Source organism: Aquila chrysaetos, chromosome 5 (assembly GCF_900496995.4).
Source record: "Aquila chrysaetos chrysaetos chromosome 5, bAquChr1.4, whole genome shotgun sequence".
Lineage (NCBI taxonomy): Eukaryota > Metazoa > Chordata > Aves > Accipitriformes > Accipitridae > Aquila > Aquila chrysaetos.
Genome location: NC_044008.1, coordinates 37,282,741 through 37,352,371, shown reverse-complemented (window position 1 = coordinate 37,352,371; position 69,631 = coordinate 37,282,741). Strand labels below are relative to the sequence as shown.

The 69,631-nt window shown below is 51.3% G+C and overlaps 3 protein-coding genes across 3 annotated transcripts; 2 read left to right on the top strand and 1 right to left on the bottom strand.

The window, feature by feature from the left end:
* Positions 1-15,300: 15,300 nt before the first annotated feature.
* LOC121233302 lies at positions 15,301-28,377 on the bottom strand (the record flags this gene model as incomplete). Its single annotated transcript, XM_041123471.1, is given in 5 exon segments — positions 15,301-15,475; positions 15,628-15,872; positions 15,874-16,282; positions 18,982-18,985; positions 28,371-28,377. Coding segments are annotated over 5 exon segments (840 nt in total), but the record flags the coding sequence as incomplete, so codon positions are not given.
* Positions 28,378-28,860: 483 nt separating this feature from the next.
* On the top strand, positions 28,861-45,741 carry LOC115341272. Its single transcript, XM_041123470.1, has 6 exons — positions 28,861-28,872; positions 30,310-30,673; positions 38,652-38,683; positions 39,497-39,606; positions 41,985-42,039; positions 45,670-45,741. Exons 1-6 carry the CDS (start codon positions 28,861-28,863, stop codon positions 45,739-45,741), a joined length of 645 nt encoding a protein of 214 aa, XP_040979404.1.
* Positions 45,742-50,707: 4,966 nt separating this feature from the next.
* Positions 50,708-61,915, top strand: LOC115341271 (proline-rich protein 22-like). Its single transcript, XM_041123469.1, has 4 exons — positions 50,708-50,798; positions 60,395-60,451; positions 60,745-61,084; positions 61,366-61,915. The coding sequence occupies exons 1-4, from the start codon at positions 50,768-50,770 to the stop codon at positions 61,913-61,915; spliced, it is 978 nt and encodes a 325-aa protein (XP_040979403.1). The 5' UTR covers positions 50,708-50,767.
* Positions 61,916-69,631: the final 7,716 nt, after the last annotated feature.

Sequence of the window (69,631 nt, the reverse complement as noted above, 5' to 3'; positions counted from 1 at the left end):
AGGCACAGGGGAGCTGCAGGATGGCCCCAGTGGCGCCTGTTTGATGGTGCTGGGCCTGCTGCTCTCATAGCCCAGGGAGCTGTGGGACAGCCCCGATGCCGCCTGGCTGGTGGTGCTGGGGCTGGCAAGCTCGGAGTTGTCCCCGGAGGCTGTGAGGGGAGGCAGGAAAGTCAGCAGCACGGCCACCCAGCCCTGGGGAAGGAGAGGCCATCGTGGTGCCCACAGCCTTCCTGGAGCCAAAGCCCACCCATAGCCCCTGCTCCCAGGCCTAGCTGGGACACTGGCCATAGCAGCACAGGGGCACCCGGGTGCTTTGCCTCTTACCAGCGCCCGGGCCAGCACAGCAGTTGCACTCCCAGGTGGTTGCGCTGTTGCTCAAGTAGAGGCAGCGTCGGTGGGTGCCTTTGGCAGCACAGGAGCTGCACAGGAGCACTTGCCAGGGCCTGGGGAAGCAAAGGGGTTGCTGGTCGTGAGGACAAAGTGACGCAAGCAAGGAATTGCCCGGCAGAGCCCTTGTTCTTAGTCCTTCCTCCCCGAGCCCGTGTGGAGACAGAGATCCCGTGCAGAGCCCTAGCTGGCTGCTTTGGCAACCTACCCCTCTTCCTCTGCCTGCTCGCTGCCTCCCGGACAAAGGCACTTGCTGGCGTTGCAGCGTCTGTGCCTCTGATAGACCGGTCCGAATGCCTGGTCACTCTCCCATGATGGCTGTCTGCGGGAGAAGGACGGGAAAAGTGTTGAGCCCCTGCTGGCCCCAGCATCGGGCAGGTCCAGGCTGTCCCTGCTCTTCTGCCCCCACCCTGTTTCCAGCTCCGCCGGGAAGCTGAGGACAAGAGTCGGGGGACAGCAGGGCAGGCCTGCTGGGGCCGTCCCTGGCCTGGCGCTGCGCGCTTGTGCCCGATGCCTCGTGAGTCGGGAAGAGGAAGAACCACCTCTTGGAGATTCGAATCCCCATGGCGAGCATTTCCATCACAAAACCGATCTTGGTTTCGGCAATGCAAGCAGCAGAGGCGGACGCCAGCGTGGATAGCCTGTTTCTGGATGCAGCTCCGGTGGAACCAGGCGCGTTGGCATGCTGGGCACACCATGGTGTGGTAGGACTTATTGTCCTCCACGGGGTCCAGGCAGATGACGCAGGTGCTGTTCTGCCCCGGCTTAGCCTTCACGGCCTGCTCTGGGCGGTGCTCCCAGCAGAAGGACCTGGGGGGAAGATGGAAGGGGTGGGCGAGGTGAGGCGAGAAGTGCTGAGTCCTTCCCCCGCAATGGGGAGGAGGGCAGAGGAGCTGTGAAGGAGCCCCAGAGCCTGTCTGGGCTCTGGCCCTGGCTGTGGCTGTGGCAGGCTGCTGGGAAGTGTCCCTGTGGGTTCCTCACTTGTGTGTCCACTGCTGACGGGAGAGGGCTTGAGGACAAGGAGGCTCCCGCGGGAGGGCTGGCAGCCCTTACCTGTACAGCCCGAAGAATTGGGTGACACATTCGCCCCGTGAGGCGCAGGGGAGATGGAAGCTGCGGTCACACCCCTTCTCCCCGCAGGTGATGGCGGCGCCCATCTCGCCGCAAATGAAGCATCGCTGGAAAGAGCACAGCAGCCTCTCTCAGGGGCAAGCTCAGGGCCTGCATGGCCGACCCCTTGGCTCCGGGCAGGGCGCAGGCTGTGGGCGCTGCTGGCTCACAGCCCGCAGACCTGCGTGGTGCACGAGGCTTGTGCCTGTGCCAGAGCCTCTGTGGAGCTGCTGGGAGCAGGCGTTTGTCCCAGAGCTGGTGGAGGGGCTTGGCTTTCTGTCGGGGGGTCCAGGAGGAGCTCCCGCAAGCGTCTCCTGCTGCAAACCTCCCTGCTCCTGCCAGGTCCTCACCTTCTGGCTTGCCACCTGGATTGCACGTCTGGTGTCCTCGGCGAGAAAGCCGTTCCCACTCTCTCGTGCAAAAAGCCCGCTGGCAAGAAACTGCAGAGCAGAGAAGGCCGGGAGCTCGTTAGGTCAGCAAGGAAGGGACCATCCCTGGCAGAAAGCTGGAGGGAGAACTCACCAGGCAGTACGTGTGGGCACAGAGCCCTTTCGTTGCTCTTTTGCACCCACAGATAGCCGGATCAGCCTCTGCCCGGCGACACAGCATGCATGCTGGAGGGGAGAGAGCAGACGCTGCTGGGAGCGGGCACCTCTGCGGGGCTGGGGAAGCGTCCCTGCGGGATTGCCCCCAGGGCCCTGCTCTGTCCCTGCCGAGCTGGCTGAAGGGCAGGGCTGGGGCCTTTGGAGAAGAAGGGGGCATGGCAGGCACAGGTGCCCCAGCAGGTGCCCACAGCCCAGCCTGGGCTCCGCTTGCTGAGGGGAGGAGGGACCCCTGCCCCAGGGCGGCTGGGGAGCTCCTGCCTTCCCCTCGCCCTGCTCTTGGCCGCAGGCAGACTGCCCCGACGACCCCTCCGTCAGCCACGGGGAGCCGTGGGGAGGGATACTTTGCTCTCACCTTGCCCCCTCGCGTCGGGTTCCTGCCGCTTCATGGCGAACCCGGTGCACAGCGACGGTGAGCGCTTGGAGAGCCTCCGCCTCAGCAGCGCCGGGGTTTCTCCTCCGGACGCTCCTCTGCCAAGCCTGAGGGAGCAGTGGGACACAGCGAGCTTGCCACACAGGCCCCAGAGCCCCGAGGTGCGAGGCTCCCCTCCTCCCTCGCCAGCCCCGGGCAAGCCCCTTCCTCCTCTGCCCTCTCCTCACCTCGCCAGGTCGCACGGATGCACGGCCGGAGCCCAGCAGCCTGTCATCCACGCCTCGGCGATGGGTCACAGTGGCCGCCGTGACGTCGCCACCGCCCGTCTGCGCGCGGCCCCAGCGTGGGCAGGGGTGCCCTCGGCTACCTGCCACCCCTGTGACACGGCCACCGCCTCACAGGGGTGGCTCCGATATGCCGAGGCCGGGGCCGAGCCCTTGGCGCACGAGTTGGGGGGGCGGCTGCTCTTGCACCCGTCTGGGGCTGCGGTGCTGGCACCGGTTGCACCGGCACCGACTCCGGCTTTGCGCGTGCGATCTTATAATGCCGTGCTGACGGCGTGGCCTGTTTTACGCCTGCGTTTGTACTTGCCTGTCTTTCTTTGCTTTTCTACGTCAGCGTCCTATGTGAGTGCTGCAGAGGTGGCGTGACGGAAAATGGAGGGCCAGGAGAGAAGATGCTTAGATGCCAAGTGGTGGACTCTAGAAGAGCGACCTGGGGGTGTTGAGTGATGCAGAAGAAGTAACTAACTCTTCTGTTTTCCTGGTTTGTATAAGCCGTGTATTTCACACAGGAGAGGGATTTAGTTGTAATGTTAACGTAGCTGAACTAACTGCTTCCGAAGAGTAGCGCAATTTACAAGAACATTTACTTTTGTTCTCGAGGATTATAACTTGGCATCTTACCGGCACGGTCATGCTACAGAATTCCTCTGAGGGTGGAGGAAACACCTTCTTCAGAAGACGTGAGACAGCAGTGAGATGCTGAAATACGTGTCTTCTGCTACGCTCTCTGAACGGCCTTATGATTTTTGAAGGGATGCAGTTTAAAAACAGCTGTTTTCTGGGCCTGCGTTTTCACTTCCAACCTTACAAAGAGCTTGCCCGGTGCCTTCTATCGCACTGGCACAACTGAGTTGTTTGCCTTGACATCCCATTTCTCAGCCTGCACAAGGAAATGTTTGCTTGGAAAGCTTGGTTTGCTGACAGGCTATAGAAAGGCCCGATATAGCTTCCACCGTTTGTCAGTGTGGCTCAAGGTTTGATGGCTGTTTGCCTGTTGTTTTCTTGCCGTCCCAGCTCACAAAGAGTCCTCTGTACCACGTAGGTTAATTACCCTGTGACGAGCAGGTATGTAATTGTTTCCGCAAACTGGCTTGAGCTCCGTTTTCAAAGATTGCCTTGATCAAGAGCTGCCTGCAGAATTTCCTTTTCAGGGACTGGAAGCCTTTTAAATGCTAGGCCAAATTCATCAGTGGCTGCTTCCTGAATGTTTCTTCCTGTGCTGGCCTCATCTGTGAGCTTTAGTGGTCCACTCTCACTGAGGAGAACTATGGTTAAAATCGCATACAGCAATTCTAGTTCCTCTGTCGTCATCTTGCTCGGTTAAATTAAATCCTTCACCTGCCCTTCTGAATGACAGGCACTTAGCTTTTTGAACGTCTTGATAGCTGGCCTTCATAGCTTTGCTGCTGTAGGAGGCAGGTGCATGATGTGTGACTCCCTGGGACTCCTCCCAGGCATCTCCCAACTTCTTTTTGCCTCCGGTGGAGGGAGGAAATATCCTGAGTAGCGTCCCCAAACTCCGGGTAGCTCCCCGCGGAGTTTTGTGTATCTTGGAGGAAGATCCATACCCAGTAGCTGCTTGGGACTCCTCCCAGGAACCTCCTGGTGTCTTTTTTGCTTTCCCTGGAGACAGCTGAAGTTCCAGGGTAATAGCCCCATACTCCTTCAAGGTTGCTTCCCAAGGAATTTTGTCTATGTTGGAGGCGGTTCCACACGTGGTAGCCCCCGTGGGACCACTGCGAGTGATCTCCTGCAAACATTTAGCCTCCAGTGGAGGGCGGAAAAAACCCGGGTAGCAGCTCCAGACTATTCCAAGGAAGCCACCCTGGGAGTCTGTTGATACAGAAGGCAGGCCCATGTCCAGTAGCTCCCCGGAACTCCTTTGAGGCATCTCCCAGCTTCTTCTAGCCTCCTTTTGAGGGAGGAACATGTCTGGGTAGCAGCCCCAGAGTCCTCCGAGGCAGCTACCTGGGGAGTTTAGCTGAGGTAGGAGAAAGGCCCGTGCCCTGTAAATGCCCAGGAAACCTCCCAGGCAGCTCCCAAAATAGTTTTGCATTCTGTTGAGGGAGGAAAAATCCTGGGCGGCATCCCCAGATTCCTTCAAGGTAGATACCCAAGCAGTTTTGTGTATGTTGGAGGTCACCTAGTCCAACCTCCCTGCAATGAGCAGGGACATCTTCAGTTAGATCAGGTTGCTCAGAGCCCCGTCCAACCTGACCTTGAATGTTTCCAGGGATGGGGCATCTACCACCTCTCTGGGCAATCTCTTCCAGTGTTTCACCACCCTCATCGTAAAAATGTTCTTCCGTATACCTAGGCTGAATCTACCTCCTTTTAGTTGAAAACCATATGCTGGTTTTGGCCGCATGTCGCGAATGAGTGGTTTCGACCACTTCAAGAATCACCGTCAAAGGCATCAGCAAGAAGGGGTTTAAAAGGAATTTATACAAGCATGACTTCACAAAGTTCGATGGCAAGGTTCGCTCTATTGCTTAATACATGGATGGCGTGTACAAAGAAAATCAAGTTAGAATCAAACTAGAACGATTTATACAGAGACCAAAGATGCAAAAGGGTAAGGGAGAAACACACAAAGGCAAATTGAGTTAGAACTGATTCTTTGCGATTTGCACAGAGATCGGAGATGCAAAAAGGTAGGGGAGACCCTCCTGCTGAGTCACAAGGTCCAGAGAAGACCCCCTTGCTTTCTAAACTCCTGATGGAGCTTAGGTGCGGCTGGATCCACTCCTAGTCCCAGGCTCAGTCAACGGTTTATGTCTAAAGAGGTTATGTGTGTAGCAGCAGTCTGAGGTTCATTCACAGTTTGAGGTGAATCACAAGATTTAGCAGAATTTGATCATTTTGGCACTTACAAAATGATTCAGTAGAGTTTACTACAATCACTGACTTAGTTATAGATCCAAAAGGGCAATCTTTATACTATACTTGCTCTCGGATACCCAGGTCGATTCACGTACGCATGCACACGGACACTAAGATACATATATAAACAAAGGCATACCTGTCAACAATTCCCCTCGAGTTCAGTGAAATATTCATGTCAAATGTCTTGGCATTTTCTCAATGGGCAAAGGCTTGAGCCTCAAGGAGTGAAGGCTATCAGCCCAGGTCCCATCGTCAGCTTTTAGTGATGGTCCTCCGATTTTCGCAAACCGGAGAGTTTGGGAGCTCTGAGAGGCATCCCCCTCAGAGGGAGATGCTGGTCGCAGCCCGCTGCAGTCCAGGAGAGCTCAAAGGGCCTCACACAGGACTGCTCTTTCTAGGTTTGTGAGATGATCGGCTTTAGTCATCAGCAAATGACTGGAATTCCAGTAACACCGGTACCGTTTCACTCAAGCTACAATCCAGGTAAAGGCTGTTCCAAGGCTGTCAGGGGATGACTAATCGTTCCCGCTCTCATTCCCCGCTTCAGCCAGGCAACAGAAATTCTTGGTACGGTCAGTGCCACTCCCCACCTTAGCCATGCAAGAGTTCCTGGTACAGTCAAGGGACGCTTAACTGCCCAGTTCATTACACAAAGGCCAAGGCGCTAACGGGAACTCCTGAGATCGTAGAGCGGCCCAGGAGGGGCAGGCGGAATGCACCAACATACTGGGATAGAGTTAATTTTCTTCACAGTAGCTAGTATGGGGCTATGTTCTGGATTTGTGCTGAAAACAGTCTTGATAATGCAGAGATGTTTTGGTTACTGCTGAGCAGGGCTCACACAGGGTCAAGGCCTTTTCTGCTTCTCACCCCACCCCACCCGCGAGTAGGCTGGGGGCGCACAAGAAGTTGGGAGGGGACACCGTTGGGACAGGTGACCCCAACTGACCCAACGGCTATTCCAGACCATATGACGTCATGCTCAGCGTATAAAGCTGGGGGAAGAAGAAGGAAGCGGGGGACGTTCAGAGTTACGGCGATTGTCTTCTCAAGTCACCGTTACGCGTGATGGAGCCCTGCTTTCCTGGAGATGGCTGAACACCTGCCTGCCGATGGGAAGTGGTGAAGGAATTCCTTGTTTTGCTTTGCTTGCGTGCGTGGCTTTTGCTTCACCTATTAAACTGTCTTTATCTCAGCCCACGAGTTTTTTCACTTTTACCCTTCTGGTTCTCTCCCCCATCCCACTGTGAGGGAGGTGAGTGAGTGAGCGGCTGCGTGGTGCTTAATTACCGGCTGGGGTTAAACCACAACAACCAAACAAAACTTGCAAAAAGCATTGCAAGTCCATGTGCAGCTACAGTTACAGGTACCATTACAGATACCATTAGAGACACAGATAGTGGTACAATCACAAGTCCCTTTCTGTGTTGGATGAGATGAGCAGCCAGCTTTATTGTGCTGGGGGATAGGGGCCAGCACCTGGGGCTGGCGCATGCCTGGTCAGCAGCGTCTTCCAGGCCGGCTGTAAGGTTTTTGCGCCCGCCGTTGTAACCGTGAGCGGTATCGGATCCGGTCTGGCCCAGGGTGGCTGGAGCAGCTGCTTCTCGCGGGCACTGGGGAGCCTTGGAACAGGCCCAGTGCCATCTGTCTGTCAGTGCTGGGGCTGCTGCTTTCCAGTGCTGGGGACCCGCAGGACGGTCCCAATGCCAGCTGGCTGGCAGTGCCGAAGGCACTGCTTTCAGCACTCGGGGCTGGCACATGGCTGGTCCTGCGGTGATTTCCAGGCCAGCTGTATGGCTTTTGCGCCTGCCTTTGAAACTGTGAGCGGTAGCGGATCCGGTCTGGCCCAGGGTGGCTGGAGCAACTGCGACTTTCAGGCACAGGGGAGCTGCAGGATGGCCCCAGTGGCGCCTGTTTGATGGTGCTGGGCCTGCTGCTCTCATAGCCCAGGGAGCTGTGGGACAGCCCCGATGCCGCCTGGCTGGTGGTGCTGGGGCTGGCAAGCTCGGAGTTGTCCCGGGAGGCTGTGAGGGGAGGCAGGAAAGTCAGCAGCACGGCCACCCAGCCCTGGGGAAGGAGAGGCCATCGTGGTGCCCACAGCCTTCCTGGAGCCAAAGCCCACCCATAGCCCCTGCTCCCAGGCCTAGCTGGGACACTGGCCATAGCAGCACAGGGGCACCCGGGTGCTTTGCCTCTTACCAGCGCCCGGGCCAGCACAGCAGTTGCACTCCCAGGTGGTTGCGCTGTTGCTCAAGTAGAGGCAGCGTCGGTGGGTGCCTTTGGCAGCACAGGAGCTGCACAGGAGCACTTGCCAGGGCCTGGGGAAGCAAAGGGGTTGCTGGTCGTGAGGACAAAGTGACGCAAGCAAGGAATTGCCCGGCAGAGCCCTTGTTCTTAGTCCTTCCTCCCCGAGCCCGTGTGGAGACAGAGATCCCGTGCAGAGCCCTAGCTGGCTGCTTTGGCAACCTACCCCTCTTCCTCTGCCTGCTCGCTGCCTCCCGGACAAAGGCACTTGCTGGCGTTGCAGCGTCTGTGCCTCTGATAGACCGGTCCGAATGCCTGGTCACTCTCCCATGATGGCTGTCTGCGGGAGAAGGACGGGAAAAGTGTTGAGCCCCTGCTGGCCCCAGCATCGGGCAGGTCCAGGTTGTCCCTGCTCTTCTGCCCCCACCCTGTTTCCAGCTCCGCCGGGAAGCTGAGGACAAGAGTCGGGGGACAGCAGGGCAGGCCTGCTGGGGCCGTCCCTGGCCTGGCGCTGCGCGCTTGTGCCCGATGCCTCGTGAGTCGGGAAGAGGAAGAACCACCTCTTGGAGATTCGAATCCCCATGGCGAGCATTTCCATCACAAACCGATCTTGGTTTCGGCAATGCAAGCAGCAGAGGCGGACGCCAGCGTGGATAGCCTGTTTCTGGATGCAGCTCCGGTGGAACCAGGCGCGTTGGCATGCTGGGCACACCATGGTGTGGTAGGACTTATTGTCCTCCACGGGGTCCAGGCAGATGACGCAGGTGCTGTTCTGCCCCGGCTTAGCCTTCACGGCCTGCTCTGGGCGGTGCTCCCAGCAGAAGGACCTGGGGGGAAGATGGAAGGGGTGGGCGAGGTGAGGCGAGAAGTGCTGAGTCCTTCCCCCGCAATGGGGAGGAGGGCAGAGGAGCTGTGAAGGAGCCCCAGAGCCTGTCTGGGCTCTGGCCCTGGCTGTGGCTGTGGCAGGCTGCTGGGAAGTGTCCCTGTGGGTTCCTCACTTGTGTGTCCACTGCTGACGGGAGAGGGCTTGAGGACAAGGAGGCTCCCGCGGGAGGGCTGGCAGCCCTTACCTGTACAGCCCGAAGAATTGGGTGACACATTCGCCCCGTGAGGCGCAGGGGAGATGGAAGCTGCGGTCACACCCCTTCTCCCCGCAGGTGATGGCGGCGCCCATCTCGCCGCAAATGAAGCATCGCTGGAAAGAGCACAGCAGCCTCTCTCAGGGGCAAGCTCAGGGCCTGCATGGCCGACCCCTTGGCTCCGGGCAGGGCGCAGGCTGTGGGCGCTGCTGGCTCACAGCCCGCAGACCTGCGTGGTGCACGAGGCTTGTGCCTGTGCCAGAGCCTCTGTGGAGCTGCTGGGAGCAGGCGTTTGTCCCAGAGCTGGTGGAGGGGCTTGGCTTTCTGTCGGGGGGTCCAGGAGGAGCTCCCGCAAGCGTCTCCTGCTGCAAACCTCCCTGCTCCTGCCAGGTCCTCACCTTCTGGCTTGCCACCTGGATTGCACGTCTGGTGTCCTCGGCGAGAAAGCCGTTCCCACTCTCTCGTGCAAAAAGCCCGCTGGCAAGAAACTGCAGAGCAGAGAAGGCCGGGAGCTCGTTAGGTCAGCAAGGAAGGGACCATCCCTGGCAGAAAGCTGGAGGGAGAACTCACCAGGCAGTACGTGTGGGCACAGAGCCCTTTCGTTGCTCTTTTGCACCCACAGATAGCCGGATCAGCCTCTGCCCGGCGACACAGCATGCACGCTGGAGGGGAGAGAGCAGACGCTGCTGGGAGCGGGCACCTCTGCGGGGCTGGGGAAGCGTCCCTGCGGGATTGCCCCCAGGGCCCTGCTCTGTCCCTGCCGAGCTGGCTGAAGGGCAGGGCTGGGGCCTTTGGAGAAGAAGGGGGCATGGCAGGCACAGGTGCCCCAGCAGGTGCCCACAGCCCAGCCTGGGCTCCGCTTGCTGAGGGGAGGAGGGACCCTGCCCCAGGGCGGCTGGGGAGCTCCTGCCTTCCCCTCGCCCTGCTCTTGGCCGCAGGCAGACTGCCCCGACGACCCCTCCGTCAGCCACGGGGAGCCGTGGGGAGGGATACTTTGCTCTCACCTTGCCCCCTCGCGTCGGGTTCCTGCCGCTTCATGGCGAACCCGGTGCACAGCGACGGTGAGCGCTTGGAGAGCCTCCGCCTCAGCAGCGCCGGGGTTTCTCCTCCGGACGCTCCTCTGCCAAGCCTGAGGGAGCAGTGGGACACAGCGAGCTTGCCACACAGGCCCCAGAGCCCCGAGGTGCGAGGCTCCCCTCCTCCCTCGCCAGCCCCGGGCAAGCCCCTTCCTCCTCTGCCCTCTCCTCACCTCGCCAGGTCGCACGGATGCACGGCCGGAGCCCAGCAGCCTGTCATCCACGCCTCGGCGATGGGTCACAGTGGCCGCCGTGACGTCGCCACCGCCCGTCTGCGCGCGGCCCCAGCGTGGGCAGGGGTGCCCTCGGCTACCTGCCACCCCTGTGACACGGCCACCGCCTCACAGGGGTGGCTCCGATATGCCGAGGCCGGGGCCGAGCCCTTGGCGCACGAGTTGGGGGGGCGGCTGCTCTTGCACCCGTCTGGGGCTGCGGTGCTGGCACCGGTTGCACCGGCACCGACTCCGGCTTTGCGCGTGCGATCTTATAATGCCGTGCTGACGGCGTGGCCTGTTTTACGCCTGCGTTTGTACTTGCCTGTCTTTCTTTGCTTTTCTACGTCAGCGTCCTATGTGAGTGCTGCAGAGGTGGCGTGACGGAAAATGGAGGGCCAGGAGAGAAGATGCTTAGATGCCAAGTGGTGGACTCTAGAAGAGCGACCTGGGGGTGTTGAGTGATGCAGAAGAAGTAACTAACTCTTCTGTTTTCCTGGTTTGTATAAGCCGTGTATTTCACACAGGAGAGGGATTTAGTTGTAATGTTAACGTAGCTGAACTAACTGCTTCCGAAGAGTAGCGCAATTTACAAGAACATTTACTTTTGTTCTCGAGGATTATAACTTGGCATCTTACCGGCACGGTCATGCTACAGAATTCCTCTGAGGGTGGAGGAAACACCTTCTTCAGAAGACGTGAGACAGCAGTGAGATGCTGAAATACGTGTCTTCTGCTACGCTCTCTGAACGGCCTTATGATTTTTGAAGGGATGCAGTTTAAAAACAGCTGTTTCTGGGCCTGCGTTTTCACTTCCAACCTTACAAAGAGCTTGCCCGGTGCCTTCTATCGCACTGGCACAACTGAGTTGTTTGCCTTGACATCCCATTTCTCAGCCTGCACAAGGAAATGTTTGCTTGGAAAGCTTGGTTTGCTGACAGGCTATAGAAAGGCCCGATATAGCTTCCACCGTTTGTCAGTGTGGCTCAAGGTTTGATGGCTGTTTGCCTGTTGTTTTCTTGCCGTCCCAGCTCACAAAGAGTCCTCTGTACCACGTAGGTTAATTACCCTGTGACGAGCAGGTATGTAATTGTTTCCGCAAACTGGCTTGAGCTCCGTTTTCAAAGATTGCCTTGATCAAGAGCTGCCTGCAGAATTTCCTTTTCAGGGACTGGAAGCCTTTTAAATGCTAGGCCAAATTCATCAGTGGCTGCTTCCTGAATGTTTCTTCCTGTGCTGGCCTCATCTGTGAGCTTTAGTGGTCCACTCTCACTGAGGAGAACTATGGTTAAAATCGCATACAGCAATTCTAGTTCCTCTGTCGTCATCTTGCTCGGTTAAATTAAATCCTTCACCTGCCCTTCTGAATGACAGGCACTTAGCTTTTTGAACGTCTTGATAGCTGGCCTTCATAGCTTTGCTGCTGTAGGAGGCAGGTGCATGATGTGTGACTCCCTGGGACTCCTCCCAGGCATCTCCCAACTTCTTTTTGCCTCCGGTGGAGGGAGGAAATATCCTGAGTAGCGTCCCCAAACTCCGGGTAGCTCCCCGCGGAGTTTTGTGTATCTTGGAGGAAGATCCATACCCAGTAGCTGCTTGGGACTCCTCCCAGGAACCTCCTGGTGTCTTTTTTGCTTTCCCTGGAGACAGCTGAAGTTCCAGGGTAATAGCCCCATACTCCTTCAAGGTTGCTTCCCAAGGAATTTTGTCTATGTTGGAGGCGGTTCCACACGTGGTAGCCCCCGTGGGACCACTGCGAGTGATCTCCTGCAAACATTTAGCCTCCAGTGGAGGGCGGAAAAAACCCGGGTAGCAGCTCCAGACTATTCCAAGGAAGCCACCCTGGGAGTCTGTTGATACAGAAGGCAGGCCCATGTCCAGTAGCTCCCCGGAACTCCTTTGAGGCATCTCCCAGCTTCTTCTAGCCTCCTTTTGAGGGAGGAACATGTCTGGGTAGCAGCCCCAGAGTCCTCCGAGGCAGCTACCTGGGGAGTTTAGCTGAGGTAGGAGAAAGGCCCGTGCCCTGTAAATGCCCAGGAAACCTCCCAGGCAGCTCCCAAAATAGTTTTGCATTCTGTTGAGGGAGGAAAAATCCTGGGCGGCATCCCCAGATTCCTTCAAGGTAGATACCCAAGCAGTTTTGTGTATGTTGGAGGTCACCTAGTCCAACCTCCCTGCAATGAGCAGGGACATCTTCAGTTAGATCAGGTTGCTCAGAGCCCCGTCCAACCTGACCTTGAATGTTTCCAGGGATGGGGCATCTACCACCTCTCTGGGCAATCTCTTCCAGTGTTTCACCACCCTCATCGTAAAAATGTTCTTCCGTATACCTAGGCTGAATCTACCTCCTTTTAGTTGAAAACCATATGCTGGTTTTGGCCGCATGTCGCGAATGAGTGGTTTCGACCACTTCAAGAATCACCGTCAAAGGCATCAGCAAGAAGGGGTTTAAAAGGAATTTATACAAGCATGACTTCACAAAGTTCGATGGCAAGGTTCGCTCTATTGCTTAATACATGGATGGCGTGTACAAAGAAAATCAAGTTAGAATCAAACTAGAACGATTTATACAGAGACCAAAGATGCAAAAGGGTAAGGGAGAAACACACAAAGGCAAATTGAGTTAGAACTGATTCTTTGCGATTTGCACAGAGATCGGAGATGCAAAAAGGTAGGGGAGACCCTCCTGCTGAGTCACAAGGTCCAGAGAAGACCCCCTTGCTTTCTAAACTCCTGATGGAGCTTAGGTGCGGCTGGATCCACTCCTAGTCCCAGGCTCAGTCAACGGTTTATGTCTAAAGAGGTTATGTGTGTAGCAGCAGTCTGAGGTTCATTCACAGTTTGAGGTGAATCACAAGATTTAGCAGAATTTGATCATTTTGGCACTTACAAAATGATTCAGTAGAGTTTACTACAATCACTGACTTAGTTATAGATCCAAAAGGGCAATCTTTATACTATACTTGCTCTCGGATACCCAGGTCGATTCACGTACGCATGCACACGGACACTAAGATACATATATAAACAAAGGCATACCTGTCAACAATTCCCCTCGAGTTCAGTGAAATATTCATGTCAAATGTCTTGGCATTTTCTCAATGGGCAAAGGCTTGAGCCTCAAGGAGTGAAGGCTATCAGCCCAGGTCCCATCGTCAGCTTTTAGTGATGGTCCTCCGATTTTCGCAAACCGGAGAGTTTGGGAGCTCTGAGAGGCATCCCCCTCAGAGGGAGATGCTGGTCGCAGCCCGCTGCAGTCCAGGAGAGCTCAAAGGGCCTCACACAGGACTGCTCTTTCTAGGTTTGTGAGATGATCGGCTTTAGTCATCAGCAAATGACTGGAATTCCAGTAACACCGGTACCGTTTCACTCAAGCTACAATCCAGGTAAAGGCTGTTCCAAGGCTGTCAGGGGATGACTAATCGTTCCCGCTCTCATTCCCCGCTTCAGCCAGGCAACAGAAATTCTTGGTACGGTCAGTGCCACTCCCCACCTTAGCCATGCAAGAGTTCCTGGTACAGTCAAGGGACGCTTAACTGCCCAGTTCATTACACAAAGGCCAAGGCGCTAACGGGAACTCCTGAGATCGTAGAGCGGCCCAGGAGGGGCAGGCGGAATGCACCAACATACTGGGATAGAGTTAATTTTCTTCACAGTAGCTAGTATGGGGCTATGTTCTGGATTTGTGCTGAAAACAGTCTTGATAATGCAGAGATGTTTTGGTTACTGCTGAGCAGGGCTCACACAGGGTCAAGGCCTTTTCTGCTTCTCACCCCACCCCACCCGCGAGTAGGCTGGGGGCGCACAAGAAGTTGGGAGGGGACACCGTTGGGACAGGTGACCCCAACTGACCCAACGGCTATTCCAGACCATATGATGTCATGCTCAGCGTATAAAGCTGGGGGAAGAAGAAGGAAGCGGGGGACGTTCAGAGTTACGGCGATTGTCTTCTCAAGTCACCGTTACGCGTGATGGAGCCCTGCTTTCCTGGAGATGGCTGAACACCTGCCTGCCGATGGGAAGTGGTGAAGGAATTCCTTGTTTTGCTTTGCTTGCGTGCGTGGCTTTTGCTTCACCTATTAAACTGTCTTTATCTCAGCCCACGAGTTTTTTCACTTTTACCCTTCTGGTTCTCTCCCCCATCCCACTGTGAGGGAGGTGAGTGAGTGAGCAGGCTGCGTGGTGCTTAATTACCGGCTGGGGTTAAACCACAACAACCAAACAAAACTTGCAAAAAGCATTGCAAGTCCATGTGCAGCTACAGTTACAGGTACCATTACAGATACCATTAGAGACACAGATAGTGGTACAATCACAAGTCCCTTTCTGTGTTGGATGAGATGAGCAGCCAGCTTTATTGTGCTGGGGGATAGGGGCCAGCACCTGGGGCTGGCGCATGCCTGGTCAGCAGCGTCTTCCAGGCCGGCTGTAAGGTTTTTGCGCCCGCCGTTGTAACCGTGAGCGGTATCGGATCCGGTCTGGCCCAGGGTGGCTGGAGCAGCTGCTTCTCGCGGGCACTGGGGAGCCTTGGAACAGGCCCAGTGCCATCTGTCTGTCAGTGCTGGGGCTGCTGCTTTCCAGTGCTGGGGACCCGCAGGACGGTCCCAATGCCAGCTGGCTGGCAGTGCCGAAGGCACTGCTTTCAGCACTCGGGGCTGGCACATGGCTGGTCCTGCGGTGATTTCCAGGCCAGCTGTATGGCTTTTGCGCCTGCCTTTGAAACTGTGAGCGGTAGCGGATCCGGTCTGGCCCAGGGTGGCTGGAGCAACTGCGACTTTCAGGCACAGGGGAGCTGCAGGATGGCCCCAGTGGCGCCTGTTTGATGGTGCTGGGCCTGCTGCTCTCATAGCCCAGGGAGCTGTGGGACAGCCCCGATGCCGCCTGGCTGGTGGTGCTGGGGCTGGCAAGCTCGGAGTTGTCCCGGGAGGCTGTGAGGGGAGGCAGGAAAGTCAGCAGCACGGCCACCCAGCCCTGGGGAAGGAGAGGCCATCGTGGTGCCCACAGCCTTCCTGGAGCCAAAGCCCACCCATAGCCCCTGCTCCCAGGCCTAGCTGGGACACTGGCCATAGCAGCACAGGGGCACCCGGGTGCTTTGCCTCTTACCAGCGCCCGGGCCAGCACAGCAGTTGCACTCCCAGGTGGTTGCGCTGTTGCTCAAGTAGAGGCAGCGTCGGTGGGTGCCTTTGGCAGCACAGGAGCTGCACAGGAGCACTTGCCAGGGCCTGGGGAAGCAAAGGGGTTGCTGGTCGTGAGGACAAAGTGACGCAAGCAAGGAATTGCCCGGCAGAGCCCTTGTTCTTAGTCCTTCCTCCCCGAGCCCGTGTGGAGACAGAGATCCCGTGCAGAGCCCTAGCTGGCTGCTTTGGCAACCTACCCCTCTTCCTCTGCCTGCTCGCTGCCTCCCGGACAAAGGCACTTGCTGGCGTTGCAGCGTCTGTGCCTCTGATAGACCGGTCCGAATGCCTGGTCACTCTCCCATGATGGCTGTCTGCGGGAGAAGGACGGGAAAAGTGTTGAGCCCCTGCTGGCCCCAGCATCGGGCAGGTCCAGGCTGTCCCTGCTCTTCTGCCCCCACCCTGTTTCCAGCTCCTCCGGGAAGCTGAGGACAAGAGTTGGGGGACAGCAGGGCAGGCCTGCTGGGGCCGTCCCTGGCCTGGCGCTGCGCGCTTGTGCCCGATGCCTCGTGAGTCGGGAAGAGGAAGAACCACCTCTTGGAGATTCGAATCCCCATGGCGAGCATTTCCATCACAAACCGATCTTGGTTTCGGCAATGCAAGCAGCAGAGGCGGACGCCAGCGTGGATAGCCTGTTTCTGGATGCAGCTCCGGTGGAACCAGGCGCGTTGGCATGCTGGGCACACCATGGTGTGGTAGGACTTATTGTCCTCCACGGGGTCCAGGCAGATGACGCAGGTGCTGTTCTGCCCCGGCTTAGCCTTCACGGCCTGCTCTGGGCGGTGCTCCCAGCAGAAGGACCTGGGGGGAAGATGGAAGGGGTGGGCGAGGTGAGGCGAGAAGTGCTGAGTCCTTCTAAGGTGAGGAAACAGACTCCGCAATCAGTGAGATTGTAAAGTAGGTATGTTTATTCAGCGCTGGGCAGCACGGGGGTAGTCCCACCAAAGTCGTGCGCGCCCGACTCGGCGGTTCGCTTCAAGTTTATACAGTCAAGTGTTACATATTCACAATATGCCTATACATATGCATGACCTATCCCCTCTTCATATTGAAATTAGCTCTGAGAGGTCATTTCCATAGTCTCCTCTCAACTGTGCTTGCGCAGTGCCTCCTTATGGTGGTTGTCTGGTGGTCGCAGAGATGAAGATAGATGACTCCTCTTCGTCACCGCTAGTAACCTCTTTTCTTGCGCAGGCTCAGTGATTTCTTGGTATTCACCCAAGCCTCAAGATCAGTCTTAGCTGGCTCTTGATGCCAGCTCCTGCTTCTTATCAGGAACTGTCTTTACCTTATTGGCTGGTTCTTAGGACCAGCTCTTCTTATCAAGGACTGTCTCTACGTCAGCTAATTTCAACAATGTAAGCGCTAAACATCACCTTTCATCCCCCTTTATTATGTCTACTGAAATTCTTTTGACTCCCCTTGTCTCAGTCCCCCCTTTTCTAGAAAATAGTAAATTCTTTTACTATATCTAATCCTAGTGCTTCTAATACATTGTTTCCCTATCTAGCATCCTCTCAAAGTATTTGTTGGTCTCGAGTTTTCATCGTAACCGATTTTTTTTCCTATCACTGTAAGAGTGTCCTGTACTCCTACAGCACAAAAAGCCACATCGAACCACTATGCAAAGGACCATAGACAAGAGAATAATGTTTATTATAGTGACAAAGAATTGCTTCAACCATGCCAAATTTGGCAACCAGGAGGTTAATTTTTCCCATATCTCAGTGAATTCCCATGAAGAGTCATCTTGTGACATTAAATGTAAAAGCTGTGTTTGTTTCCAAATTTGAGAGAGATCTGTTTCTATTCGTCTCTTTTCGTTAACATAGGTGCAGCAGCATTCATTAAATACAGTGCATAGGCCCCCTTGTCGAGCGAAGAGCATATCTAGATTCTGGAGCACCATTTTTCCTAGGGAAGTGTTTCCTTCCTGGAGGGCCTTTATAGCATCGATTGTGGCATTATTAATAATTTCCATAGTGGCAGAAAGATTTACCAGAGCTTTCTCTAATTCACTAACTCCTAATGATGGAATGAGCCATCGTACAAAACTATGAAAGCTAGTTGGTTTTTCCACTAAGGGATTGCTGGTGCATTTTTGCCTTATTACTGGTTTCATACAAGTCCGTAAAGTTTTGGGAATCATGGTCAGTCAAATTTTTAACCATAATGGTATTAGGGGCTATGGTTCCTACGGCACATTGGCCAGTCCAGCCTAGAGGCAGCACTTTATATCCTGTCTGTCCACAAATCCAATACCATCCTAATCCTACTGGAGTGGGCCATCCCCTGGGTGTAATAGAATTATGGCCCCGGGTTCTTGCAACCCGGGTTTGATTGAAGTTCCACATGTTTGCGCCACCATACCTAATATATTCAGTACAATTGGGGTAACTCCCAACAAACAACTTGACTGATCCACATTTAGGGTCCGTGCTATTACCTCCAGAATTCTTAGTTGTATTTTTCAGATGGCACCTTTGAACACACGGAACCCTTTGGGTTTCATTCCACAATTCGCTCAAATCTGTTTGCCATTGAAGGTTCTCAGGGGGTATTTCAGTGTACTTTGTGAGGGACATGTTATTAAAAGCTGCTGCTATCACAGAAGTGTTAGAAAAGACTGTAGCAATTATGGGGTAGCCCTGTCCGAGACCCTTAGGAAAATGTGAACATATCCAGCAATCAGTTTGATTCACTATTTTTGCAATACTCTCGTGGAGTTGAACAAACATGTTCGCATCCCATGCTACACTCCTTGTCCCCACGGTTGCCCATATTACCGCGTAAAAACTAAGTGTCCATCGGATTTTGTGGTGACGTTCCATGGAGTTTTGGGTGTCTTTTTCACTCTGGTGTGATGAATCCAAGCATTCCATTCCTTGATTCTGATTGCAGTAAAGGAGGTGAGTAATACTTGAAATGGTCCTTTCCACTGCGGCTCCAGGGTTTTTTCTGTAAGAGACTTTATATACACATAATCTCCTGGTTGTATATTATGTACAGGCCCATCCAAACCTCTCCCTTGAGTCCCTAGCACATGCTTCCTGATTTTATTAAGTTGCTTACCTAATGCTACCATGTAAGAAGTCATAATTTCATCCCCCACTTGTACAGACACCCGTCTCTGTATCCCATAGGGTTGTCCATACAGAATTTCAAAGGGGCTCAGTCCTTCTTTCGCCCTTGGTCTTGTTCGTATATGCAGAAGGGCTAAAGGGAGAGACTGAGGCCATGTCAAATTTGCTTCTTGTCCTAATTTCACAATTTGCTGTTTAATTAAGTGGTTCATTTTTTCTACTTGACCACTTGACTCAGGGTGATATGGAGTATGAAGCTGCCAATCTATACCTAAATGGCGGCTAATTTGTTGTACTATTTTTGAGACAAAATGTGGTCCTCTGTCAGAGGATATGGTTGCTGGAACCCCGAAACGTGGTATTGTCTCTTGTACCAGTATTTTAGTTACCTCCCGAGCTTTAGCCATTCTTGTTGGGAATGCTTCTGGCCAACCTGAAAAGGTATCAGTTAATACTAGTAAATATCGATACCCCCCTTTTCTTGGAAGTTCTGTAAAATCAATTTGCCATTGCTGTCCAGGCCCATTGCCTTTCCCAATCTGACCCATTTCCGGCTTGGGGGTATTCTTAGGATTAGTCTGGAGGCAAAGATCACACTGTTGAGTCACCTGTCTCACCGTGGTGTATAAATTTCTAGCCACAATTTCTCTTATTAAATGTTTATACAGAGCCTCTGTTCCCCAATGCCTTTTCCTATGCTCCTCCCGAACCAGATGCCACAGTAAGCCAGAGGGAATGATTAGCTTTCCTTGTGGGGTATGGGCCCACCCCTCTTCACTATATGACCCTTCTAAATCTGTAATGAGCTTCTGATCTTCCTTGGTGTATTCTGGCTTACCTTCTAGGGAGATCTGCCTATCAGGAATTAGGCCCCTTCTATTTTTACCTTTGTTTTGGCCACTTGTTTTGCCTCTCTGTCCGCCAGCTCGTTCCCTTTTTCCAAATCTGAGCTCACTTTCTGGTGTGCCTTAATATGCATAATTGTTACTTTCTTAGGGAGCTGGACAGCTTCCAGTAACTTCAGAATTTCTTCTGCGTGTTTGATATTTTTCCCTTGAGAACTCAGTAGTCCTCTCTCCTTCCAAATTGCTCCATGTGCGTGTACAACTCCAAAGGCATATTTTGAGTCTGTATAAATGTTCACAACTTTGCCCTGGGCCAATTCCAGGGCGCGGGTTAGAGCAATTATTTCTGCCTTCTGTGCGGAGGTGTTCATGGGCAAAGCCCCCGATTCTATTACCTCTTGGCTGGTGGTGATGGCGTATCCCGCATGTCGATTACCATTTAGGACGTAACTGCTTCCGTCTGTGAACCAAGTTTCCCCGTTTTCCATGGGGCTGTCTTTCAGGTCTGGGCAGCTCGCACATGTTGCTTTGATGGTTTCCAAACGGTCATGATGTACCGGTTCTCCTGTGTTCCCACTGAGAAAAGAAGCTGGGTTGACAATGTTAGTGACTACAATCTCCACATCATCCTGCTCTACCAATATAGCTTGATATCTCAGGAATCTTTGTGGAGAGAGCCAATGTCCACCTTTTGCTTCCAGTACTGCTGATACTGTGTGAGACACCAGAACAGTCATTTTCTGGCCCAGAGTAAACTTTCAGGCTTCCTGTATGTTCAGTCAACCGCCCGCAGGCATCCAGGCCAACCTTTTGCAGTCGTGTCTAACTGCTTAGAGAGGTAGGCAACTGCCCGTCGATATGGACCCAGGTTCAGGGTCCAGGGCAATGCCCTGCTTCTCGTGAGAGTAAAGAAGAAACGGCTTACTCACATCTGGGAGTCCTAAGGCCGGGGCTGACATCGAAGCCTTTTTCAGTAGTTCAAAGGCTCGTTCAGTCTCCTTGTTCCACTCAAGGTCTTTCTGCTCAGTGGCTGTCAACGCATACGGTGGTTTAACAAGCAATCCATAATTATAGATCCACAATTGGCACCACCCCGTCATTCCCAGAAAAGTCCGTAACTCTTTTACTGTCTGAGATCTCTCAGTTTGGCATATTGTCTCTTTACAGGCCTGTCCCAAAGTTCTTTGTCCCACACTAATTTCATAGCCCAAATAATTCACTTTGCGTTGCATTACCTGTGCCTTTTTCTTGGATACCCGGTACCTCTGGAGTCCCAGGAAATACAACAGACTCACTGTCCATGTCATACAATCTTTCTCTGTTTTGGTGGCGATCAGGATATCATCCACATACTGCAACAGCTTCCCCTCCTCGGACGGGGCTTCCCAGGATTCTAAGTCTTTCACAAGCTGATTGCCAAAAATGGTAGGACTGTTCTTAAATCCTTGTGGCAACACCGTCCAAGTGAGCTGGGTCTTTCGACCACTCTTGGGGTTTTTCCCATTCAAATGCAAATAAGTTTTGGCTGGCTTCATGGAGAGGGAGGCAAAAGAAAGCATCCTTCAAATCTAAAACAGTAAACCAAGTCAATTCAGGTGTTAATACGGTCAACAGGGTATATGGGTTTGCTACTACTGGGTAAAGATCTTCAGTTATCTTATTCACTGCCCGTAAGTCTTGGACCACCCGATATGACCCATCGGGCTTCTGAACAGGTAATCTAGGGGTATTGAATTCAGACTCACACTCTTTTAATAATCCCAACTGCAAAAATTTTTCTATCACCGGCCAGATTCCTTCTCTGTCTTCCTTCTTTAGGGGATATTGTTTAATTCTTACCTGCTTTCGGCCTTCCTTGATCCTAACTTCAACAGGTGGAGCACTTTTCGCTCTTCCAGGTGCATCGGTAGCTCATACCCCTGGGTACACTTGGTTTAAGATGTCGTCATTAATGCTTCCTTCTAGGGGGAGACTGGTTAAGGTTAGGCTCAATATTTGAATATATTGCTGATCTTTTACCTCCAGAGTAATTTCTCCCTTTTCGAATACAATTTTTGCTCCCAATTGTTCCAACAAGTCCCTTCCCAAAAGTGCCTTTGGGGACTTGGGTCCCCATATATAAAAATTTGTGAATACCCCACTGTTTTCCTAATTTATATTCTAAAGGTTTACAAAAATATGCCTTTTCACTTTGGTCAGTCGCTCCTTTCACCATGACATAATCATCTCCCAGGGGCATCAAAGCTTGATTCAGAACCGAGTATGTTGCTCCTGTATCTACCAAAAATTCTACCTCTTGTTGTGTTTTCCCTAGCTTAATTATAACCAGTGGATCCGCTAGGGTAGATTCCCCAGGTTCCCGTCAATCTCCCTTCACATGGGCTACCGTTCTTCCTGTTTGAGCCCTCTGATCCTCCTTGTTCCTTGGGCATTGCTTTTTCCAATGACCAAATTTCTTACACAAAGCATATTAATCCTTGCCCAGTCAGGGCAAGTCTTGTCTAGGCCCTCTTCCTCTTTCTTCCTGGATAACAGCCATTAATTTCCTTTGCACTTGCCTATATCCTTCCTCTCTGTTACTAAATACTCTCCATGCTTCATCCAAGAATATTTCTAAATTCCTACTCTTTGTAGGCTGTAATTTCTGAAGTTTGTGCCTTATATCCCTTGTAGATTGACCCCAAAACAGGGAGACTAATTGTTGTATTCCTACCTCTGACCCAGGATCCAGTGGTGTGCTGCGGCACATTACATCCCTCAGTCGGTCCAGGAATTCGGATGGAGACTCGGAAGGACTCTGTTTAACTGCGTATAAAGCTGATCAATTTATAGTTTTGGGGATTGCTCTCTCCATTCCTTTTGTAATCCACTCCTGATACCCCTGCAATCTTTCCATATGTGCAGATCTATTAACATCCTACTTTGGGTCTTGGAGAGGGAAATATTCCTTAATGTCCCCTCCTGTGATCTTATAATGATCTTCAGCAAGGTTCCCTGCTGTTTTTAAAATCAGCTGTTTCTCTGTCTCAGTCATATATTCCAATAATAGCTGTATATCCTTCCAATCAGGGTTATGCTGTTTTACAATAAATTGGAAATGCTTAGTTACACTTATTGGATCACTCCTATAATCTTTTGCAACCTTTTTCTGTGGGAGAATTTGTGGGAGAAATTGTGGGACGATGAAGGAAACTGCACAAGGCACAGCTGTTGTTATAAGTTTACTAACTGCACAAAGGCACAATTATTATGAGCTTGCTGAAGAATGCACAAAAAGTAGAACAAGGTCGGGCGTACGTGACTGATAACAGGAGGGCAATGTGACTGAAGACAGAGTGCAAGACAGCATGCAGGTGGAGGAAACTATTCGCGTGATTAGAAGACTTTATCCAATTAGTCTATTGTTTAAGCGGGTGAACGGCACATGTTAACCAATCAACAAATGGCTTATGCATGAGTAGATACTAGAAACATATATAACCGAGTGTTGCACAGTTAATAAACGGAGAAATCATTTGATCCACAGTATCTGTGTTGGTCCGTTTTCTCCCCAGGGCGAGTCCCTGGCGATGTGTTGTTTTCCCTAGATTGTCGCAGCGGAGAAAGTGCGACATTTTTCCATTCCCCTAGGTCAGCAGTAGAAAAGGGTACTTTGATTAACCTTGTCCCACCATCTGGCCTCACCACCTCTCGGAGAGGTGCTTGTCTGTTGCGGGGGGGGGTCGGAGTTCTGTCTGAGTCTGTGTGAAAAATAATCATGTCCAAAGCAGGATTCTAATTAAAGTTTACAATTTATTATATGAATAGAGGCAAGCAAACAGCGCTGGGTGCACCGGGAGCCTCTGCTCTACCTAGGCACACACCGTCAGGTCTAATTGTGCAGGTTAAGTATAGGTTCTACATACATATTCACTAGATTCCTGAGAAATGTTATACATATTCATTAGTTTTCCGGGAAACTATTAACATATGTAAATGTCCTTTACGCAGGCGCATTGAAGGTCTCTGGTGGTCTTCAGGAGTCCTCTGGTGGTCTTCCATAGTCTTCCTCACTTGTCCGCTATTTGACCCTCCTCAGGTGATTCTGCGCAGTATGGTCCTTTACATGTTTTGATACCTTAGTGCTTGTTAGTGTTCTTATTATCTAAGTTCTCATTAGTGGTATAGCACCATATGGTTAGTTTAAGCTAAATTATCTACAAGGATGGGAACAAAAGGCAGGAGTTCTTATCTTTTCTGGCCTTATCTATTCAAGCAAGGCCTCTACTTGTGTCTTCTTAACAAGATCGTAAATTCATCGAACACTTAATTAAGTCTTGTGATCGTTCTTGGTTCCTTCTTGCTCATCATTCCTAAGTACCAGTACCAGTCTCTGACAGGCTTAATCCTTGACAAACACCAGTCCTTGGTATGTAAAGTTACAGAGAGACAATCATTAAGCAATAAGCAGTTTGTTCTCTATATCAATCCCCCCCTTTTTTCTTTAAACCTTTGCAACTATAGGATTCCGCTACTTCTGAGAGACCGTGTGAAGTATTTTTCGACTTCTACTTGATGTCTGATTTTATTTCATTTCCAACTTTTGTAATTCCCTACTGTTATATGGCTTTTGCAAGAACTATATACATACTCTCCTACTTCCCTTAGGCCTACGGTTATACAAGATCAAGCAAAACGGTTAAAGATTACATATGCAGAGAGGGTCACATTTCACCATGTGGCCCTATCGTTGTTCTATATTGACACGAATCAGGTTAATATACTTCACAGTCTGCATCCTGTTCCTGTGGTCGAGGGGGAGGCTTAAACAAATCAGTTAGATCTCTGGTGCCTGATGGATTTTATTTGTCTTTGTACATCTTTGTCCAATACTACATGCCGAACAACACCGCCTCAGTTTACCTCTAGGCTCCTTGTTGTTCTCTCGCTCAAGTGCAAGCACCATGGGGTCCTGTGGGCGTACCATTCCACAGTCCCTTTGCCACTCCGGATGATTTTGGAGGGTGAAAAACATGTGTGCATACGAAACCTCATCCCATTTTCCTTCTCTCCTTAAAAACAGCGTTAGTTGTAATAGAATATTATAATCTATTGACCCATTAAGTGGCCACTTAGCATCACCTTCTAACTTATACAACAGCCACCATTGATTGCAATATTTAATAAGGTTCTTTTTGCTTTCTGTACTTCCAGTCCCAACAATATCTTTCCAGTGGGCAATTACACAACCCAGAGGACTCTTCCTCAATACTCCTCCTTGATTGTTTCCCATTTTAATACTCCTCCTAATGATTCTTAAGTTTGATTTTGGCTTCTCCTTTTAATAAGCTTCCATGCAAATGTTTCTTACACTTCTTTATAGTCTTCCCCCAGTTTTCCTTCCACATGTCCCAAATTTCTGGAATTAAATTTTCCTTTACACACCTATCTCACTATTTTGGATTCTTGGTGAACTCTTTCCCAATCATAAAAGTGTGGAATTTGGGGAAAACACTCAAGGCAGTCTTGTTTCCGTCTGCTAGGTGTCCAGTACCACCTTCTCCCACAAGATTTACACTTCAACAAAACCCAAGCCGGATGCTAATTGCTAATTATTATATAGTCCACTTGCAAGCCCACATACAAAGCAGGGAATCACCCCTATTAATACGTAAAGACATTCACACATTAACAAACATACATATACCTATAAATTTCAGCATGTCATTTCCACACACCCACACAAAATCTTTAACATAAACTTCCAAACATTCACATCATACAATCATCGCTCCAGTTGACAACCTTTCAGCAGCTGCAAAAGTAAACCAAGCGCAATTGCGAGGGGGTCCACTTACCCCAAAAATGTACCAAGCGCAATTGCGAAAGGGTGCGCTTACCCTTCTCCTGCCTCTTATATACCAGTCATCGACAGATCTGTCCTGGCTCCCGATACTGGGATGCAGCGGTCACCCCGGATTTGCTCGATCTACCCCCAAGATCACTAGCGGCCACTCTATCGGTCAGCAAATCCCCCCTTGTTACCATACAGGGTACCCTCCTCCCATACGGGGACTACGCTGCACGCCAGACGTCTCTGCGCGATTTACCAGCTGCCCCGGCCCGTACGATTTACAGGCTCCCTTTGTGAAACATACCGTTTGGTCCGCGGCTTCAGTAGGTCGTTGTCCGCTCCCGCGGTGAGCGGCTGGCAGCGGAGGCTCCTCCGAGGAAAGTGCTCGGGGCGCGCCGAGGGGCGTCCGCTCCGCAGTCGGTCCCGCAGCCGAGCAGAGAGTCTCCTGGCTGGCTCGCCAAACCGACGTGTGGAAACGGACTCCGCAACCAGCGAGATTGTAAAGTAGGTATGTTCATTCAGCGCTGGGCAGCACGGGGGGTAGTCCCACCAAAGTCGTGCGCACCCGACTCGGCAGTTCGCCCTAAATTTACACAGTCAAGTGTTACATATACATAGAGTTTCACAATACGCCTATACATATGCATAGCCTGTCCCCGCTTCATATTAAAACGAGTTCCGAAAGGTCATTTCCATAGTCTCCTCCCAACTGCGCTTGCTGTCGTGGTTTAACCCCAGCCAGCAACTAAGCACCACGCAGCCGCTCACTCACTCCCCCCCCACCCAGTGGGATGGGGGAGAAAATCGGGAAAAAGAAGCAAAACCCACGGGTTGAGATAAGAACGCTTTAATAGAACAGAAAAGAAGAAACTACTAATGATAATGATAACACTAATAAAATGACAACAGCAATAATGAAAGGATTGGAATGTACAAATGATGCACAGTGCAATTGCTCACCACCCACCAACCAGCACCCTGCTAGTCTCCGAGCGGCGATTCCCTGCCCCCACTCTCCAGTTCCTATACTAGATGGGACGTCCCACGGTATGGAATACCCTGTTGGCCAGTTTGGGTCAGGTGCCCTGTCTGTGTCCTGTGCCAACTTCTTGTGCCCCTCCAGCTTTCTCGCTGGCTGGGCATGAGAAGCTGAAAAATCCTTGACATTAGTCTAAACACTACTAGCAGTAGCTGAAAACATCAGTGTTATCAACATTCTGCACATACTGAACTCAAAACATAGCACCATACCAGCTACTAGGAAGACAGTTAACTCTATCCCAGCTGAAACTAGGACACTTGCGCAGTGCCTCCTTATGGTGGTCGTCTGGTGGTCGCAGAGATGAAGATAGACGACTCCTATTCGTAACCGCTAGTAACCTCTTTTCTTGCGCAGGCTCAGTGGTTTCTTGGTATTCACCCAAGCCGCAAGATCAGTCTTAGCTGGCTCTTGGGGCCAGCTCCTGCTTCTTATCAGGAACTGTCTCTGCCTCATTGGCTGGTTCTTGGGACCAGCTCTCCTTATCAGGGACTGTCTCTACGTCAGCTAATTTCAACAATGTAAGCGCTAAACATCACCTTTCATCCCCCTTTATTATGTCTACTGAAATTCTTTTGACTCCCCTTGTCTCTCTTTGGCACTCAGATTTTCCTAGCTTGCTCCCACCAGCATCCGAGGCGACTCTAGATTTCGTGGAGCACCGTCAGGACGTTACTCTCGGGGAGAGTCTTCGTTCCTGTTTCTGGACAAAGGTGTTGGCGGCGGGGGAGTGAGCGAGCAGCCTCGTGGTGCTTGGTCGCCGGCTGGGCTGAAACCACAACAGTCCTTTTTGGTGCCCAACGTGGGGCACGAAGGGTTGAGATAACGACAGATCTGGCCGGAGCGTGTTAAAACAGATTTGTTGTACGCATTTCTTACGTTAGTCAAATAGTCGCTGGTCCCAGTGTTGGCTCATTTGTTCACGTGGCAGTGTTGTGTGAGTTCTTACATGCACTCTGTGTTCCCTGCGGTGATGTTTGTCACCTCTGGGCGCGGGTTTAGGACTATAATTTCGCTGTCCTGGGTGACGTCGACTTACACAATGATTACGTCACGGGTCCTGAGGTTAAGCTGGACGTTGTGTGCGGCGTCGATGTCATTCCCGTGCCTCGGGCGGCCTCTCTCGGAATTCGTTGGTAATCGCACCCAATCTGTGGGGAAGTTGGGGCGAATACTTTCTCCCCGCTCGTTCACCTCCCCTTCCTCCTTCAGGCTAATTAGAGCAGCTTTTGAGAAGTTTGAATATCCCTGGGATGTTCAAGCCAGCATGCTCGTCTTGCTGTCTCCCGAACGTGTTTCAGGTCTTGTTTAGGGCTCCAAAAAAGTTTTTTAAGAATACCACCCAGAGATCTGCCCCAAGGCTGAATAGTCATGGGTGGCGTGGCATGTGGGAGAAAATAGGCAGGTATCTAGAGGACTTCTCACCTCCGATGGTTTGGAACTTCACTCCCAAACAGCTACAGGTCCCTGGTGAAGTGATAGAACCTTGGAAAGGAAAATGTGGTGCCTATTCCAGACAGGCACAACTTACCGCGCTGTGCTGGGCCCTGGCCGGTATCTGCCAACCACTGCTCGATATTATGCAGCACCCTCAGGGGGAAGGGAGGGAAAACAGACCGACAGGCACTGCAGCTATTCCAACCCTCGTGACAAGCACTGCAGCTACCCCAACCAACCCCGGCGACAGGCGCTGCGACTGAACCAGAGAACCAACCTGTGCCGGTGTCAGTGGCCCCTATGCAGAAAAAGAAATACACGGAGAAATCGGTTTGCTTAGCGAGGGATGAAGGTGAACCAGGGTCATCATGAGAACAGGAGGAAGAGGCAGAACCCGAGATAATCACCCGATCCCTGTCCCTGAGTGAGCTGCAAGATACCCGAAAGGATTTCAGCCGCCATCCGTGAGGGTGAGCGGGTGAGCACATTGTTACCCGGCTGCTCCGATGCTGGGGTAACGGGCCAGTAGCTTGGAATTAGAGGGTAGGGAAGGCAAGCAGGTGGGATCCCTGTCTAGGGAAGGGGCCATTGACAAGGCGATTGGGAAAAAGACACGAGCCCTCAGCCTCTGGAGGGGACTTCCGTCAGGCGTGAAGGAAAAATACCCCTTCAAGGAAGATGTTACGTGTCACCCAGGCAAGTGGACCACCATGGAGAAAGGTATCCAGTACCTGAGGGAATGAGCCGTGCTGGAGGTGATTTATAATGATCCGGATAACGAGCAGTCACCCACAGATCCAGATGAAGTGCAATGCACACAAACCCTGTGGCGGAAGTTTCTACGACGTGCACCAGCGTCGTATGCCAACTCCTTGGCAGTGATGTCCTGGAAAGAAGGCGAGGGACAAACGGTGGATGAAGTGGCTGCCTGACTTCGGCAATATGAAGGAAGTCTCTCTTCCTCCCGACGGGCCCGTGTCTTGGCTGTAGAGGAACTGTCCCGGGAGTTCCAGCAATTCAAAGAGGCTATGTCCTTCTCCCCACCTGTATGGGCCCGCATCGCAGCTATTAGGAGTAAGCGTTCCTCTGCTCGAGAGGAGATAGAAGGTACACGCCATGGTGTACCCTGTGGTTTTACCTGCGTGACCCTGGAGAGGACATGAGGAAGTGGGATGGAAAACCTACCTCGACCCTAGATGCCCAGGTACGTGAGCTGCGAGGAAAAGCAATCAGAAAAGAGGATTCCTCCTGGAAAAATGCCGCTCCAGTTTCCCGTGAGCAGCCAGCTCCCCAGGCAGAGTAGAAGGGCTGAGCTCATTTCTGATCCAGGCATTTCCTGAGAGGCCGGAGGAGTCCAGGTGCTCCCGAGCAGCACCAAAGTGGTGCAAGCACTTGTCTGAGCCGGGTTCCCCAGGCAGGGCTGCCGTCAGAAGCCCGTGAGCACTGACTGCCTCCTGGTTCAGCAAAGAGGAACTCCTCATTTTAATGGAAAGGATGTACTTTACAGGGCAAAGGGAAATGCTGACTGTCCTGCCCCCCACATTCTGTGTTTAGGTTTTTATTTAGTTCATTAGGAGCCTCTTCTTTTACACCAAAATCCGTTTTTGTGTTTGGCACGAGAGAACTAACGGGGACATTGTTTTTTCCTACAAACGTCGCTGTTAGGCTTTCGTGGGATAAAAAGTGGCTTCTTTTTTGATCATCGCTCGGCTAGGTCACTGACCACCGGAGCTTTTCAGTTGTGTCTCTTTGAGAGGTAAAAGGTGGCTGCCAGAAAGGCTCCAGACAGCTATCTACGAGGGTGTTTCCTCCCCCAAACCCCAGAAGAGCCTAACGCTGCTGCTGTTGCATTTCTGTGGCCCTCCAGGAATCCCGCTGTGTGTGTGGGGGAGGGATGAAAAAATCTCTGGGAATCTTTGCGTGAAGGGTGCCTAGACCAAGAAAAGGCAAACCTGCTGACATCGTCGCAATTTGGGAGAGAAAGGGCTGAGCTACGAGGGCCACTGCCAGCATACTGTCATTAGGCACCAGAGTTAACGTTGACTCGAGAGGCCTGGGCAGAGCCCAGACCCCCCCTGAAAGCAGCTGCAAGACCTGCCACGAGGTACGGGCCAACTCCTCTGATGCTTCGGGCTCACGCTGGAACCCAAAGCGCTCCAAGCCCCCAAATGCAGCTGCCTCCGCAGCGCAGCAGCAGCAGCAGCCGCCAGTGCAGAGCGCCGTGGGGAGCTGGAGCAGAGGGAGGGGGCGCCCGGGCCGGGCTCGGCTCATCTCGGCTGGGCTCGGCTCCCTTCGGCTGGGCTCGGTTCGGCTCATCTCGTTTCGGCTGGGCTCGGCTCCCCTCGGCTCGGTTCGGCTCAACTCGTTTGGGCTCGGCTGGGCTCGGCTCCCCTCGGCTCGGTTCGGCTCAACTCGTTTGGGCTCGGCTGGGCTCGGCTCCGCTCCGGCCCGCCCGGCCCGCCTGAGGCAAGGGCGGGCGGCGGGCGCGGCGGGGCCGGCGGCCGTGGCGGGGGCTCCTCCCCGTCCGTGGAGCGCCGGGGCTGCCCGGGGGCCTCGCAGGCCGGCAGCGGGGCTGAGGCGGCGGCGGCGGCAGCATCTCCCCTCGCGGCAGGCCGGGGCGCCGGGTCCCGGCCTTCCCCCCGCAGGCCCGTCCAGCCCCGGCCCCTCCCTGCCGCCCCCGGGGCTGCGGGAGCAGCAGGGGAGTGCCTGCCGGCGGTGGCTGTCCGGCGGAGGCCGGCGGGCACCGCGGAGACGTGCGGCTGCGGAGAGAAAGGAGTTTCTGCCGGCTGTCCCCGCAGGGACCCGCCGCCGCCGGGGGTGTCCCTCACAGCCTGGCGTCGGTGGCGGGCTGCGCCACGGTCCTGCCCGGGCGTTCTTGGCAGCCCCCGGGGCAAGAGGCCTGTCAAGCTTCGGGGAGGTCGGCAGCGGCATTTCCAGAGCAGTCACGTCCCGTTGGCTCTCCTGCTTCCTTCCCTAGGCTGGGAGAAAGGAGGACGTCCTCGAAAGCAGGTACCTGTCGGTGGCCTGACCCCGGGTTTCTGGATGCAGGCAGGCTTGTGTACGGACTTAAAATTGGCAGGTGAGCATGTTGAAGCTACAGCCTGCAGTTTGGTGACTGCGGGTGGCATCGAGTTCATAGGAGACCTTAAATTCAGACGGTGGGGGCTGCTCTTTTCCTGCCTTCTTTCACTGACCGTGAAAGTGGTCGCTTCCCAGTGGCTACTGCCCTTGCACAGGCTGAGCATCGGCCTGAGAGAGTAACGGGAGCTGTAAAAAGCGCTCCTGTTTCGCTGCCGTGTGTGGATTTTGTGCTTCAGTGGGAAAAGGGGCTGGTTTTACTGACGGTATTTTGAAATTTTGTTGAAAGCGTTCAACTGAGAAGCTCTAGAGCCTTTGTAGTGGTTTAACCCCAGCCGGCAGCTAAGCCCGGCATGGCCGCTTGCTCGCTGCCCCACAGTGGGAGGAGGGAGAGAATCGGAAGGGTGAATCAACTCGCAGGTTGGGATAAAGGCGGTTTAATCAGTCAAGCAAAAGCTGTGCACGCAAGCAAAGCAAAATCAGGAATTCAGTCACTGCTTCTCGTTGTCTGGCAGGTGTTTAATCTGCAGGAAAGCAGGGCTCTATCACACCTAACTTGGGCATGTCCCCCCTTCCTTCTTTTTCCCCCGGTTTTCGTGCTGAGCGTGACGTCCTATGGTCTGGAATATCGCTTGGGTCAGTTGGGGTCAGCCGTCCCAGCCTTGTGTCCCCCTAGCTTCTTGTGCACCCCCAGCCGACTCCCTGGTGGGGTGGTGTGAGGAGCAGAAAAGGCCTTGATGCTGTGTAAGCACTGCTTTCAGCACAAATCCAGAACGTAGCCCCGTGCAAGCTACTGTGGGGAAAATTAACTCTCTCCCAGTCAAAACCAGCACAGCCGTGAAGCTCTGGACTCAAAGTATGTACTTATTTCTTGGGCTGTCTGCTGTTAGCAGTGTGCCTTTCGCTGGCCTGGCAATCTGGCGCTCAAGTGCTGGATGTGGAAAGAGTCTTTGGAAACTCTCACTGGCAGTAGTTGTTTGTTGTGCTCTTGGGATTTTTTTCTTTCACAAGGCTCCCCTTGCGCTGCCACTCTCTTTCCGATGTGTTTGTGACAAACCTGTCCTGTTGTTTTGAAAGAAGAGCGTGCCTCTGCTGCAGGCAGAGCGGCTGAACAGGACTTTTAGGTTAACTGCTGCTCTCAGTTTCTAGAAGGCGCTGTAGTGGCAAGCCTGAGAAAGGAGAGTGAAGGGAGAGTGTTTTAGTCTGTGGTACTGCTGGCATGCAAGGCAGAGAAAGGAAAGCGGCCTTTGGGTGTGCAGGGGACAATGAATAGGAGGGTGGTGGGAGGTAACAGTTGTGTGGTAAGCCTCAAATGGGAAGTTTGAGTCAGCAGCCAGCAAAGTAACTAAAGCACAGGGTGCTGAGCAGTCTGGTCAAGCTGGGGAAGATGTAAAGCAAGTGAAGAGGATGGTGCTTTAGAAGTGAAAAAGAGACTTTCCCTGAGGGTATTGCCCTGGAGGAATCTGCTTGTGTCTGCTAGTCAGGCACACAGAGATGATGGGCAAGTGCTTTTGTGAGTGGGCAAAACCTTGACCAGCTTACTCGAGGAGCTCTGGAGCTTTTAGTTTGAGAGGGGACTTGGAATTCCCGGAGGCTGCGATCTGTAATAATTCCAGAAGTTTGAGCTGCTCTGAAAAAGGAGCTGGAGCTGCTTAGGTTTGAGGGTTGTATTTTTAAGGAGGTGCTTATAGATTGGGTCCTGCTGAAGGAGTGTTCTGTAGGGCTCAAACTTGGTCTGAAACTTTATGAGATGTTGCTGTCTCAGCCTCTGATAAAAAATTAATAAAGATAGTATTCATAAGTATTAATAAAAAAGCAGTGCCTCAGCATAATCTGGCTCCCTGTGTACGTTGTTCCAAGGCTGTGATCGTTATCAGACAGCAGTTCAAGGTTGATGCCCTCAGAGGCTTTTGGAAGTCTTCTAAACTGTTGAGGTTAAGTCTCTTTTCAGGTGGTGGCACCCATGCAGAAATTAGGACTGAGATCCTTTGGAGCCAGGAAGTATCCCTGCATCAGAGAAAGAGAAGAGCATCATGGCATCCCGAAACCCCTGTTTTCATGCCAGTGAGGTTGCAGCAGGGCTAAAATGCCATAGGCAGACTCAGGCCTCTGCCTAGAGAGTGGTTTTATGAGTGTGAGTGAATTTGCTTTTGCAATGAGATGTGCACAGGCATTGCCAGGGCCTGGGTTTACTCTGGAAGTGACAGTTGTTAGCTGCAGAAGAATTGAAGAGACTGTGCTATGAATACCACGCGAAATTAGGCTGTCTCCAGACCTGAAGCTACATTAGATCTCGTGCCACACTAGTCTCCTTTTTCCTTTGGAAAAGTGGCTGGGTCTTTGAAATTCTGCCGCATGACTTTATTTGGGGATGAATTGAAACGCAGTTGTTTCTTTAGCTTTGCTTATTAGCATTCTGCTGGAATAGTGTCAGATCCAGGAGGATTAACCTTCCTCCTTGTTTTGTTCTCTGTGTTGATTTTGGAGAGGAAGGTGTGTTGTCTGTCTTGTGGTGTCGTGTGGTGTTCAGAAGATGCTTGAAATGTTGCTCTTGTCTGTGACCAAGCTCTTTCCCTCAGTGTAATCCCTTTGGACGGCACTGCCAGTAGTGTGCGTACGTTTCTGAACAGCCTGGAGGTGTTTGATCTCCTGATGGTAGAGAGAGCACTGCATTTGTTTGAGTTTGGCAGCCTGTCATCGCCCCTTGCTTTCTTCCATTCTTTCCACCCTCTTTTCCTCATCGCCACTTCAGCGTCCCTTCCTGAATTGAACTTTTGTGTCCCTGCTGATTCACGAAGACTTCATGACCACAGCGTAAGTCTTGGGTGGGTGATACCTGTCCTTCTGCTGTGGCGTGCTGTGTAATTCCTTTCATTAACTTGTTCCATGTTAAGCAAGGAGAGGGCCTTTCTGAAGAGGAAGGAAAGTTCTCATCTCTGACCGAGTTCTGGCTGGGGCCCCTGAATGTGGAGGATATGAGAATGGCTGCCTGCCAGACCATATACCAGAGAATACTTGCACGCCGTAATTCTTTACACTCCACAGTATTTCTTTATTTCCAAGTGACATTTGTGTGACATTTGTTTACTTCTTAATGGGTTCAGCTTTTCTTTGAGACGTTCTCTCTCTCTGTGCATTTTATTGTTGGCCGATACCTAGCAGCAAACAACTTTTGAGAAGCTGGCTTACAAAAGATGTAGTTAATAGTTGGGAACACAGTTTGATGCAGGCCGTACACAACTCCCAGCATCACAGGGCCTAGGTCCAATGCTGTGAAGGCCCGTTCCTCTGCAGGTTTGCACCCGTGGAGGGGATTAAGAGACACGTCCTGCCGGTTCCTTCTTTTAGTCCCTTGAGCAGAATGGCATTGTGATAGGCTGGAAGAGAGAGGTGCTGGTTTGAGGGCACCTTGTCAAAAACCCCAATCCTAAAGGTTAGTGAGGATCGACTGAAAAGATCTGATCTCTCATCCTTTGTATCCTCAGACGCACGAAATACAAATGGGCAGAAAATTGAAAAGGAAGAGTCCTTGTGGAAAAATGGATGCTTTTTAAGAACAGTAAATTGGGAATTCATCTGCCTGCTAAGTATTTTCTCTGTGCAATGGGAATGATGTTTTGTTGTTGTTTAAACTCTTACAAGGAGTGTAGCTCTGTTGCTTTTTGGCTGGGGTGGGACTAACTCTCTCTGTTTGTTTCACAGCGCTCCGGATCTTGACACTACTGAAAGTGCCATTAAGGAGTAGGAGATGAAGCAGGTCCACGGGACCTTAGCTGAATGTTAGGCTGAGCAAATCTTTTGTTTGTTATGGGACGGAGGACGCTTTGTCAAATGCAGCATTTCAAGTGCGAGTAATGGGGAACTTCTCTGGAGAGTGCTAGGGTGAAAAAAATGACGTAAATGAAAAATGTCATCAACAGGCAGCATTAGCGTGAGTAATGCTTTTATCAGAAATACTTCAAAGAAGCTACTGACTGTTGAAATTGGACAAATGAAAACTCCTATTTGTTGAGGTAGTTGCACCCCGTGCCTTTCTGGTTCCTGTTCAGATTCATTGTGCAGTAGCACTTTCCCGTGGTTTCGCTCTCTGGCCCCAGACCTGCCCACTGCTTTGAACTTCTCAGGCTTGACTGGCTGTCACACCCTCCTAGTTTTTCAGGAGCTGTGGCAGTACTGGTGAGCTAGCTTGACAGCGGCTAATCTAATGCTCAATTGCACGTGCTTTCCTCATAGCTGTGGAGCTGGGGGAGCCAGTGGACGTTCTTTTAATGACACCATTACTTTGTGGCCAAGCTTGGTGACAGCTGATGAGTTCTGTTGTTGTCGTCTTCTTCCTGAGACAGAAGAAAGCCCCTGCCATTCCCGAGGAAATGAGACCAATATACTGCCTGCTTAAAAATGCTCCTGTTACTTAAGTTTAAATAAATCTTCAGAGTACAGTAGTAGCATTGTAAATATTATTGAAGAAAATGTGCTGATTTTAACTGATACAGAAAATTATTGGTTAATTTCTTTTTCTTTTTCAATTTTGAAAATACTGAAAGGTATGACTAGAAAAAGTTTCCCGTTTATAAAGCAGGAGTTTGTTGTAACTGAATTGGGTCAATATTCAGAAAAAGGGGAATATGTTTATTTTTGAAACAGGTCAATACCGCATGTGTTGTGCTGGCAAGGAGGAGGCTTCTTAAATGTAGAACTTCTTAAATTTAAAAGCACACCTCCAGTTTCCATAGTAATGCTTCTGTGTTAATTCAGGGTTAAGACATTGATTCACTTCAATTTCTGTGAATCTGTTAGGGCAGTGTGCTCTAAGGTGATGGGAGGGAGCAGCAGCAAGAAGGGGAGGAGGAAAAGCAAAATATCTGGAACCTGCTCTTCCATGATTCCTGCAAACTGTAATGTTAACTTTTTCCCAAGCCTGAAAACTGTACTTGACAGTGGAATTGTGGCTATCTTGTTAATATTCTTCCTTCCTTTCTTGTTTTGGCCTCTCCAGGAAGCGATTCGAGTAATCCTTGGAAATCTTGATGATTTACATCCATTTTCTACAGATGACTTCACTATCTTTCTCTGTATGCTTTCTTTCCTACTTGTAAAAGAAAAGATCCAATGACTTGTATCTGTTGGACATTGCTTAATTTGACATTCCTGCCTAGTAGTGCGCAGATCTTTAGCTGGAGTACGACTCCTTTGAGCTTTGCAGTTTTACATTAGCTGAAGATCCTCCTCAGTTGTTGCCTTCACCAGAGAACTGATGTATGTAAAAAGAATGTTTTGCAGTGTTTTCAGATGAACAACCCTGCGTTCCAAATCTGATTTAGCCAGAGAAAACAAACGTGTATATATAAAGTCCCAGGAAGCCCACGTAATGCGATAGCAAGGAAAGCTAGTGCGTTGTTTCAAAAGGTTAGTAAAACGTAAAGCGCTCCTTACAGGCGCAGCAGCGTTGGCCCACTAGTAGAGAAGACCGCAGTAGTTTTCTTGTAAGGTACATTAGGATTAAATATTGTAGTTGCTGTAGTGTAAAGGGTTAAGAAGAAGTTACTCTCCTGAGGCTGTTGTTGAAGAGAAAAGTAATTTAGTTGAAGGAGAAGCCTTTTCAGTCCTAAGGTGTGTCAGTTTGTGAATCGGATCAGGCCCTTTGGCATCACCTCCTGTGATTCCGAGTGCCCAGGAGTAATGAACACCCACGTGTTTCCACCTCCAAGCCATTCCGTTCCAGTCTCAGCAGACTGCATTATTGCCACCCCTGGTACTAGCAGGCAAGAACGAGATCATCCTCTTTTTCTGTCAGAAGCTGGTATGTATGAGAGCAACTTATTCCTGTTACTGCCAGGAAGAGAAAGTAGCCCAGAGCATGGTCAGACAGGAGGCACCCAAACAAACAAAGCCTCGTTGTTGGTTTGCTTCACTAAAACGCAGCCAGTTTTGCCTGTGTGCTTGAGGAGGGTTTGATTCACAAGCTTGTATTTCTAGAACTGCGAGGTCCATCCACCTGCTCAGCCAGCACCGGGCCCTGAGGAGAATGGCAAGCTCAGAGGCCTGGCGTGATGAGTTGTCCTGCAATCTGTGTGTCGGGCTCCTCGCTATAGCATACCTCTTAGTTAATCACCAGCTGTGGGAGTCCTTGAAGCCAAACTCAAACGAACAATTTCATCCCTTAAAGGAACTGATTGTGTCAGCGTTTCATCTAGGCAAATTTTGAGCTCCATCTCCAGTCCTCAGGATGTTAGTTTCTGCTAGCAAATGGAGTAAAAGTATTCATGTTACCTGGTTCTTCCTGAGATCAGAGGCATGTAAGGAGATTGCTGCCTGGTGTCATCCATTCTTGCATGCATGAGCTCCTAGGTGTGTGAACTGCACCCCCAGGAAGGAACATCTGTAACTGTGGCGTTTGTCATGTCAGTTATCTTTTGTCCTCCCATTTTGAACTGTGAAGTGAATGGAATGACGCTACTCCTGTGAATCCTAGTCCTTTTCAGTTTTAAAAATAATTTTTAAAAGAATTACTTTTTAGTTAGGAAAGCTGATGAGGTTTTATTCACAGGGTTGGGAGAGCCTGGCATGTTGTTTCTTGCGGGAAGATATCAGGACTGAAGCCAGATACAGTTAAGGAAAAACAATGCTATTAATACAAGCGACTGATGGGAGAGTGTCACCTGGATGAGTGTTTCTTGTAATGTGTTACTAGTGTTTTTTCACCAAGTTCATACCGACAGATTGTAGGTGCTCCCTTCTGCATATACGTTCAGTGTGGTATGACTTTTGAAGCTTTACAAGAGGACTCCTGCTCCTTTGAAATGTTAGTGCTATGTTCTTAAGTCTTAACGTTGTTCTCGGATTTGAGTAAATGGGAGAGAGTATCGAAGATGAGATTCAAACATGAGAATGTCCACCTTGTGCCTTATCCCTACATTTGTACTATGTATCTAGAACTCGGCTCTTTTCAGCAAAACGCATCTTGTGGTAAGTCACTATGGTTATGTTTGGATGATGTCTGGAAACATCTGTGATCTATGTCTTGCTTTTCCCTTTCCCTTCCTCTACTGTGTTTTTGAATTAGAGGGAGCAAAACTGCGTGCAGTTTGGCTGTACCATGGATTTGAAATAGAGCACAGCAATGTGTTCTCTTTTGTCCTGTATTGCTTTTTGAAAATGTCTAGAATTTCTCTTTGCCTTTTCACCCACTGCTGACTCTTCAGCTAGTATTTTTATGAAGCAATGCCCAGTGGCTCCCACCCTTCATTCTTGAATGTCAGTAGCTAGGCTGGAGCCAGCACATATGTATGGAACATGTGTTTTTCTTCCTTGTGCTTGACTACATTTGTTGACGTTGAACTACACACTCTTTGTTTCTATTTTCCTAAAGAAAGAATGCATTTGTTTTTCTAAATAATGACAGTAATAATGGTAATAATGTCTTTTGTATAATTAGCAAATGTTGTCACCTCCCTAGTGTTTCATTTTCCAGGTTTTCTATGAATTCCCTGAAGAGCCTCAGGCCCCAGCTGAGACCTCTGTGGGACTCTGCGTTTAACCTCCTCTGCTGTGAAAACTGAGTGTTTTTTCTTACTGTTTCCTGTTCTGATTATTGGTCCCTGGGAAAGGCTGCTGCTGGTCTTTCTTGTGAGCGCTTAGTAGATATTCTGGTCTCCTTTATCAAATGCACAAGTGGTCCAAAGCAATTGTCCCCATCCCACTGGCATGTGTTATTCACAGCCAGGAATTCTGAAAGAGCTGTATTTGCATTTCTTCGGTTTCAAGTTATTATATGCAAGTCCAGCATTGTTTCTAAGTTGTTTATCTTGTTCTCAGGAAGTGCAGTGCACTGCAAAAATGTACTTTAAAGTTGGTTAAAGAAAGTCCAGTCACCAAATATTCACCAGATTTTATAATACCTCTGTTACAGGTAAAGAAGTAAACAAGGGCAGTGACGAGCTTGTAAGTTGCGTGTGTGGTTCTGTTTTGTGTGTTGGGTTTTTTTTTTAAAAAGTAATATTCCAAGTAGTCTGGAGAAGCAGAATATATATCTAGGCAATGCTGTAGTTCTGTTTCTGGGTGTCAGTCAGGCAGTGTAAGGTGGGAGTGAATTCTCACCTAGAACCATCCAAGTTGAGGGAAACCTTCCTGTCAATTCCAGCAGACTTTGAATGAAGTCGTGCCTGAGGATGCGAGAGCCGTGCTGGCTTCAGTTAAATGTGTTTTTGGCAAGTCTGAGCTGAGGTGTCAAATGGTTTCTTCGCTGTGAGAGTCTGTATGAGGTCAATATTGCCGAATAATTAAGTAGTTTCCTAAGTGCTGTATGTGTCCAAAACAACAAAGTTAAGCTTCTTTGGAAAGTTGTTGTTTAGTGAGATGTCAGGGTGGGTTTGGGTAAGTGTCTGAAGACGGAGTGAATTAGTGAAGGTGTCCTGTCCAAATTCCGCCAGAGAAAATCCCGCTCTCTCTGCTAGCATTACGTTCCTGCTAATTACGTTCCTAGGCCCTCCTCTAAAAATGGAGCAAATAGGATGTTCTGGGAAGCAGTAGTTCTTGTTTAAAACTGTTGAGCATAATTCTCTGGATGGCCTCTCAGTGCTTACCTTCTGCTTGAATAAGGCAGCTTATCTTTTATTCCTGACTCATTTTTTGGTTTTTGTTGTATAAGCATGGACAATGTTGCGAAATACGGATGTATATTAAGTCTGACTTTTGTTCTAAAATAGAAAAGTCAAAATCAAATTTTATCAATACCAAGTTTGCAATGTTTTGAAGGTCAAGAGAAGAAAAGAAGTGTCAGAAAGTGCTGCAGTGGAAGAAACGGTGAAGAGGAGAAGAGTGGAAGTCGGAGCGGAGGCCTCATGCCCACAGTCGGGTATGGGCAGGTCAGTTGACTACAAAATAGTCTTCCGGGGCACATATTTTTTTTTTTGATGTCTCTTGCACCTTCCTCATATTTCATTCCTGTGTAACCCTTTGGCCCGTTTGTCTTCTTCCTTCTCTTCCATAGGTGACAGAATCTAAGCAGCATTGCCCACGTTTGGAGAAAAGTAGTCCTGTGCTTTCAGGTTCCCATGCCATTAACTAGAGCTCTTCCCGTCTCACTCCTTTGTGTTAACGTTACCTGTAGAATCACAGCGGGATGAGAACTGGGCAGCTCAACAAAGCGGTGCACTGGCTTGCACACCTGAGGCAGGGATGACGAGGGAAGAACTGGGAACAGTTTTCTAGCTGCCTCCCAGCCTGTTCCTCTGAGTCGGCTGATGACTACTTCCTCTTGGCTTGAGGCAGAGATCTCTATCTGTGGCTTTCACAGAATCATTGAGGTTTTCGGGACCTTTGATATCATCGAGTCCAACCCCTCCTGCTCAAGCAGGGTCACCCAGAGCAGGTTGCCCAGGACGTGTCCCCTCAGGTTTTGAGTGGACTCCAAGGGTGGAGACACCACAACTTCTGTGGGCAACCGGTTGCAGTGCTTGACCACAGTTTCAGTCAGAAAGTTTTTTCTTGTGTTCAGCTTTAATTTCATGTTTTGCAGTTTGTGCCCTTTGTCTCTTGTCCCGCCAGAAGGCGCTGCTTGAGGAGAGCCTGGTTCCCTCTTCTTCATTCCCTCCCATCAGGTGTACATTGATAAGAGCCCCCTGAGCCTTCTCCAGGCTGAACAGTCCCAGCTCTCCCAGCCTCTCCACATAGGAAAAGTGCTCCAGTCCCTTCATCATCTTTGTGGCCCTTTGCTGGGCTCACCCCAATGAGTCCCAGTCTTGTCCTGGGGAGCGCAGTCTGGACGGAGTACACAGACTGGCCTCAGCAGCCCTGAGCAGAGGGGAAGGATCACCTCCCTCGAGCTGCTGGCAAAACTCTTTCTAATGCAGCTCAGGGTGTTGTTGGCCGCCTTCAGCGCGAGGGTGCAATGCTGGCTCATGGTGGCTAACTTCAAGCTTAGTCCTTGATTACCTTTCAGAGGTAGGGCCATTATTAGTTATAGTCTAGCAGGCTTCTTTCTTTCATGGAGCGTAGCTTTTAAAAACAGAAGATTCGTGTCTGTTCTTAATATTCACAAGTACGTGGCAGAGAGTCCCAGATCCAGTGTTGTTGTCGGAAGTGTTTATGCTCACCTTTTCCCTTCCATGGCGATGTACAGACCATGTCAAATCATCTCTGTTGTTGCCTTATATTCTACCCAATTCCCAAATATATTTCATGCAGAGATTATAATGGGAGAAGTCTGAAGCCAGTTCTTTTCCTGCTCATGCAGATGTAGTCCTTTCATTCCCCATGCCCCCCTCTCCATCAGTTTCTAGTCACAATAAAACTGCTGGACATGAGTGAAGAATGAGACCAAGATCCAGAATGCTTTCTAATCTCTTTTAGCCAAGGTGTGAGTTGTAGATTCATAAAATACAAGGCAAGAGAGGGCTATTTCATGGTCCAGTCTGGCAGTTCTCTCTTAGTCCTGTGTCTTGCCCCAGCAGTTATGCTATTCCAGAAAAGATTAAAACAGTTAATAATTCTAAAGTGTATTCTTGATTTCAAAATTAAACTGGTCAGGCATCAACTTCAAGCCTTCTGTCATTTTTCTGCGATTACTCTGTTAGACTGAAGAGCTGAGCATTCAGTCTGAGCATTCCCCCACCCTGGGAAGGAGTTTGCCTACTGTAGTCAGACCACCTCTTGATCTTTTTTTTCTTTTTGGACAAGCTCTTTAGCTCGTAAGTCATCATGGGGCATTTGGATTTGGGTTTTCTTGGGGTGCTATTGAGTGTTGAGCTGTCAGAATCTCCAGGTGATGCTGATCAGCTCCAAGAGCGCTATTTTGTGTGTGAAGCCAGGACTGTTTTTCCCCACGTGCATCACTTTGTACCTCTCTGCCATTTTATTGCTCCACGACTGAGTCTTGTAAGATCTTTCTATGGTTCTTTGCTACCTGCCCTTCTCCTTGTGTCAGTAATCTTGTAGGATTTGCAAGCTTTCTCACCTTGCTGCTCATCCCCCTTTCCCTGTCACATCACACTGGTTTTCTCCTTAACTGCTTGTTGGGCTTACTAGAAAAGCAGAAAGCCTTATACTGGAGTGAGTGCCTATTTTTATTTTTTAAAAGAGACTTTGAAACATGAGTACAGATTAAGGGTATCTATCTTGTTGGCTTAGAGGGAGGTACTAAACCCCTGCTTTGTAAAGAAATACTTGAGCATCCATTTACAAGATTGCTTCCTTTCTGTGACTTTTTGTAAACTTGGTTTTTACGTGTTTGACTTATTTTTAGAACTGGAGCCAAGTGTGTTCGCCATACAAGTAAAGCAAAGCAGGGATTTGAAACAGTAAGCTGCAGAAGACTCAGAAAGAGACAACAGCATCTGTTTAGTCCTAGATTCTTAAAGTGGCAAGCAGAAAAATACCTTTCAGGTAACTTTTTTTCCCTTTTCACCTGCATGGAGACTTTTGTGATTCCTGCTCATCAAGCTTAGCCACAGGATAAGTTTTACCAGGAGCCGACACAGGCTTTTCTGACTGTGAAGCTACAAACTCTAGGGGTGAGCTTAGCCTCTCAGAGCTGAACCTGAAGGATGCCCTGCCTTGTCTTCAAGAGACTCCAGTCCTCTTTTACCTCACATGCCCCATTGTGCAGAACTCCATGAAGGGCCAACAGTGGGTGCTGACACCTTGACACTGGCTTCGGTGCGAGTACTTGCCACTCCTCACCAGTGTCCTTTCTCTGTGCAGATGGCCTTGCAGGCATCTCCCTCTTCTTGAAACAGTGTCATGGTTTTTCTCACTATGTCATCAGAAGGCAGATTTATGACAGGATTGTTGCAGAGGGATTGGCAGTTGCTTTCTAAACCCACTTCTGTTCTCCAGAGACCTTGTCAGGAGGGTGAGATTCTTTCTCCTTTAGCCTACAAGCTAAAAGGCTGCTCTGACAGCGCTGCTGTTAGCACACCCTTTAGGTAAGAGGGTCTTCCCTCACCCCCCGTTCTCCTCCTCCTGGCCGTTGCCCATCCTCCCAGTGCATTTCATCCATTTTCTGGATCCTGATAGCCATTCTGCATTTAATTCAAACCCCTGCCACAGTATTGCCTTCCTGGCCGCCTTCCCTCTCCAGCTCTTTGGAGAGAGTCTTCTCCAAGGAGGCAAACTCATTCCTCCTGGGGTTGTCCACAAAGGAGGTTGCCTGGTGGTATAAAAGGAACAGCTGCTTCTCCCGCCGTTCCCTGGGAGGCAAACATTTGCATCAGATGCCCAGGTTTCTGCGTGTCTCTGCATGATGACGTGCTGCCCCCATTTCAGAAACCTTTTGGACCTCTCCACAACTGGCTGAGCCTTTACGCAAATATCGTCTGTGGGCTTGCTGCCTGCTGGCCAGGGCATACTGCCTGCTTGCTCCTGTAGGACTGGTTTCAAAGGGCCAATCTCAACACAATTGCTCTGCAGGGATCCCCTGCATATACAGTGGCCTGCAATTTCAGGTGCTGCTAGTTGCATGGTTACCTTCAGCCTGCACAGGTAAACTCCTGTATTGAAACAGCCCTCACCTTGTTGTAAGCCCAAAACTTTCTTTCAGAAGAGGGGTTTTTGACGGGTTTGTTGGATTTTCAAGATAGGAAGGAGACTGCCTGGTAACTCCTCAGGACCATTCAGTACAGAAGAACTTCTCTAAAACAAGCAGGCTGATTTGTCTCCAAAACCTGTATCCCTTTTTTTTCCCTTCAGCTTACCTTTGCAGGATTAGTGACAGGTGTCTCTACACATGCCCTTTCTGGCTTCTTTCCTCAAGTGTTCCAAACACTCTGCTGACGGGATAAGGTCATCCTCTGAAATACGCTTTTTTTATTCCATACTTGGCTATAATCACTGTCCCCAGAATGCCTCTACTCCTTGTACAGTGGCTGAATTTCCCAAACGTTAGGGTCCTTGGAAGCTGGAGCTCCGGGTTAGCATGTTGGACCCTGAGAAATGATGTGGTAGGTGGCAGACATCACCATAACCTCCTGTTGTGTTAACTGATGTGGGAGGACATGTCCTGAGCTCTTTCCAGGTAAACTGGAACTATGATGAATGAATCATCAACTCGGCAAATACCAGTTCAGGTGAGAAGAACCTTCTCCAGAAGAGATGCTTGTGCCACCATGACTCGTACCTGCAATTTGCACTAGTCAGGGCACTGTTACACTGAGAGGGAGCTCCAGACACAAACTGGTGTCTTTACGAATACCAGACCAGATGTCAGGAGCACCGCATGGAATCCTGAGCAGATGACCTTTCCCTCGTGCATTTTTAGGAGATCAGAGCCAGGTGCTTCTTTGACATGCCTTCCATTTGGTTTGCTTTCCATTTGTTTTCTTTTGGTATTCAGGATGAGAAGATAGATCAGGTTTAGGAAAAAACATCTCAGTAGCGCCTGTACTTTCTCAGGATTCTTCTGATCATTCCTCTGGGACTCTTGTTCAGTTTATCAGCAGTGTATGACTTTGGATCCAAATCCAGCTGGTGTTTTAGAGTGCATCTCAAAAAGGGAACGGTCTCATTAAAACATGAAGGAAATCTGTCTGATTAGTACACGTAGGACTGACTTTACAGCATTGGCACTTGATTCAGAAGGAGGAGCATGGAAGTGCCGCAGTCATACGAGTTTTGAATAGATTGCATTTTCAGCTCTCATCCAAATGCCTTCCAGGCCTGCAATTTTGACAGGAGGCTGTCTGGTCAGGATGATTGGAGTTGAGCCTGTGCATCTTTCTGCTTACCAAGAGCACCAGTAGAAGTCCAAGGAAGAAGGAACTGGGAGACGCTCAGCCTGTCACTGCAGGTAATTTTCCTACCTTAGTTAATGCTCTGAGACTAAACTGCAAAGATCTCTGGCCATCTGAAGTTTGGAATTTCAGGTGAACCTGAGCTTAGTGCAAGAGAAGCACCATCAGGGAGGGATCTATTCTCTTATCTTATCTCTGTGACAAAGTTGTTTTACTTTCTCCTGAAGAAGCTTACGTGGTGGTTTTGTTGTTTGTGGTCCTTTGTATTGCTGATAGCCTTGCTAATGGGTATCCCTGGCTCACCTCTTGCTTCTGGCACTTTTCACTTTTGTCCCTGCCCTGTTACTCTGCTTCCTGTGAGTGTGTCTTAGCAGGGCTGATGTCTAGGGGCCTGTGTTGTCCAGCGGCTGTTATTTCCCACAGCACCTCTGTCGATGTGTTTTAAAATCTCTGTCTGTGCCATAGCTGCTGTTCCTCTTTCACTATCTATCTGCTATATTAAAGTCTAGTCAATGAATTCCAGCTTTATGTTAGGCCTGGGAATGTCTTGAGGAGGGAGGGGTAGAAAGATATTGGTGAAGAAAGTCCTCATAGTAAATAAAGTCACAGAACAAGAGAGTAGACCTTGCCCTTTAGTTCTTCAAGCAAGCAAGCGAAGAAACAAAGATCTCCTGTAGAATAGAATTTTACACCGTGTGACAGTTCTTGGGTTCCTTTTCCTTTCAGAATTCCTCCAAAGAAAATGAGCATGAGTTTAGTCCAGCATCCCTTACTGTGGGCTGTAACCGAGTGAGTTTGTGTAAGTAAGGAATTCCTGGCTTGTTTCATTTGAACTGGTCATATGAAATCAAAAGCTGCAAGGATGACATTGGTATTAGTTTTCCTTTAAAAGTGGTGTTTGGTATTTTCCAGCACATGAGACTAGGAATTAGAACCACCATAGGGCAGTAGGTCAGCAATGATTTTGGCTGTAAGCAATTCCCACCCATAGAGCCAGGCTACGTAGCTCTTTCAGAGCTGGGCTGTGAGATGGGAGCCTACCTCCAAACCAGTCTGCACTGTGATTGCTTTGAAAGCTGCCAGGCGTGATGTCAGTCAGAGTCTGGACCCACCTCTTGGTTTCAGGGTCTGCCGTTGAGCCTGCAGGGAGTGTGGAGAGAGCAAGCTTGTGGTTTTTGTTCTTGCTGCTGTTTCTTACAGGGGCACCTGTGGGATCTAACCTTGAACAAAGAACAGGAACTGGTCAGGCTGAGGGTGCGGTGCAGGTACTGAAGCAACTGGACCAAGTTGTAAACAAAGGAAATATGGAGTCAGAAGGAAGAGTTCTCTCTAGGTTCTGGAGAAGGTACTAATACTGCAGCTATGAGCAGGTGCAGTCCTGGCTCTGTCAAAGCCTGTATCTGATTCTGGCAGTTCAGGTGATTCTATGTTCTCTTGAAGAATGGGTACCTCTTTTCTGTGGTTAAACCAAAGTCTGCCAAGGCAAAGGAGCATTCAGGGGTGTCCTTTTGTCTTGTGGTAAGGTGCAACATTCCCAGGAAATGTTCCTCTTCTGAGCTGTCTTTGGGGAAAAAAACTCCTCATGGGAGGGTTACTGACCTCGGTCACAGCCCTCATAGGATGTGGCTTTTATCAGCTGAGGAGTGCCATCTCCAGCCCGGTTTCTAAAGGACTTACACACTCCCCCTTCTCGCAGGGCCTTACTGGGAGGGACCTTCAGTCCCCTTAAGGCAAGTATGGCCTTTATTTGGCCACTTCGCAACTGTGGCCTTTGTAACTTTGACTCCCAAAGACACCATTTTAAACCAAAATGTAAGTAGCCCCGCCAACAGTTGCTGGGCATTGCTGACTAAAGGAGTGCTCTAAAGCTGTCAAAACAAGAGTGGTCTGTTCGCTGCACAGCATGTGTTGAACGTCGGCAGTAACTTTGATAGGTGGGTTAGTTTTGGAAGGAATAAAACTCCTTTTTAATCACAATGTATGCCAGTCCCCTTAACTATTGAGACTAGACCGTTACGGCACAGGTTGTTCTTTACATTTCCTCTACTTTTTCAGTCTTCCTCTGTATTATTTTGTGCTGGGGTTGTGTCTTTCTGGTGGACAGAAATTATCTTGTTGTTACAATTCTCGGAGAAGTATTTTAGGTACAATGTGGGGGGGTTTTGTTGTTGTTGTTGTTTCCCCAGCATAATCTTCTTGCCACTACAGCATCTCTTGTTGGAAAGAACTGACCTGGAAGTACTAATGGTTGTGGAAAGGTAAACTTGTAGCATGAATGTCAGGTTGTATTGTTTCTTTTGTAATTCAGCTTTACACATTGCTTGTCTCCGCTATTAAATGCCTTACAATGATATTCTACTTTGTTTATGTTTTCAAATTAACGTACTGAAGATGTTGGGTTAGAATGTCTTTTTCTTCTCAACCTAGAGGTTTTGGAAAAAGAGCAACAAGCTTTACGATTTCGATCCTTGAGTGTCATAAATCGGGAATTTTACATTTTAAAATCATTGTATGAGACTCTAGTAAACCAAGCATCAGCTTGGAACTGTGTGTTATTTTAATCAGTCTTACCCTGGCAGAAAAAAACTCCTTCCCTCCAAGAAGAAGAAGTAGAGGTTTCTAGTATTGGATGGACTGCTGCCCTATGCTTCACAGCATTAAAAAGGTCTAAATTGGTGAAAATGGTTTGGATTATATTTTACCACTCTGCTACAAGTTGTGTAATTATTTATGCCTTTGATACGTAGTGGGATGAGGCTGGGAGTTAAGATTTCAGACGTGCCTAGGGCATGCTCAGGCAGCTTTTTGCCATCACGCTAGCGCATTTGCAATAAACCGTCATTCTTCAGCCGTCTCCTGAGCTGAGGCACCGTCAGCACGTACATGCACAGTGCTGGTCTAACACATAACACTGTGTTACTGGTTGTTACTTTAGCAGTAGCGACGTGTGGCCATCTGACGGGGTACTGTGTCTGGCAGAATGAGGCAATGCTCTAAATGAGTCAGATAATGCAACACGGGGTCTGTTTGGCTTGTTCCCACCGTGGTGCATGCATTATCCACCCTATATGCCTCTGTATTCATTCCCGGACTCCCATCAGCAGTGAAAGAATGCTTTCCCTCCAAGAAGAAACAGGGTTGAGAAACTGGTTCCATTTATGCTGTTCTCCTTAGGCCTGTCCCACAAACCGTGGTACAGGCTGAGTGCACCAGGTCCCTTCTGCTGGGGGGCTGTACAATGAGATGGACAGTGGTGAGGACCAGGGAATGGATAGAGAGTTGACCAGATGGAGAACAAGCCATAAATAAGGGAAGATATCCCTGAGCTGATCTTCTTTAGCACTGGTTCCGTCAGGAGGAGGATGTCCCACTTCCCTGATCTTAGATGCAGCTGCATAAGAAAGGGCCCTTACCCTGCAAGAGCTGGGCTGGCTGAGGCTACAACCTACACACAAAGACATTTTGATGTCTCAGTCCGGAAAATGCCATTACAGAATTACAGGCAAGATATGCTTCCATTTTGGAAAATCATTTTAGACGATAAAGAACATGGGTTAATGAAATCTAAACAAAAATGGTTTTTATTTTAACTGGGATAGGCGTTCTTTTAACTTTGAGAAAGCACCTTGTTCTTTAAAGCAGTGTCCGCCTTCTAAAACAAAAGGGAAAGGTACTTAAAAAAGAACAAGCAGAAACAAGCAAGCTCTTCCCTCTCTTCCCCTTGGCATCCCATAAACGCTGGAAAAAGCCACACGCTTGCTTCTGTTGTCCTAAAAGCGGATTCGGTACATGGTGTGCAAGAGCACAATCTCACACAGGCGGGAGAGATACTGTTTTATTCTGCGCAGGGTGCTCCGTGGACTTTGCACAAAAAAAGCACGCCAGATTCATCAGTTGTGTCCCTTTTATACAGTAACAAGTGCATCTAATTTATTAAACTACTCCTACCTAATACATATTCAAACTGATGCATGTGCGTAGCAGTATGTAACCCTGATGCATCAGATGCCTCCTCTGCACGCGCGGGGGTCTCGGCTGGTCTTCCGTGGTCTTTTGAGGAGGCATCCCCTCCTCACTTTGACCGCTCAGTCGCTCTGTATTGGGTCAGTGGTTCATTTTCCTGCCAAGAGGGACGCACCATCCGTGAGGAAGAACAGAAAGGATCAGCATTGGTGCTCCAGTTGAGGCACCATTAAACAGGAAGACTAGAAAAGATCAGACTGATCTTGGCTAACTGACTAAATTTAGAACAGCTGCAGGTCAGGGATGGAGTAGCCGCAGTCCAAGAGATCGGCTCCCAGAACATCGCTCGCATCGCAGAAGCTCCCGGCAAAGCAGCAGGGACATGGGTGTGACTTGTTGGCCTTTGGGATGTGCAGCACTGCCCGGTCCCAGCCACAGCGGTGCACATGGCAGAGTGTCGAGGAGCGGGGTTGCTCAGCTGTGCTCTGAAATGAAATGAAGTTTCGTGTTTTCAGAAGCGCGGTTGCTTTCACGCCCCCAGCATCGGTCCCTGCCACAAGTTACGCAGCGGCTGGCCTTGCACAATCTTGCAGCCAGAGGTGCCTCACGAACAGAGCGCAATTTCTTTAATGAACAGGATACAGGCCAGGACAGGTCTTTGGCCTCCGGTTCACGGCAGTTGTCCCGACTCCCCCAGGCCACACACTGTTCACACAGCGGGAGCGAGAGGCCTGTGTTCCTACCAGGGTGTCCTTGGTAGTGCCAAATCCTCCAAGTACGAGGAGGGGATGTACTCACCCGGTCCCTGGGGTCCTGTAGAGCACAAACAGCCCCAGCATCTCATCGTCGGATGTTGTGCAGAATCCAGTCCTTTTCTGGGAGCATGCGGCGGCGGGTGCTGTCTCCTCCTGGGTGTCACGCACCCAGGGAAAGCGTCGCCCCCTCCGAGGGGGATCCAGAGCTGCTGCTTTGCCCATCAGGAGACTAAAAGACCTGGCAGCACTGCTTGAGCCAGGGCTGGGGGAAAGCAGGCCACCGAGCGACACCGCGTGACCTTCCTTCGCGCCCTCGAGGTCCTTTTTCCTATTTCGGCATCACTCCAGTCAACGCAGCAAACAGAAGCATGGGCGATAGTCACAAATGCATTTGCCATCTGGCGCAAGGAGGCTGCGGGTGCAGCTGCAGCTTGGTCCCCACTCGGCTCGGCTGAATCAACTTGTTCTTTTTCCCCCACCTGAAAAATACTATTGAAAACAAAGAGTATTTGCACCCACAGACCCACAGCTGCCTGTAGGCCCCGGGGGCACCCCAGACTCCCTTAACCCTTTCCCTCCCCAGGAGGGGCTGGGGAGGCTCTTGGGGGTGGGGCGGAACACAGGGAGCCCCCGCATTCCTTCCGGGGAGACGCCAAAGAGTCCTTAGCAGCCAACAGCCAGAAGGGACCATGGCGTGGCCACCAATGCAGCTCCCACTGCCTGGGCCCTGGGGCCCGCTGGCGCCCCGGCTTTTTCAGCCATTTGTGCTCCCTGGAACCTTCTACCCTCGAGGTAGGGACCGACCCCAACCCCTCCAGCCCAGGGACGCTCTTGGGGGCAAGAGCGGAGGTGACCGCCGGCCATCGCTCCTGTCTCTCTCTCTCAGGCTCAGTCAACCTGTGCCATCTGCCCGCGCAGGAGCAGCCCTTCTGTGGTGGGTTGACCCTGGCTGGGTGCCAGGTGTCCACCAAAGCCGCTCTATCACTCCCCCTTCTTAGCTGGACAAGGGGGAGAAAATATAACAAAAGGCTCATGGGTCAAGATAAGGACAGTTTAATAAAATGAAAGCAAAGGTCGCGCGCGAAAGCAAAGAAAAACAAATGGTATTATTCTCTACTTCCCATCAGCAGGCGATGTCTGGCCACTTCCTGGGAAGCAGGGCTTCAGTATGCGTGGTGGTTGCTCCGGAAGACAAAAAATGCCTTCCCTTCCGCCTCCCTTTACTTAGCTTTTATATCTGAGCTGACGTCATATGGTATGGAATATCTGTTTGGTTAGTTTAGGTCAGCTGTCCTGGTTATGTCCCCTCCCAAGATCTTGCCCTGCCCCAGCCTGCCATTGAGGGAGGGGGCAAAAATGTTGGGGAGACAGCCTTGATGCTGTGCCAGCGCTGCTCAGCAGTAGCCAAAACACTGGTGTGTTATCAACACCTCTCTAGCTACTAATGCAGAGCACAGTTCTATGAGGGCTGCTATGGGGACTATTAACTCCATCTCAGCCAGACCCAATACACCTTCCCTGCAGCCTGGGCACCCCTGGCAGGGGGGACACCGCAGGCCCCCCAGGCACCACCAGCAGGTATGGCACCCCAGTCTGCTCTGGCACCTTCGCCATCTGTCACGGTCCACTCGGTGGACTCGTGATGGTTCGTTTGCTACGATCTCGAAAGTGCAAAATTAAGGTGACCAACACCAAAGGGGATAGCAGTAATCACACAGTAAAACTTTATTGTATTGCCTGTGAAGAGGCACGCGATAGTTAGAGATGGGTGAAAGAAAGGAGAAAAGTAAAGTAAAGTTTAGAGAGAGGAGAAAGAGAGGTTATAGCTACCACCGCTGATCTCAAGACGTCCTAACGGTCCCGGGTCCAGCTAATGCTGCGTCGTCGATCGTCGTGGTCCTTGGTGGGGAAGCTTCAAATTCCCATTGTTTAGAAGTCATCTTTTATGCTTAGTAACACACCTTGCTCCACCTCTGCCTCAGGAGTCTCCGCCCTTCTCAGAATACAATTATCATATCTCCGCCCTTCTCGAGCGAGGCTATCACGCAGGCGCAGGGTCAGTGTCTGAGGCGTGGTAAGTCTTGGAGGCGGGTAGCCTTCGACCAGGAGGTGTGTTTTCATATTATAATGAAGCAAAGTTCGTCTAGAGTTCATGATTTCTTCATCGATGTTATGGCAACGGTTGCAATCCATCCTTTTTGATAGTAGCTATGCAGTTATCTCTAACGGCTCTAGCCAGGTACCTTCCAGGAGTTTTGTACCGCACATTCTGTCCTTGGGATTGGCTGCTGCGCTCCAAACAGGCCGTTGTCAGGTAACATACTGTTCATGTTCCTGATGACAATGTTGAGACAGTGCTGATTTTCTGACCGACTCTTACACCACCCCGTGGCTCAACATGGTCGTCAGGACGTCAGGACCGCTTGATGGTAGCATGATAAAGAAGAGGAATAAGAAAAGGAAAAGAAAAAGACAGAGAGAGAGAGAGAAAAGGAGAGAAGATAGAAAGGCAACTACAATTTGTATCAATTACAATCAAAATTGTTTATATATAAAAAAAAAATAAGGTTTCAAAACATCAATTGATTTGGGAATGTCCACATTGGATGGAACATCTAGCATATTATACGTGTTCAATACAGACATCAAACTCGTTAACCGATTCATCATTCTCCAGGCTATGACATACAATACTGCAGACAAAGCCAAACTGATCAAAACCAATATCAAGAGAACCACGATGGGGTGACACAACTTGTTCAGGATGCCTGTAGCAGTAGGCGATCATCCGAAAAGTGTGTCCCACCATCTATGTTCTGCATCCTTTTGCACTCTTTCTAAAACTCGGTGTATTTCTTTCACATTGTGATGAACAGTTATTAAGGTTTTCTGTCCGTTTTCCCTAATTTTTTCCAAAATCTCAACCAAATCCTTGTGTTGTAATAACTGTTTTACCAAAGTGAGATTCATTCCAATGGGTATAGGCAACAATTCATGAATCAACATATAGTTAGATTGCAAAAGTTGGTGAGATGTGACCGGGGCCGAATAGGAAAAGTCACATCTGACAATCTTAGTGAAATTACAAACACAAAAATTTGAATGATTTTTAGTCTCCACAACTACCTTATCTACAGATAGAAAATCACAAACAGTCCTCAAACATACACAGCCTTTGCCGATATATGTGAGTACTGTTTCAGGGTTTTCATTAGGATGAATCTCAAAGTGGCAAATATTTTGTTCAGTATCTAAACAAATATCTTGTGCCTCAATTGCATTGCCTTCACAAACAAATCCTTGTTGTTCTCGTACAATGCAAGATTCCAAATTAACAGTTTGCCATTTTTCATTCACCTTTTGGGCCCATACTCTATGCTCAAAAGGATAGAGTATAGTTCCGTTGTGGTTCAACCCTAATGCAATAACGGGATAAATTGGGTATATGGTAGCATTATATATAGAAAGCACAAAAGTTGTAGCTATGTTTGTAACGGGATCATAAGTAAAGGTTACCAGGTTCCACCAGGATTGGAGTTCCTTCTCAAAATCAGTGGCACTGTGCCAAATTATTTTCCGAATTTCAGTGGGGAGAGTGCCTTCTTCACCTTCTCTTATAATTGAGGCGGCTACCGACTGCATCCATATTTGAGCCTGGATACAACTGAGAGCCAAAGAGACATTATTTTGGATCACCCCAAGTGCGTCAGTAATCAATTCGTGGTCCCTTACATTTACCTTTTCCCATTTTGGTAATATATTTGACAACAGCCACTGGTTAGTCCCCAAAGCCAATAAAGAAGATCGCAAAGGCTGTTGTAATTTAGCCAAATCACTAACTGAGGTAGCCAACTTGTTCATTATTACTTCCGAATCGATGCTATTTAAAACTCCCAATCCTGTTCCCAAAACACCGGTTAGGTCTCTCTGTGTTCTTCTCATGGGAAGAGTTCGTTTTTGCAGCCAGGTTGTCCATCCCCCGTAAGAAGTCTTTAGAAAAGGTGAGCAAGCTGGCTGAATGTCTGAAACATTGTTCTGCACTGACAATTCAACTCGTTTGAGAGACCACGCTGGGTTAAACAACATTTGTTGTAGGCCCGTATTTCTGATCACATACGGTCCAATTTCAAAGATTTTTGGGCTGAACACAACAATTGGTTGGGTAGTAGGTATTACAACTCTATTTTAAATCCTCCCCAGTATTTAGTGTTATTTTTACCACACATAACTTTATAAGAATATTGTACAGCAGTCAAGTTTAACCAACAGTCTAGGTTTTGATTTTTACACAACAAAATAGGGCCATGAGGTCCAATTCCATAACTGTTTGTGGATTCAATGTGAGATTCAGTGATCAGTCTGCATCTTATTGTGATGTTATTTCCTTGTACCACTGTAAAAGAGGGTATAACTTCATCTTTGTCAGTTAGCGTAAAGAGGGTATCTATGCCATCGTGCGTGACTACTGCAACAAGCATCCTAGTTACAACATTCATTTTGAATTTAAATGTTAGGCCTGATAGCTCTCCGGTTGGTGGATTAGATCGCCAATTGCACACCACATAAACTGGCTTGGTCAAAGTGAAATTATACCAACAATCTCCTTGTTCCTTAAGACAGGATTTGGTGATTTCAACATTATTGGTACTTGGGTCTAGGGGGTAGTTACTGACATTCTTTTGACGGCAACATGTAATGAGAGAATCCTGTTTGTTACATCCCCATTCTATTTTAGGACAGAGTTTCGCAGTGATGTTGGAACTAGGGTCCAATAGATTTCCAGAGATGGTAATTGAAGAGGCTTTCTCATGAAGAGATCCTTCCACCTTTCTGCATCCCACTTGGATTTTTTCTCCAATCGTTCCAGTCAGGACACGGACCCAGTCTTTTTTGCCCCATTCCCCCCACTCAAGTGGGTGGTATACTTCAGAATCATGCATTAGTACAGTGGCTAAGTTTGGGAGACGGTCTTTGGGATACTGTCCCATACTCCAAGTATACTGGACAATAGCTTGAGACCATGGCCATTCTGTATTCTTTTGGCTACAGATTAGTGGTAAAATACAAAAAGTACTATCAATCTAGCTAAGTGATTCATAATTCATGCTGTTCTTGGCGTCCCTCGGAGTTCTTCTGCAAAACAAAAAAAAACAAAACTTGCCTCTCTGAGGCAAAAGAGATTAATACTATACAGAAAATTAAAATGATGGAATTATCCAGCGAGTATTTATCCGATGCTCCTTCCCTAGGGCATCGGATGCTACCCATGAGTATACATTCAGTGGGGTTTTTAATACCAGTGGCACACTTCCTACGTGGGAAGTTCTACTAGGACAGGTTGTCCAGGGAAATGTGCTGGATTCTTAGAATCATCTGGTCCCTTTAATGAGGGAACTAGAGAGGAGCCTTCGGGCAAAAGGCAGTAATTTTGGGGCATCCATTTACCCCCCATCTGTCATTTACACCTTTGACAGCTTCCCATAGGCGGGCATCCCAATTTCCCTCTTGTGGTTTCAAAAGTCGTTTTAAGAGACCATTTGTTCTTTCTACACAATCCCATTGGCCTGTGGATAGTATGGAGTGTGGAAGACCCATTTAATCCCTTCGCTTCGTGCCCAATCCTGTACGATTTTGGCGGTGAAGTGGGAGCCATTGTCAGATTGTATTTCTTGTGGTTTTGGAAAAATTCCAAACCATTCACGCAGTGCTTTCACAGTTTTTTCTCCCGTAGCTTTGTTCAAAGCTTCGGCTTGGACTAGCCCTGATGTTATCTCCACTCCTACCAGCACAAAGCGTTTTCCTCCTGATTTCTTAAAGGGGCCTATATAATCTACCTGCCAAGCATCCCACAAGCCTTTACCCTCTCTTAAATGCAGAGGGTCATCCTCTAAGGGGTGTCTTTCGAGCCGTGTACGGCACTGTTCACAGGCTGATATGCAGGTTTTACACATTTCCCTAGTGACAGGCCAACCCGGGCAAGGGCTTCACGATACAAATCTTTAGCTCCTGTATGTTTACGTTTTATATGTAACCATTCTAGCAAATGATCCCAATCTTCTGTGATCTGGTCCTTTTGTACAGGAGCTAGTCTTGCTAATTCATCAGCTTTGTTGTTCCATTCTCCTGCCGAGCCCCCATCTACTTGATGAGAAGCTACCCATCCCACAGCAAAGTTCCCTTGTCTTGCAATGCTCAGGATTTCTTGCCACTTGTCCTTTTGCCACACTGAAATTCTGTTAACCTCCCATTCATTTTGCTCCCAGAAAGGGAGCCATTCAGTACATCCTTTAAACACTGCATAGGAATCAGTATATATATGGACAGGGGACAGCGGTTTTTGTGGCTTCATGCTTGAAAACGCTCCATACTGCATTAATTCTCCTCCACCTGGGCACTCTCCCTTCTCCCCCTCTGTTATTATCTGTTCTTTAGTAATAGTGTGAGGGCTACTGCCCGGTATTTCCACACTTTTCCTTCTCGCTTTGCTGAAGCGTCGGTAAACCAGCATTCACACTGATCTGACTGGTGGAGAAAGGAGGGGCTACCCGAATAACTGAGATAGGTTTGTCTTGGCTGCCGTCCAGGCTTTCTGTTTCTTGGATAGCTAAGTTTTTTAAAGCTCCTTCAGTCACTGAGAAAAGGTTACAATAGTGTTCAATCTGGGCATACCACTTTCGTACCGAGGCTCTCTGGGCCACCCCGTCAGGAGGGGGGGTCCCGTTAGTGACTGCTTTTATAACTTTGAACGGGCCTCTTAGCACGATTGGTTGCTGACGTGTAATTTTCTCCTCCACTTCTATGAGAGCCATGCTAACCACAAACAAACCTTTCTCCCATGCAGTATATCTCTTCTCAGCATCCTTAAAGCCACGGGAGTAAAATCCTACAGGGCGGGTTGGACCCTCAGGACCACGTTGCCAAATGTGTACTGACAATCCTGTTGTGGCAAACCCCCATTCTACCTGAAAAGGGTCTGTAGGGTGGATAGGGCCAAGAGCCTGATGAGCTGTTGCTTCAAAAATTAACAATTGCATTGCTTCTTCCTGAGAAGCAGTCCATTCCCATTTGGCCCGTTTTCTCAGCAAATCATAAAGAGGTCTGGCAATGATAGAAAAGTCTGGGATATGTTTTCTCCAGAATACCAATAACCCTAAAGCATGCTGCAAATCCTTTTTTGATTCAGGCATTTTAATCTGATCTAGAGAAGTGAGGGTGTCTGGTGGGATATATGTCATTCCCCCTTTCCACCAAATTCCCAAAAACTTTACTTCTTGTGAGGGTTTTTGGATCTTTTCTGGGGGAATTTGCAAACCCAAGTTCTCCAAATGAGAAATTATGTTCTGTTGGGTTGCCCCCACCTCCTTTTCTTCATCTCCACCCACGAGAATATCATCAATATACTGGTAGACAGCTATGCCGTCGGCTTTTGGTATTTTCTCCAGTTCTTGGGCCAAAGCGTGGTGAGCTAGTGTAGGGGAATGTTTGTATCCCTGAGGCAGCCGGGTAAAGGTAAATTGTTGTCCCTCCCAAGTAAAAGCAAAACGATCTCTGTCTTCTGGTCGCAAAGGTATCATGAAAAACATATCTTTAACATCTATGGTTGCCATGATCGGATGAGCTTTCTCCTGAATTGTTATTACCAGTTCAGCCATATTAGGGACTGCGGCAGTCAGAGGCCCTGTGTTAGCATTCAGCCTTCGAAAATCTACTGTGAGCCTCCACTTCCCATTAGGTTTTTTCACCGGCCATACCGGCGAGTTGAAAGGAGAATGGGTATTTATCACCACTCCTTGTTCCCGCATCTCCTGCATGACTGGTTTGATACCTTCCTTTGCTCCCAGGGGGAGGGGATATTGTTTAACACTTTGCTAAATGGCAGAGGGGGTGCAGTTTGAAGTAGCCTGATGTTCAGCTGCGGTGTCCCGAAAGTCCACACCAATCCTTCTGAATCCTCCCACCCCCTTCCTTTAAGGGCATCTATTCCTAACAGGTTAGTCGGAATGTTCCCAACCACCATGTCAATAGTGATTGTGCCTTCCTCTCCCGGCAGCATCAGCTTTACCGGAACAACGTTCATAACTTCTGTTGACCCTAGAGCATTCAAGACACAAACGTTTCGCTTAGAGGGAATCACCCCACACCTCTGTGCATCTTCCTCAGTCAGGGCAGAGATCTGTGCACCGGTGTCAATGAAAAAGGTTACGGGTGCACGCTTAGGACCTACAATAGCTGCAATCAATAAATCTCCTCTGTTAGTTTTAGTGAGCTGTCGGATATAAATCCATCCTCCGTTCCCCCGCCCACTGCTAAGGAACGGAGGTTGTAGTTTCCCTGCTGACTTTCCCCATCGCCCGTGCTCTCCGCGGGGGGGCTGTGGGCATGACAGGAGAGATTTCTCTATTTGACCTTAAGTGCTGTGGGTGTTGTTTCGGACCATACCACTTCGATATCAGTTTACTCAGTTTATTAAGGGGTAAACCATCCATTACATCTCTGGGAACTCCCTTTTTAATTCCCAAAGCCCACCATTGCTGTCGAGTCAGGGGCTGTCTTCCTCCTCCCCCAGTTTTAGAGTAGGAGTAGTCAGCAGCACTGGCGGAGTCAGTGAGAGCGGTTACAGTTTTACTACCAGATGGGGGCAGATCTTTAGCTCCTACTTGACGGATTCCTTTAGGTTTCTCCTCCAAAGTTCTCACAGGACCGTATTTTCTGCTATAATCTATCAATTCCTGTGCTACATCTCCCCATGTCCACATCCTTTTATGTTTTGAGTGGGAAGAAGCCGAGCTATGATTAAAGGTGAATCCGTGCCAACATTACTTTCATCTCTTTTGCCTTTAATAAAGCTCTCCAACTTTTCTACAGGGTCTAAAGACGCTATGGTCCTTTGGCGAACAATCCCGGTAGATTTGAGTGATTCTGGGAGTCCCCTTATCAAAGGAGTCATGATTTCAGGATTCACCGGCAACATCATTGGGGATTCACATCCGGGAACTAACTTCCTTTCATGTATCATTTGCAGGCAAGCTGTTTGTGCACACTTTCTAGCAATTGATCAACTGTGCCTGTGATTGCTAGGGGATCCCCCCTGTCTAAGGGGTTCAGCCCTCCGGCCCAATAGGCAGCCCGCTGGGTTAGGGACCATGGGGCACATCTATCCCCTGTTGTTAAAAAGACGCCGTGGCCCCAGTAACCACTAGCTTCCCTTTCACTTAACTGAATTTGGTCCCCTCCAGTTAAAGATACACGCCACACATATTCTGTTTCGGATTCTTTGGGAAGGCGCCCATATTCTCTTTTCATTTTGGCCAATTCAGTGGGAGTGTATGGTATCTCTTTAGTTGTAATATGTGGGTCATTATCCTCATCATTTATATAAGTATATTCTGCTTTAATCAAAGGCCTCACTTGGGGGTTTTCCCTGAAGTGTTTCCTTGCTTCCTCTAGCTCCTTTTGGGGGTATACCTGACTTATTTGCCGAATACCTATCTTTTCCATTTTCATTTCTATCTCATTCAATGATTCAACAGACTTTGAAAGTTCTTCTTTCAAGGCATCTTTTAGACAGCGATTTTCTTCCTCCTTTTCCTCTGCTTGCTGTTTGTACAAGCAAATTACTCTTTCTTTCTCTGCTAACTGCTCTTCCAGGTTGGAGGTTGTTTTCTGCAAAAGTTGTACCAAATTTTCAAGGGATTCTATGATTTGTTTTTCCTGGCTACGCCGCTTATAGCGGTCTTCAATTGCTGCGACCAGGCTGGCTCCAAGAACTGCACAGATTATCGCTTTGCCTTTGCCTGACCGTGATCTAGCCTCATTCTGTATAGAAATCACTCGGTCTGTTACACTCTGTAAATTTGCCCAATTGTCTCGAGCCCACTCTTCCCCAGGCGGGGAGGGTCGAGCTCCATACTTTGCCAAGAGTGCATAAAACGAGCCAAGATTTTTTACTGATGGAGAGTTTTGATAACCATTCTTTTCAGTCATTTTTGTTGCAAAGGGCCAAACTCACTTCGGGGAGGTCAAACTTAGTTACACCACACACGCAACAACTGCTGCGTCGCCCTCCTCTTCCCCGAGTGGCTGAAGGGACCAAAATCTCACTTCGGGGAGTCAAAACTTAGTTGCTCACAAGTGCAGACTTTCTCTGCTTGTCCCTTCAACTTCCCCGAGTAGTCAACCTCATCTAATGAGGACAGTTCCCCTTTTGCACTAAGAGATCCTTCACTTGATCCTGACAGACAGAGCCCTCAATTCGAGTTTGGGGTGAAATACACTGAGGTGTGTGTGAATCCCGAATCGCCCCCCTTGCTTTCTGGACACCTCTCACCCTTTCAGGTGTAGGGCCAGGTGCGGCTGGAACGAAACGTTCTTCCCCTGTTACAAACCACACAAAATCTGCACCCCTCTGTCTCTCAGGATCCTGTCCGTGACGCCAGTTTAATGTCACGGTCCACTCGGTGGACTCGTGATGGTTCGTTTGCTACGATCTCGAAAGTGCAAAATTAAGGTGACCAACACCAAAGGGGATAGCAGTAATCACACAGTATAACTTTATTATATTGCCTGTGAAGAGGCACGCAATACTTAGAGATGGGTGAAAGAAAGGAGAAAAGTAAAGTTAAGTTTAGAGAGAGGAAAAAGAGGTTGTAGCTACCACCGCTGATCTCAAGACGTCCTAACGGTCCCGGGTCCAGCTAATGCTGCGTCGTCGATCGTCGTGGTCCTTGGTGGGGAAGCTTCAAATTCCCATTGTTTAGAAGTCATCTTTTATGCTTAGTAACACACCTTGCTCCACCTCTGCCTCAGGAGTCTCCGCCCTTCTCAGAATACAATTATCATATCTCCGCCCTTCTCGAGCGAGGCTATCACGCAGGCGCAGGGTCAGTGTCTGAGGCATGGTAAGTCTTGGAGGCGGGTAGCCTTCGACCAGGAGGTGTGTTTTCATATTATAATGAAGCAAAGTTCGTCTAGAGTTCATGATTTCTTCATCGATGTTATGGCAACGGTTGCAATCCATCCTTTTTGACAGTAGCTATGCGGTTATCTCTAACGGCTCTAGCCAGGTACCTTCCAGGAGTTTTGTACCGCACATTCTGTCCTTGGGATTGGCTGCTGCGCTCCAAACAGGCCGTTGTCAGGTAATGTACTGTTCATGTTCCTGAATGACAATGTTGAGACAGTGCTGATTTTCTGACCGACTCTTACACCATCCCCATCACACCCGTCCCCCCGGCACTTTTCGCATGGGGGTTCAGCAAGCCCCGGTGAGCATCCTTGCCCTCGCCCGGGCGGCGCGTGTGCCCAGTAAAGCCGATCTGCAGAGAATTCCCCAAATATGTGGGGCCATCTCTCCCATTTCACCTCCTAGATGCGAGTCTCCTCCCTGATTTGCAACCTTGTCCCACCGGCACAGCAGCTCACCCTGTGGGGATCGCCCCGGCCACAAGCTCCCCGCGCCCCTGGCCCAGAGCTGGGGGATGTCGGCCATCGGGGCCGGCTCGGCGGGTGGCCCTGGAGAGTCCCCCTGGCCCAGCACGGCTCCCCCTCACCCACACAGGTCTGCAGAGGGCTCCATGTGGCTGCCTCTTCGACCCCCGGGTCTTCCGCATCCAGTGGACAACCACCGACCTGCCTCCACCGGCCACCGCCACGCTCGGCCAAGGCGCCGCTTCTCTGCCGGCTGCTGCCCTGTGGGGTCCCGGGGGCTGCGGGGCCCCCCTGGCCTGGGCAGCCCCAGGACCCCCCAGGGCCAACCACAATACCTTGCACCCTACGAAAATAAGAGGAGTGGGGTGGCCCCAGCCCCTCTGGAGCTGCCAGTGTCCATCCCCAGCTACGAGGACATCGACGGGCCATTGGCCAAGATCAACACGTGTGGCACGGCCACCCCTGCAGGGGCACCCCTAGGCAGCGACGTCCCCCCGGGCAGCGATGTCCCACCCAGCCCCTGCGCTGCCACCCACAACCAAGCCCTTGGGGACACTGCAGGCAACCTTGCAGTGTCCGAGGAGATGCTCCTGGAAGAGGCCCTAAGGCTCTTTGGTTGCTCCCTGGATGGAGTGGGGGTCAGCCAGGATGGTCCTAGCAGCGGCCCCATGCCTGGGGACCCTGCTGGCACCAGCGGAGAGGGGAGAGGGATGGCCCCAGCCCCCCCAGCGCTGCCAACACCCATCCCCAGCTACGAGGACATCGAGGGGCCGTTGGCCAAGATCAACACCTGCGGCATGGCCACCCCTGCGGGGGCACCCCCAGGCAGCGACATCCCCCCCAGCCCCTGCGCTGACCCCCACAACCAAGCCCTTGGGGAGCCCGTAGGTGAACTTGCAGCGCCTGAGAAAGTGGCTCTCCAAGAGGCCCTAGTGCTCTCTGATTGCTCCCTGGATGGGGTGGGGGTCAGCCAGGATGCTCCTAGCAGGACCTCCATGCCCGAGGACGCTGGTGGCACCGGCGCAGCCACCCCCGGCCGCGACTTCAGCTCGCTCTCGCTGCCTGAGGAGCTGCTCACCCCTGACTACTGCATCCCCGAGCTCAGCGACATCATGCTGAGCCTAGAAATATTCAACGTCATCGGGATGGAGCCCCAGGAGCCGTGGGAGGATGCCGGGATGGGACCTGCCACCATCCCCGCCTGCCGTGGCAGACAAGCCGAGGAAGAGGCAGGCGCAGAGGCTCCTTGCCAATGCCACCCAGCAAGCGCAGGGCTCCTCGCAGCCAACATGGGGGTGTGAGGGGGGGGGCGGGGATTAGACAGGGATGAGATGGATGGAGATGGGGGGAGTGGGGGGGTGGGAGAGGAGGGGGGGTATTTGTTGAAGGGGGGGGCCGGGGAGGGGGGGGTAGGGAGGGGTTAGACCAGCTTGCATGGACCTTTTCTCTTGTCTTTTCAATTAAAAGCTGTTTCGTCTCCAGAACCGCTCCGTGCCTGTGTGGGAGGCGGAGGGAGCGCAGGGGGCACCCGGGAAAGAGCATCCACGAGGTGCAAAAAGCCCCACTGAGCCCCAATCCGAGCCGGCGAGCCCCGAGGGGAACCGAGCCACCCCCCGCGGCCGAGTCACCACCAGCGGGGCAGCAGCGGTGGGGCGGGACGCGGACGACTCCCCCTCTCCCCTTCCGCAGGGGAAGCAGCCCTTTGGTGGGGAAGCCAGGGCAGACAGGTCCCTGCAGGACTCACGGACGCGGCCCCACGCAGAAAGCATCACGGAGCCCCTGGGACAAGGACAGACCTTGGGGGCCGGGAGGGACCACGGACACACACGACAACAAGGGCTGCAAGGCCTTCGCCTTGAACACCACCAGCGTCCCCTCCAGCGGGGACAGGGCTCGGTGCAAAGCCCTTCAAAGCCTCAAGACCATCACAGCCTTCCTCGGGTCCCACCGACCTCAGCCCCGAGAGCCCAGCTTTGCCTCACTGACACAGCAAAATCACACCCCAAGAATGGCGAGGGAGGGAGCTGCAGGCCAGGCAGGGACCCTCCTCCCCTTGTCTGGCTGCACCTTGGGCAGCCGCAAGACCGGGAAGTGGTAGGGGGGGGAGCGGAAATCAGAAGGGAAAAAAAAATCCAACCCCCAAAAAAACCCCAGAATCACTGCACCGGCCAGAAAGTGCCTGGAAACTTCATCTCTCTTTGTTGCCCATTTCCCAGGCGAGCTCCACAACCCGGGAGCAACGCAGCCAACGGCACCTTCAAGAAGCAGCCTCACCTTTCCGGGTCTGGCCTTGCAGAAGGTGCAGGGTGAGGTCCCCGTCGGGGCGGTCCCCCAGCACCGGGGGGGTCGGGGGGGGCCGAGCCCCTTCCTTCGGGCAGTCCCAGTGGTGCCGCTGGGGCGGCGGGAGCCGCTCTGGACCCCGGGCAGGCGCAGTGCCGTCGGCGACAGCACGGCGCAGCTCCCGGTGCCGCTGCTGCTCAGCGTCTCGCCTCGCACGCTGACGTCGCCCCAAGCATTGTCCTTCCCCAAAACCGTCCCCTGGAGCAGCTGCACCGCCACCTCCCGCAGCTCTCGGAGGCCACAGAGGGTTATTCTGCTCAAGAGGAGGAGGAAAAACGGAAAGAAAAAGAAAAAGCCCCCAAACCCAAACCTAAAGGAGCCTCAGCGCCGGAGGACGAGCTCTCCTCTCCCAGAGCAGCCTGGGGGAACCACGGGCAGAAGAGGTGAACCCAGCCCTGGGGCTGGGGTTTGAGGACTGCTCACCGCTTCCCCAGCCACCCTCCCGGGCTGGAGAACCTGCTGCAGCACATTGAAGGCAGAGAGCAGGGCCCAGCTCTGCACCACCAGCGCTTTGCCGGGACACAGACAGCCTGAGCAGAGCCTGGACCTCCTCGTACACCTCACCGCAGACAGCCAGAGCACACCCAGGCACCCTCCACGTGGAGGCCACTTCCCACCCCGGCTGGCCGACGCAACGGGCTGCCCACCTTCTTCAAGGACGTCAGCAGTTTGATGCTGACAAAGCCCATCTTGTTCTTCTGGACATGTTTCAGGAGGAAAGCATCCTTGGCCAGGTTCTCGTCAGAGAGGTAGAATTCCACCTGGGACACAACCCTCCTGACCAGCTGCAGGTCAGGCATGGAGTAGCTGCAGTCCAAGAGATCGGCTCCCCAGAACATCGCTCGCATCGCAGAAGCTCCCGGCCAAGCAGCAGGGACACGGGTGTGACTTGGTGGCCTTTGGGATGTGCAGCACTGCCCGGTCCCAGCCACAGCGGTGCAGATGGCAGAGTGTCGAGGAGCGGGGTGGCTCAGCTTGCGCCCTGAATCTAAATGAAGTTTTATGTTTTCAGAAGCGCGGTTGCTTTCACGCCCCCAGCATCGGTCCCTGCCACAAGTTACGCAGCGGCTGGCCTTGCACAATCTTGCAGCCAGAGGTGCCTCACGAACAGAGCGCAATTTCTTTAATTAACAGGATACAGGCCAGGACAGATCTTTGGCCTCCGGTTCACGGCAGTTGTCCCGACTCCCCCAGGCCACACACTGTTCACACAGCGGGAGCGAGAGGCCTGTGCTCCTACCAGGGTGTCCTTGGTAGTGCCAAATCCTCCAAGTACGAGGAGGGGATGTACTCACCCGGTCCCTGGGGTCCTCTAGAGCACAAACAGCCCCAGCATCTCATCATCGGATGTTGTGCAGAATCCAGTCCTTTTCTGGGAGCATGCGGCGGCGGGTGCTGTCTCCTCCTGGGTGTCACGCACCCAGGGAAAGCGTCGCCCCCTCCGAGGGGGATCCAGAGCTGCTGCTTTTCCCATCAGGAGACTAAAAGACCTGGCAGCACTGCTTGAGCCAGGGCTGGGGGAAAGCAGGCCACCGAGCGACACCGCGTGACCTTCCTTCGCGCCCTCGAGGTCCTTTTTCCTATTTCGGCATCACTCCAGTCAACGCAGCAAACAGAAGCATGGGCGATAGTCACAAACGCATTTGCCATCTGGCGCAAGGAGGCTGCGGGTGCAGCTGCAGCTTGGTCCCCACTCGGCTCGGCTGAATCAACTTGTTCTTTTTCCCCCACCTGAAAAATACTATTGAAAACAAAGAGTATTTGCACCCACAGACCCACAGCCGCCTGTAGGCCCCGGGGGCACCCCAGACTCCCTTAAACCCTTTCCTCCCCAGGAGGAGCTGGGGAGGCTCTTGGGGGTGGGGCGGAACACAGGGAGCCCCCGCATTCCTTCCGGGGAGACGCCAAAGAGTCCTTAGCAGCCAACAGCCAGAAGGGACCCATGGCGCGGCACCAATGCAGCTGCTCCCACTGCCTGGGCCCTGGGGCCCCCCGGCGCCCCAGCTTTCCAGCCACTTGGGCTCCCCGGAACCTTCTACCCTCGAGGTAGGGACCGACCTCCCAACCCCTGCAGCCCCGGGACGCTTGGTGGGGGCAAGAGCGGAGGTGACCCGCCGGCCATCGCTCCTGTCTCTCTCTCTCTCTCAGGCTCAGCCAACCTGTGCCATCTGGCCCGCGCAGGAGCAGCCCTTCCCGCAGCCTGGGCACCCCTGGCAGGGGGGACACCCCAGGCCCCCCAGGCACCACCAGCAGGTATGGCACCCCAGTCTGCCCTGGCACCTTCGCCATCCCCATCACAACCCGTCCCCCCCGGCACTTTTCAACCCAGGGGGTTCAGCAAGCCCCGGTGAGGCATCCTTGCCCTCGCCTGGGTGACGCGTGCCCAGGAAAGCCGCTCTGCAGAGAATTCCCCAAATATTTGGGGCCATCTCTCCCCGTTTCACCTCCTAGAAGGGAGTCTCCTCCCCGATTTGCAACCCCGTCCCACCGGCACAGCAGCTCACCCTGTAGGGATCGCCCCGGCCACAAGCTCCCCACGCCCCTGGCCCAGAGCTGGGGGATGTCGGCCATCGGGGCCGGCTCGGCGGGTGCCCCTGGAGAGTCCCCCCGGCCCAGCACGGCTCCCCCTCACCCACACAGGTCTGCAGAGGGCTCCATGTGGCTGCCTCTTCGACCCCGGGTCTTCCGCATCCAGTGGACAACCACCGACCTGCCTCCACCGGCCACCGCCAACGCTCGGCCAAGGCGGCCGCTTCTCTGCCGGCTGCTGCCCTGTGGGGTCCCGGGGCTGCGGGGCCCCCCTGCCTGGGCAGCCCCAGGGGACCCCCCAGGGCCAACCACAATACCTTGCACCCTACGAAAATAAGAGGAGTGGGGTGGCCCCCAGCCCTCTCGAGCTGCCAGTGTCCATCCCCAGCTACGAGGACATCGAGGAGGCCGCTGGCCAAGACCAACAACCTGCTGCATGTGCCAACCCTGCGGGGGCACCCCCAGCAAGCGACGTCCCCCCCGGCCCCTGCGCTGACCCCCACAACCAAGCCCTTGGGGAGCCCGTAGGTGAACTTTCTCAGGCAGCGCCTGAGAAAGTGGCTCTCCAAGAGCCCTAGTGCTCTTGGATTGCTCCCTGGATGGGGTGGGGGTCATCGCAGGATGCTCCCAGCAGGAGCTCCATGCCCGAGGATGCTGGTGGCACCGGCGCAGCCACCCCCGACCCGCGACTTCAGCTCGCTCTCGCTGCCTGAGGAGCTGCTCACCCCTGACTACTGCATCCCCGAGCTCAGCGACATCATGCTGAGCCTCAAAATATCCAACGTCATCGGGATGGAGCCCCAGGAGGAGCCGTGGGAGGATGCCGGGATGGACCTGCCACCATCCCCGCCTGCCGTGGCAGACACGCCGAGGAAGAGGCAGGCGCAGAGCTCCTTGCCCCATGCCACCCAGCAAGCGCAGGGCTCTCGCAGCCAACATGGGGTGTGTGAGGGGGGGGCGGGGATTAGACAGGATGAGATGGATGGAGATGGGGGGAGTGGGGGGTGGGAGAGGAGGGGGGGTATTTGTTGAAGGGGGGGCCGGGGAGGGGGGGTAGGGAGGGGTTAGACCAGCTTGCATGGGACCTTTTCTCTTGTCTTTTCAATTAAAAGCTGCTTCTCCAGAACTGCTCCGTGCCTGTGTGGGAGGGGGAGGGAGCGCAGGGGGCACCGGGAAAGAGCATCCACGAGGTGCAAAAGCCCCGCTGAGCCCCAAATCCGAGCCGGCGAGCCCCGAGGGGAACCGAGCCACCCCCGCGGCCGAGTCACCACCAGCGGGGCAGCAGCGGTGGGGCGGGACGCGGACGACTCCCCTCTCCCCTTCCGCAGGGGGAAGCAGCCCCTTGGTGGGGAAGCCAGGGCAGACAGGTCCCTGCAGGACTCACGGACGCGGCCCCACGCAGAAAGCATCACGGAGCCCCTGGGACAAGGACAGACCTTGGGGCGGGAGGGACACGGACACACACGACAACAAGGGCTGCAAGGCCTTCGCCTTGAACACCACCAGCGTCCCCTCCAGCGGGGACAGGGCTCGGTGCAAAGCCCTTCAAAGCCTCAAGACCATCACAGCCTTCCTCGGGTCCCACCGACCTCAGCCCCGGAGAGCCCAGCTTTGCCTCACTGACACAGCAAATCACCCCAAGAATGGCGAGGGAGGGAGCTGCAGGCCAGGCAGGGACCCTCCTCCCCTTGTCTGGCTGCACCTTGGGCAGCCGCAAGACCGGGAAGTGGTGGTGGGGGAGGGGGGGTGCAAATCAGAAGGAAAAAAAAAATCCAACCCCCCAAAAAACCCCAGATCACTGCACCGGCCAGAAAGTGCCTGGAAACTTCATCTCTCTTTATTGTCCATTTCCCAGGCGAGATCCACAACCCGGGAGCAATGCAGCCAACGGCACCTTTGAGAAGCAGCCTCACCTTTCCGGGTCTGGCTTGCAGAAGGTGCAGGGTGAGGTCCCCGTCGGGGCGGTCCCCCAGCACCGGGGGGGTCGGGGGGGGCCGAGCCCCTTCCTTCGGGCAGTCCCAGTGGTGCCGCTGGGGCGGCGGGAGCCGCTCTGGACCCCGGGCAGGCGCAGTGCCGTCGGCGACAGCACGGCGCAGCTCCCGGTGCCGCTGCTGCTCAGCGTCTCGCCTCGCACGCTGACTCGCCCCAAGCATTGTCCTTCCCAAAACCGTCCCCCTGGAGCAGCTGCACCGCCACCTCCCGCAGCTCTCGGAGGCCACAGAGGGTTATTCTGCTCTAAGAGGAGGAGGAAAAACGGAAGAAAAGAAAAAAAGCCCCAACCCAAACCTAAAGGAGCCTCAGCGCCGGAGGACGAGCTCTCCTCTCCCAGAGCAGCCTGGGGGAACCACGGGCAGAAGAGGTGAACCCAGCCTTGGGGCTGGGGTTTGAGGACTGCTCACCGCTTCCCCAGCCACCCTCCCTGGCTGGAGAACTGCTGCAGCACATTGAAGGCAGAGAGCAGGGCCCAGCTCTGCACCACCAGCGCTTTGCCGGGACACAGACAGCCTGAGCAGAGCCTGGACCTCCTCGTACACCTCACCGCAGACAGCCAGAGCACACCCAGGCACCCTCCACGTGGAGGCCACTTCCCACCCCGGCTGGCCGACGCAACGGGCTGCCCACCTTCTTCAAGGACGTCAGCAGTTTGATGCTGACAAAGCCCATCTTGTTCTCCTGGACATGTTTCAGGAGGAAAGCATCCTTGGCCAGGTTCTCGTCAGAGAGGTAGAATTCCACCTGGGACACAACCCTCCTGACCAGCTGCAGGTCAGGCATGGAGTAGCTGCTGAGACAAGGGGAGTCAAAAGAATCTCAGTAGATATTATAAAGGGGGATGAAAGATGGTGTTTAACGCTTACACTGTTGAAATTAGCTGAGGCAGAGACAGTTCCTGATAACAAGCACTGGCCCCAAGAGACAGCTAATAAGGCAGAGACAGTTTCTGATAGGAAGCAGGAGCTGGACCCAAGAACCAGCCAAGACTGGTCTTGCGGCTTGGGTGAATACCAAGAAACCACCGAGCCTGCGCAAGAAAAGAGGTTACTAGCGGGTGACAAGAGGAGTCGTCTATCTTCATCTCTGCAACCACCAGACGACCACCATAAGGTGGCACTATGCAAGCGCAGTTGGGAGGAGACTATGGAAATTACCTTTCGGAACTCGTTTTAATATGAAGCGGGGACAGGCTATGCATATGTATAGGCGTATCTCCTATGTATAGGAGATGTATATGTAACACTTGACTGTGTAAATTTAGGGCGAACTGCCGAGTCGGGCGCGCACGACTTTGGCGGGACTACCCCCCGTGTGCCCAGTGCTGAATGAACATACCTACTTCACAATCTCGCTGATTGCGGAGTCCGTTCCGCACGTCAGTTTGGCGAGCCAGCCAGGAGACTCTGCTCGGCTGCGGGGATCGACTGCGGAGCGGACGCACCTCGGCGCGCCCCGAGCACTTTCCTCGGAGGAGCCTCCGCTGCCAGCCGCTCCCCGCGGGAGCGGACAACGACCTCCTGAAGCCGCGGACCGAGCGGTACTGTGTCACAGAGGGAGCCTGGAAAAGTACGAGCCGGGGCAGCTGGTAAATCGCGCAGAGACGTTCTGGCGTGCGGCAGAGTCCCCGTATGGGAGGAGGGTACCCTGTATGGTAACAAGGGGGATTTGCTGACCGATAGAGCGGCCGCCAGCGATCTTGGGGGTAGATCGAGCAAATCCGGGGTGACCGCTGCATCCCAGTATTGGGAGCCAGGACGGACCTGTCCATGACTGGTATACAAGAGGCAGGAGAAGGGTAAGCGGACCCCCTCGCAATTGCCGCTTGGTACATTTTTGGGGTAAGCGGACCCCCTCGCAATTGCGCTTGGTACATTTTGCAGCTGCTGAAAGGTTGTCAACTGGAGCGATGATTGTATGATGTGAATGTTTGGAAATTTAAGGTTAAAGATTTTGTATGGGTGTGTAAGAAATATGTTGAAATTTATAGGTGTATGTATGTTTGTTAATGTGTGAATGTCTTTACGTATTAATAGGGGTGATTCCCTGCTTTGTATGTGGGCTTGCAACTGGACTATATAATAATTGGCATCCGGCTTGGGTTTCGTTGAAGTGTAAATCTTGTGGGAGAAGGTGGTACTGTACATCTAGCAGAC

What these genes read in the sequence shown, in the direction of transcription:
- LOC115341272 (XM_041123470.1), top strand. An exon ending in GAGGACGTCCTCGAAAGCAG is followed by an intron (nt 30,674 to 38,651) that starts GTACCTGTCGGT and finishes CCTCTGTTACAG; the next exon opens with GTAAAGAAGTAAACAAGGGC. An exon ending in CCACAGTCGGGTATGGGCAG is followed by an intron (nt 39,607 to 41,984) that starts GTCAGTTGACTA and finishes ACTTATTTTTAG; the next exon opens with AACTGGAGCCAAGTGTGTTC.
- LOC115341271 (XM_041123469.1), top strand. Translation starts at nt 50,768, where the DNA reads ATGGCACCCCAGTCTGCTCTGGCACCTTCGC. An exon ending in GTCTGCTCTGGCACCTTCGC is followed by an intron (nt 50,799 to 60,394) that starts CATCTGTCACGG and finishes CGACTCTTACAC; the next exon opens with CATCCCCATCACACCCGTCC. An exon ending in TGGGGGTTCAGCAAGCCCCG is followed by an intron (nt 60,452 to 60,744) that starts GTGAGCATCCTT and finishes TCACCCACACAG; the next exon opens with GTCTGCAGAGGGCTCCATGT.